At 34.0% G+C, this 69,437-nt stretch overlaps 9 protein-coding genes and 1 long non-coding RNA gene across 11 annotated transcripts; 4 read left to right on the forward strand and 6 right to left on the reverse strand.

Annotated features, from left to right (window-relative positions):
- Positions 1-4,370: 4,370 nt before the first annotated feature.
- LOC118031452 (uncharacterized) lies at positions 4,371-5,003 on the reverse strand. Its single transcript, XR_012171140.1, has 2 exons — positions 4,720-5,003; positions 4,371-4,568 (listed from the first exon to the last, which is right to left on the reverse strand). It is a non-coding gene; the product is annotated as an uncharacterized lncRNA (long non-coding RNA).
- A 3-nt stretch (positions 5,004-5,006) lies between these two features.
- LOC140956092 (cysteine-rich repeat secretory protein 55-like) lies at positions 5,007-14,790 on the reverse strand. The gene is made up of 3 exons (XM_073412278.1): positions 14,671-14,790; positions 6,408-6,409; positions 5,007-5,409 (listed from the first exon to the last, which is right to left on the reverse strand). The coding sequence occupies exons 1-3, from the start codon at positions 14,788-14,790 to the stop codon at positions 5,007-5,009; spliced, it is 525 nt and encodes a 174-aa protein (XP_073268379.1).
- Positions 14,791-15,845: 1,055 nt separating this feature from the next.
- LOC118031272 (sulfite exporter TauE/SafE family protein 5) lies at positions 15,846-18,891 on the forward strand. Its single transcript, XM_035035625.2, has 4 exons — positions 15,846-16,866; positions 17,973-18,107; positions 18,225-18,374; positions 18,470-18,891. The coding sequence occupies exons 1-4, from the start codon at positions 16,048-16,050 to the stop codon at positions 18,776-18,778; spliced, it is 1,413 nt and encodes a 470-aa protein (XP_034891516.1). The 5' UTR covers positions 15,846-16,047; the 3' UTR covers positions 18,779-18,891.
- Positions 18,892-19,153: 262 nt separating this feature from the next.
- Positions 19,154-21,416, reverse strand: LOC118031273 (transcription factor ILR3). Its single transcript, XM_035035626.2, has 5 exons — positions 21,130-21,416; positions 20,267-20,329; positions 20,082-20,159; positions 19,838-20,000; positions 19,154-19,664 (listed from the first exon to the last, which is right to left on the reverse strand). The coding sequence occupies exons 1-5, from the start codon at positions 21,288-21,290 to the stop codon at positions 19,398-19,400; spliced, it is 732 nt and encodes a 243-aa protein (XP_034891517.1). The 5' UTR covers positions 21,291-21,416; the 3' UTR covers positions 19,154-19,397.
- Positions 21,417-23,201: 1,785 nt separating this feature from the next.
- LOC118031646 (thioredoxin-like protein CXXS1) lies at positions 23,202-24,968 on the reverse strand. The gene is made up of 3 exons (XM_035036132.2): positions 24,703-24,968; positions 24,267-24,389; positions 23,202-23,487 (listed from the first exon to the last, which is right to left on the reverse strand). Exons 1-3 carry the CDS (start codon positions 24,799-24,801, stop codon positions 23,335-23,337), a joined length of 375 nt encoding a protein of 124 aa, XP_034892023.1. The 5' UTR covers positions 24,802-24,968; the 3' UTR covers positions 23,202-23,334.
- A 430-nt stretch (positions 24,969-25,398) lies between these two features.
- Positions 25,399-31,224, reverse strand: LOC118031645 (kinesin-like protein KIN-14C). 2 transcript variants are annotated; one of them, XM_035036131.2, is made up of 17 exons: positions 30,979-31,224; positions 30,273-30,518; positions 30,019-30,163; positions 29,386-29,495; positions 29,185-29,304; positions 28,856-29,059; positions 28,559-28,768; positions 28,406-28,480; positions 28,182-28,328; positions 27,957-28,095; positions 27,708-27,817; positions 27,128-27,289; positions 26,841-27,046; positions 26,565-26,646; positions 26,368-26,472; positions 26,181-26,285; positions 25,399-25,994 (listed from the first exon to the last, which is right to left on the reverse strand). In XM_035036131.2, the coding sequence occupies exons 1-17, from the start codon at positions 31,021-31,023 to the stop codon at positions 25,803-25,805; spliced, it is 2,403 nt and encodes an 800-aa protein (XP_034892022.1). In that variant the 5' UTR covers positions 31,024-31,224; the 3' UTR covers positions 25,399-25,802. The 2 variants fall into 2 exon arrangements, with proteins under 2 accessions (XP_034892022.1, XP_034892021.1); XM_035036130.2 differs by having other exon boundaries at positions 27,708-27,820.
- Positions 31,225-32,879: 1,655 nt separating this feature from the next.
- LOC118031647 (oxygen-evolving enhancer protein 3-2, chloroplastic) lies at positions 32,880-34,042 on the forward strand. The gene is made up of 3 exons (XM_035036134.2): positions 32,880-33,308; positions 33,402-33,697; positions 33,822-34,042. The coding sequence occupies exons 1-3, from the start codon at positions 32,993-32,995 to the stop codon at positions 33,918-33,920; spliced, it is 711 nt and encodes a 236-aa protein (XP_034892025.1). The 5' UTR covers positions 32,880-32,992; the 3' UTR covers positions 33,921-34,042.
- Positions 34,043-34,468: 426 nt separating this feature from the next.
- On the reverse strand, positions 34,469-35,695 carry LOC118031648 (protein DESIGUAL 2). Its single transcript, XM_035036135.2, has 3 exons — positions 35,316-35,695; positions 35,015-35,220; positions 34,469-34,924 (listed from the first exon to the last, which is right to left on the reverse strand). Exons 1-3 carry the CDS (start codon positions 35,412-35,414, stop codon positions 34,708-34,710), a joined length of 522 nt encoding a protein of 173 aa, XP_034892026.1. The 5' UTR covers positions 35,415-35,695; the 3' UTR covers positions 34,469-34,707.
- Positions 35,696-38,243: 2,548 nt separating this feature from the next.
- On the forward strand, positions 38,244-41,089 carry LOC118031649 (protein HEAT-STRESS-ASSOCIATED 32). Its single transcript, XM_035036136.2, has 5 exons — positions 38,244-38,527; positions 39,151-39,342; positions 39,447-39,656; positions 40,543-40,788; positions 40,880-41,089. Exons 1-5 carry the CDS (start codon positions 38,393-38,395, stop codon positions 41,087-41,089), a joined length of 993 nt encoding a protein of 330 aa, XP_034892027.1. The 5' UTR covers positions 38,244-38,392.
- A 10,658-nt stretch (positions 41,090-51,747) lies between these two features.
- LOC118031650 (alpha-farnesene synthase) lies at positions 51,748-55,086 on the forward strand. Its single transcript, XM_035036137.2, has 7 exons — positions 51,748-52,083; positions 52,289-52,556; positions 52,688-53,057; positions 53,468-53,686; positions 53,776-53,917; positions 54,058-54,309; positions 54,513-55,086. Exons 1-7 carry the CDS (start codon positions 51,928-51,930, stop codon positions 54,828-54,830), a joined length of 1,725 nt encoding a protein of 574 aa, XP_034892028.1. The 5' UTR covers positions 51,748-51,927; the 3' UTR covers positions 54,831-55,086.
- Positions 55,087-69,437: the final 14,351 nt, after the last annotated feature.

Below are 69,437 nucleotides of genomic sequence, written 5' to 3' on the forward strand. Positions count from 1 at the left end.
TCAAGTTCTAGTTCTTCAATTCTATCATTCATGTTTCCCACAGATGCTTTACTCCATTGTCGACATCTCTCTTTCAACATCTTTAGAGCTGGGACCATTTTCCTTGTACCAGATTTGGAAACCGCGATTGAGCTCCAGAAGCTCTGAATCATAATCCTGAAATCAGACGCAAGCCACCAGTAATTCATGAATCGAAAAGGTTTCGGGCCCCAATTTGTATGATCTAGCAACAGATGCAAAGGCCTATGATCGGATGAATATTTTGAGAGACCAAATAAAGAGGAGGATGGGAAAGCCTGCAACCAATCCCCCGAGAGAAATATTCTATCAATCCGGCTTGCCGCATTACCTCGAGACCATGTAAATTTTCTTCCATTTAAGGGGAGCTCTATAAGATTACAATCATCAATGCAATTTTTAAATCTTGACATGGAAGATGTGATTTGTGAGCCGCCTTTCCTATCTGATGGAAATAAGGTTTCATTAAAATCACCCGCAAGACACCACGGCTTGCTAACACTATCCCTGAATGTAACAAGATAAGTCCACAGCTCATTCTTCAGGATCCCAATATTCGGAGCATATACAAAAGAGACTAGACAATCTAGATTGGATCGAGTGAAGGTGCCTTCGATATGCAAAACACGGCCATTCATAGCAACAGAACATCCAGAGACACAAAATAGATTCGGATTCCAAATACATAAAATCCCCCCTGAAAGGCCCAATGAGGGAACTACATACCAAGCCTTAGGATGACGACCCCATATAGCAGTAATAGTGAAATCATTCAAAGTTTCCAATTTTGTTTCCAAAATACCCAGGATATGAAGATTAAATTTTCTACCGAGATTCCTCAAACATCTCTTTTTTTCTCTGCCCCCTAATCCACAAACATTCCATACAATTATACTACCCATATAAGTGATTTCAGAGACCATACCTTCAGACTATATATGGAAGCAAATCATGTCTTCTTCCTTAGGATCCACTCTTCCTGTTCTCGATCTAGGAATCCCTGCAGAGTCTGAGTCATGAGTGTGCTATCGTCATGCCCTTGGAGAATAGCTTTTCCAACTTCCCAGCAAGCAGTGGCTTCGGCCCAGTTATCAGAATGTGTAGGCTCATATGCTTCATCACCAACATTGGTGTCGGGTCTGTATCTTGAACTACTTGCCTCATCCTCACCCATCAATTCCTTACCAGATTTGATAATAGCATTTCTATTCTTTATCCCATTATCAGAAACTGAATATTCAACAATTACGGTCTCTGATTGCATACCGTTGTGTTTTCCCATATGACTTGATTTCCTCCTCCTAAGAGATTTTGTTCTGCGTGTGAGCTTTTTTGCGTGTTTTCTGTGGGATTTCCTGTGTCCTACTTCCAGAGCCGTAAGCTCATATGGATCAGCAATAGGAGTGATGAAGGTTGTAAAAGATGGCCCAATGCTTGTTGAATCACGATTGGTTTCCGATCCTATGCTTGAAGATTTCTGTTGTTTCTTACGGCCCATATTCTGTAGGAGTCCACTGTCATAAACGATATGTTGATCCAGCCCATCCTTAATAGGAAAGCAAGAAACATGTTGCACATCTACCTCTCCGCATGCAACTGAATCCACCTCGACACATACGAAAGGTACCAAGGCTAATCGATTATCAACTTCGGATGTACTCTCATTAGATAAACCTGCATGTCTACAAAATTCAGTAATTTCTGGGTAGAGGTACAACGGTGAAACTTCAGACCAGATGAGTGTGCTAGCAATCTGAGTTTGGGAGCCCAATAATCCGGTGAATTCATATTCAAATTCGGGTTTTTGTTTTGTCTCTATGTGAGTCGTTGCTGCTCTATTAGTTTCCTCACAAAAATCATCTTCGTCGTCATCGGATAGCACAGTAGTTGAACACAATGATACATCCATAGAGTGTTTGATTGTTGTGAGAGAGGGGATAAACTCACCTTTGATTTCTTTCAAACTGACCTCAACCTGCACTCCATCGAGTTGAAGCAATACTTGATCATGTAAAGGTTCCAGCGTTGTGGTTCGAATAAGAACCCTAATACCTGATATGGACCCCTGACTAACACAGGAAGTGTCGTATCCTACAATATTTCCCCAGCTCTGAAGCAAAATATTGATACAGTTTTTGTTCCACCCTTCCATTGGCAAACCAAATATGGAGATCCAAGCAAATCTGTCATATGCTCTAGTCCTTGTTTCCCACTGTCTGAGATTGCTGAATAGTGAATGCAGCACAGATACTTTATTCAGTTGTTCTTGCATTGAGGCTAACTGATCCACATAGGTAATAATCACCTGACTAGCTCCCAAAAAACGAAAGCTCATAGCTTTGACACTTGATTTTAAAACTGTTGCCTCCAGTGTTGCTAAATCCACATTTGGCAAGATATTTCCAACTAAGCTCCTATGCAACCATTCCTGATCCTCAACCGTGGAGTTGTACTGTATCATTCTCCTCGTCATTGTGCCCATATATTGTGGTTTAGATGTGAGTACCTCAGCAAAGGATCTATTATCTCTGAACATAAGTTGGGATTTATGAGGTGATGCAGGTTTGGATAGGGGTTTAGTAGGTGATGTTGTCGGGGGAGGTTTAGAGGATTGAAGCTTAGCTGGGTTCACTCTCAATTTATAAGAATCGAACCATACTTTACTAGCTTGGTCACAAATATCAATCACAGGCAATGGAGATAGTATGTCTACAAAACCAAAGCGTCGGCCAAGAACTGTTTTTCGTTTGGACAGAAATAATTTGATAACCTGGCCAAACTTGCCGAAAGTCTTTTTCAGGTCTTGATATTCCACCCACGAGGGGAATCTCTCAAAAAACAATTTTAGATGGTCAGTACCAGTAGGGGTATTAACATGAGATGCCAGACTAAAAGTTTTTGTGGGGGGTTCAGATGGAAAGACAGGGGAGGCGACCTTGTTTGAAGGAAAAAAGACAGGATAATCTGATGGATTTAGGTGATGAGATGTTATTGTGGGTGGTTGAGGTAGGGTCTGAAGATGCTTGAGGACGGGCATAGGGGGGTGGTTTTTGATGGGGGGTGCAAAGGATTCAGACGGCATAATTTGAGATATTTCAATTGTATATCTGGTCTGGATGAGAACACAAGACAGTTGAATTTAGTATTTTAGAAAAGGGTAATCTGACTATTAGGCTGTTGAGTGGGGGAGATTAGGGAGGAGGAAATGAGGCTGTGTGATGATGATTGGGTTGTGGGAAAAAGGAGGAAAATGAGTGATGGTCTTAGGGGAGGGGGAAACGGTGAGTCATATTTGTGATGGGGAGGCTGGTCTGGTTTACTGATTTGTTGTTGTTCAGCGTTGACTCTGTTGTGATTTGAAGATCTAAAGCAAGTTGAGCAAAGGTAGAAAACGAATACAACCTCAGATCAGCAACTGTCATCACCAAAAACCTCCACCCAGAAGACCTTAATTCTTCTCACTGGTCTGATGGAGGGTGAAGCTCCTCTCTTGCTTTCGAGTTCCCCTGCTCTGGACGAAGGGTCCTGTGCTGCTGGTTGGTTGGATCCAAGCCTTCTCTGTTTTCACCCGTGTTTCCTTACTCCTCTGCTCTCTGACGCTCCTCTCCCTGTGATTTCGTTCTTCTCTCTGTCCCCCGTGCTGCCTTGCGACTCTACTCGTTTTCTCTTCTCTGTGAAAGAAATATGGTTCACCGACCTGGGCTAAGTGACAGATCTGGATTTTGTGGAGGGGGGGCTGGAGGTGCTGGTGGGGCTAAGTTACGGATCTGGATTTGCTGGATTTACGGATCTCCACTGCATCTTCTGTCTTCTGGTTTAACTGTTTTTCATCTCTGCCATGGAAGGAGTAAAATGACCTTTCTCTCTCTCTCAAGTTTTGTTGATTATCTCCAACCTGCTCATGTGATGTGAACTTTTGTTGTTTATATCATATGGTCGATGATAAAGGCCTGAGCTCAAGGATGCGATAGATTCTCGCACCAACGCAGTGAAAAATATATTTTTGCTCTCTCTATCTCTCTCTCTCTCTCTCTCAGTAAAGAGAGAAGGTTTCTATATATCCTGCCATTTAAGAAGACTTGAGTTATTTAATAAAAAGTTGTTTAGTAATTTAACTATATTAAAATAATCTCATTTTCATGTTATCGTTGTCTTTGTAATTATATTTATTCATATTGTTTAAAAAAAGATTAAAAATGTACCAAACAAGGTTAGAGAAGCTTAATCTATATCCCTCGTTAATCTAAAACTAAACACAATTTAAAATAATAATAATAATAACTCACTGACTCATATAGTGTAACTCCTCCAAAAAAAATGAAAAGGGAAAGAAATACTGTATAATTTGAATGTACAGTTAAATGAATACATATAATTCCAAATATTTAATGTACAGTTAAATGAATACATATAATTTCAACACTAACAACATCTCCATTTCTCCATGAACAAAAGAAGGTATTCAAAAGCATATTAAAGAACTAACAGAAACACTAGCACTGGAAAGGCCATGCCAATTGCAACTCGATGTGGTGAGGATCTTGTGGAACCTGCAATTTTGCCAAGTGACAAGTATATTTTGAATGCCAATTTACGATCAAATCAGGAATCGGACCGACAATTCCCCAAAAAAAAAAAATCAAATTTCAAACAAAGAAAGAGACACAGAGAGCAACAATTTGAATAATTCACAAAACTCACCTCCCTTTGCTGCAGGTGTTGAATAGTTGAAGTAGAACTGGTAGTCATAGTACCACATGCTGCAACTAGATCCATGAATATCCCAATTTCTCTTATTTCCAACAATATTTAAATATGTCGCCAATTGGAAATCCAAGCACTTGCCACAGTCACTCTTGCTGAGATCTCTAGTGCATTGAGCCATGCCATACCTCTTCCCACTCTGTCCAACATCCAATACTGCGGTATAGAACATCGAGGGCTGGTTAGGAGTTGTAGAAGCAAGCGCTTTTGTGAAGTTAAGTCCTTCAGAAAACCACTTTTGCATCTTCAAAATTGGTCTCATTGTAAGTTGCCATTCCTGATTGATCCGATTCACCGAAAATTCTCCGGTCAGAATACCTTACGAAACACCACTTAAACCAAAGCGTCGCATTTTTACTGTTTGAGCAGCCGTGTACCATGGTAACATTCTTGATGCAGGCTGCACAGTCTGTGGCAGAAATATCACCTCTGCATTGTGTAAGGCCATAAATCTTGTTAGCACCTTTACCTGCTGCGGTCGTGTAGAAGCCATTTTGGATAGGCGCATTAGCAACAAGTGAATTCTGCAGCTCGCTCAGATTGGCTTGGTATTCACTGCTATTGGTAGCATTATCAGCTTCACTACATAGCGAACCGAGATTGGAATTACTGTCAGCATGGCAAGGGCTAGATAACAGCAGAAAAGTTGAAAATATACCGAATATTAACAATTCCATATTTTGAGTCCAGGGGAAACGAAGGGCAGAGGTCATGAACGTGATGTGTTCTCTATTTATCAAAACTATCAAATCGTTGCATTTGTGGAATGTAATCATGCTGTACTTGAAGTCAATGAAACCAGCTGTACTTGTTCATATAGCGTAAATGCATTATTATATATCGATGTGGATGAAATCATTTGCTTAAAATAAGCTCCATATGGATATGCTTAGCAATATAAAAATTGAAGTCAAACAAAACTAGCTTGTCGCTTTTGGTTGAATTAAAGCTTCTGGTCGACATCTATATATAAGGCTGAAGTTTAAAATGGATGTGGATTTGATCTATTTTTTATTTTTGCTAATTTTCAACCATGTTTTATAACACAGACACAAAATTGTTTTCATCTCTTTTATTTGAAGACAATAATCAAATGTGTCGCCTTAGAACTTAAGAAACCCCAGTTCTCTTCTTTTTGCTTTAAACATGCCTAATTAATCCATCTTGTTCTCATCCTATTTGTTTGTTGAATATATTTAAAGAAAAACTAATCACCTAAGATGAATAGATTTGAAATTGTGTCAAAACATTCAGGGGTAATTATTTTTTATTCGGTTCAGTTTTTATCAAAAAAAATAACAAAACCAGTTTTTAAAAAAAAAAAAACCTAAACTGAACTAGAACCAGTTCAAACCGATCAACTTCGATTCAGTTTGATTATTTAAGAACAAAAAACCGGTTTTGCTCGATATTTTCCTTGTTTGGCTCGGTTTTTTCAGTTTTATTCGGTTTGAGTTCTATTCGGTTCAGTTTTTTCAATTTCAAGCTTATAAAACTGAAACCAAACTGGTCAATTTTTCAAAAATTCTAATCAATTTAATTTGTTTCTTTTTCATGATTCGGTTTTTTCGGGGTTTTTTTTGTAGTTTTCTTGGTTTAATCTGTTTTTTAGTTTTTCTACTTACCCCTGAGATTAACATCATTTTCTCAATTAATTAAGATAACATGTCCTTAGATACACAATTTAGGTGTGCAATTAGGGATTTAGATCTTTTTTATTTATTTTGATGTAACAAACCCAACCCAAACCAACCCAGAAATATCAATTTTTCTAAACATGTATGCAAATGTATATAGATCCCTAGTGATTGAGGGTTTCTAATAACAAGCAAACAAGGGTTAAAATTAGTCTATTAAGTATGTAACATCACAGGCCGGTTGTGATTTTACACAGCAAAGATAACAACCAAAGAGTTGGTCAAGTAACTAACACTATTATTGTCCATGTTGTCTAAATCACAAGTTGACTTCTAAAATCGTATGATTTTTTGAGTCTACATATATTTAATTTGTAAAATCGGATTAAAAACTTGAAATCAGTAAAATCGATCAAACTCAATCAAACTTGGTAAAATCAGTAAACTCAAATCGATTTTAAGAGTTTGAAAAAAGTATGAAATTATGCAATATGATAATTTGTATATTAGCATTTTCATTGTTCTAAATTTATATCTTGCAAAACTTATGCAATCTGATAATCAAATGCTTTATTTTACTATAATTATTATAATTTTTTTAACAATATAAATTACCTATGGATTTCATTTCCATAAAATGAATATACCTATACAATCTTACAGCTCCTTATTTAAACTATTAACATATCAATTGGTATTTTTTCTCTATTTTAGCTGGCAAATATATAGAATAAAAGTTGTAAATTGGCATACTTAATTTTTAGAGTAAATAATGTTAAATAACCTATTAAAATTTGAAGAAAACTCATTTCTTGTAAATGGCAAAATAAATGAGTCGATTTGTTTCAAAAAATAGAGAAATCAATGTGAAAAAAATAAATGGACTTTTTTTATTATTTATTTCACTTTTATTTTCATTGTGTTGTATTGTTGATTATTACTTGACAAGAATTGTTAATATATAATTAGTAACAAAAATTTACTTATAATTTTATGATTTTACAATTCGAGTTTATAATTCAAATTTATATTGTATAATCCATATCGTGTCAAAAAAGCATTTTTTAGAACTTTAATTATTGCTCTCAAATTGGATTTCTTCATCCCTTCTGAAATCAAAGAAGCAGGGAAGGTGGAGAGATTGTGAAACGTGCTATGTTCTCTAGTAGCATATTTTGCTTCCAAAAAACAACCATAGAGTTGACAGTGCAATGAATACTTTTGCTTTCAAATTGTACATTTTCACCCTTGTTGAATCTTAGATGCTATGAAATGAGCTATATATCTTCTGTAGTTGTGTTCAGATCAAACTCAAAACTATTGCAAATTATTGCATATATTCTTTGCTAGCTGTGGATAAACATGCTTGGCAATACAAAATTGAACTAAACTTGATTGCACATAGTCATCTCCCAGATTGTCAATGCTTAATTAGCAATATAAAAATTGAAGGGATTTACTTCTATAATCTTTGAAGATTATACGACAGATTTTTTTGGATTATTAAATGTACTAATCCATATGGTTTCTATTGAGTAATAGTCAATCAAATACTTAAAGATTCAGACCACGAAGGTCAGATAAACATTTTTTTAAGAATAATATCATTAAATAATTACCCTCCTATGTTGAATTAATTTATTAAATTAAATTAAATTAAATTATAAGGTTCAGTAAGTGCTGAGGTCACATAACACTGTTAAATGCTTGTCAGTAAGATAGCCGAGAGGGGGATCATCGTGCATGGCCCATTGAGCTGCTAAAATAGCTGACCCAGAACTACCATCATGGCCCATAACACTGTTAAATGCTTGTCAGTGGCATTTTCTCCTTTCCTTTTGCCCTCCCTTCTCTAGTTAGGATTCCTTTAATCTCAATTATTTTATTTTTTAATATTCCTTTAATCTCTAGTCCTTGGCCCTTTTGTTTTTCCTTTCCTTAATTTTCCCCTTTTTTTTACAAACAAAGAACAGATACATGGAGAGAAAAATATAAGAGTTTGTGCCTACATTAACAACTTCAATGGATAATTTTATGAGTTTTCTTAACATGATATATCAATATAAAAGAGTTTCTTTTTAAAAACCATTCTAATTAAGAACATATTTAGTCATTTTTAATATTTACACTTATCTTGAGAACATCAGTGATTGAAGAACATATGTTAACACACGGAAAATTGTTTTTTTTTTTTTTTTGGAATAAGTCGATATGTTAACACACGGAAAATTGTTAATCGGGTTCTTGGTGAAGATGGTTTGTTTTTGTCAGGTTTTGATTGTTACAGCAGGTGCTTGGTCTCAAGACCTCTATTGATTTGGAATAGTCAATGACAGGTGGTAGTTTAGCTTAGCAGTTCTGTTTTGTATGGAGGCAAAGCTGCATACTATGGTTGTTGCTCTGTTCTTGTGGTTCTCTTGGTCTTTTCCTTTTCGTTTTGTTTCTTTTGCTAAACTAAGACGTAATGCGATTTCATTATTTACAATTTATTATTGTTCACCCTCTCTTGTATATTTTCATTCTGGATCAGAGCTGTGTTATTTTTTTATGTCATTAAATATTTTCTCTAGATTGGATTTTTTTTTTTTTTTGGTTAAATTGATGGTAAATTGCTTTGATTTGTTATGAAATACAAAGATTAAAAGATAAAATACCAAAGTAAAAACACAAGAAAACTAGGTGGTAATTTCAATCAATACATTTTGTCTATTTAGGTTTAAAAAATTCACTTCTAGTTAAAAACTTCATTTTGTTTAAGTTTTTGAGTCCAAGATATAAGAAAGAGTCACTATATTCTGGTTAAAAAAAGAAGATTATCGATTAGCACCGATTCCAACTACATGAAAAGTCAATTTTAGTATTAATAGATTTCATTCAATGAAAAAAGTTTTAATGATGTAAAAATAATATTTTTAAAATTTTTATTTCTATTAAAAAATACATTAGCAATACTTAAATATTTTTCTAAAATTCAATAAAACTACATATTATGCAACAAAACACATCTGCCTTTTTTTCCTTCTTATTTTTAGAAAAACAAAGAACAGTACAGGTGTGATAAGAGAGCAGAAGACACTTACTACGTGCCAATAATATTGGAAGCAACCCGTTAGTTGGTCAGTCCCGTTGTCGTAGCAACATTGCAGTGAAATATCCCAGACGAAGACGAGCCACATATTGAAATTGGCTTTAGTATTTTGTTGCAGGCTGGTGACACAGGACCATGCATTTCCTTTTCGTTGATGGTACCACCAGAAGAAGATTCATTTTGACGCACGGACGGAGAGCATGCATGATATAATATCAATATATATAAAGAGTGTATTTTAAAACCATTCTAATTAAGAACATGTTTATTTATTTTTAATATTTACACTATCTTGAGAATATCAGTGATCGAAGGATAAAAAGCAAAAGAAAAAAATGTGCATATGTTAACACACGGGAAATTGTTAATCGTGAGAGATAAAAAGAGCTAGCATCGATCACTATTAAAGAAACTAAGACGAATTGCGATTTCTATACAATTTTATTACTGTTCACCCTCTCTCGTATATTTTCATTATGGATTACAGCTGTTTTTATATCATTAAATATATTTTTTTCAATTAGACTTTTTAATTGATGGTCAATTGTTTCAATTTGTTATGCAACGGAAAGATTAAAAGACATGATACCAAAATAAAAACACAAGGAAACTAGGTGTTAATTTCAAAGTTAATGCAAAAAGTAAATTTCAGTCCTCCTATTTTTCAATGGATACATTTTGTCCTTTTAGGTTTAAAAAATTCACTTCTAATTTAAAACTTCATTATTATTTTTAAGTTCTTAAATTTAAAATATGAGAAAGATTCTAGATATCGTTGAAAAAAAAATTATTGATTAACATAGATTCCGGCCATATAAAAATCATTTTTGATATTCATAGTTTTCATTTGATGAATAGTAAAAAAAATGTCAGAAGTACTTGAATATTTTTTTTTTTAAGCTCAACAAAAACTTTGATGGCAGCATTGCGAGAAGAACTATCTAGTTATACCTAAATCTACACTAACACATGGAACAAAACACATTTGCCTTTTTTACTTCTTATTTCTAGAAAAACAAAGAACAGTACAGATGTAATAAGAGAGCAGAAGCACTTACTAAGTGCCAATAACACTGGAAGCAACCCGTTAGTTGGTCGGTCCCATTGTCGTAGCAACATTGCAGTGAATCCCGGACGAAGACGAGCCACATATTGAAATTGGCTTTAATATTTTGTTCCAAGCTAGTGACACAGACCATGCATGCATTTCCTTTTCGTTGGTGGTAGCACCAGAAGAAGATTCATTTTAAGCACTCACGGAGAGCATGATTGGGAGAAGTATACGAGGTAGTACTTTTATGTTTTTGTCTAGATACACTTTTGATAAAAGAAAGATTCCGTGGATATGAAGGTATTAAAGCATGTCTGGTCCATTTCTATGGCTGGCTGGCTGTCAAATGTAAATCCTTTCTCCTCCTTCTAGAATCCAAGAAATACAACAAACAATATTTTCATTTAATGGTTTACTTTTTTAACTGCTTCATATTAATTTGATCTTGATCATGCTTATAAATTTAATTTTGATATATAAAATTGATTCGAGAACATGTTTAAATTAGAAAATTTGATCCAACCCAGAAATCCAACTATTTGATGTCAAGGTCTAGACAGCCCAAAATATATTTTTAAAACACTTTTAATTCACTTTTGCAAATTGAATTTGGGTCACTTTTGTACTCTACTTTTCTAGAGAAATCCGAAAAGCAATAGAGCATGCTCTGAGTTATGCTGGATTTGTTAAACTCACAACCCTTTTGGTTGCCTTTAACATGCTTTGCTTTGCTTGTCAGAGAGAGAGAGAGAGAGAGAGAGAGAGAGAGAGCATGCTCTAAGTATTGCTTTCACAAGTTAGAATATGCCTAGTGCATTCGTAGTCCTCGCATTCCACTTCTTTGTTATTCTTACAAGTAATGAATAAGATGGATGACCAACTACACTATATATCATAATATTATATTTCAGAAAGAATAATGAAATAAAAAAACTTAAAGTAAATAAAACTTAAAGAGTAAAAAAAACCAACCACGTCAAGTAAAATGCAAGTCAATTATATATATATATACTAGATTGATCGATGTGGGAAAGGGATGTGTATAAAATTCAAAGAAAATATTAACACATATGAATCTTATGCATTACATTAATCCCACTCATGGCTACCCACTTGGGTTTTACAAATGATTGTAAATACAATTTGTTCAAACAAACTGATCAGCATATTTCTTGACGACCAAATTATATATTGAGACAAAACTTGAGAGATAATACCAACCTAACATATATATATATAACCTAATCGAAGATTTCCGGTAGCATTTTGGCCTTATTAGAAGTGACATATAATCTATATTATCTCAATGATCATATTATTGGTGTAGGGCGCAGGGAGATGGCGATAAGATTATAACCCAGATGTTTTATTTTATTTATTTATTTATTAAGAACAACGGGCAAAGAAAACATTACAGCATTTCTAGAAAAAAAATGCTTTAGAACTGCCATAGTAACAACTGGTTTTATGTCTAAATGGTTACCAAATCTTAAACATCCAGTTTACAGCAAAACAGCTAACTATATGATAAATTGATTCTCATACCTCCGAATGTACCTCTTTATAATCAAAGAAAAATAAATATAAATAATTAAGATATAGTAAAAGATAATCTCCATGTCAGTTATCACTGCTACGTTAGACAATATTACGTCAAAACGAAATAATTAGTTTGCTATATGATGATACCTACCATCTTCTAGACCAAGATTCCAAAAACCCTATACGCAAAAGGTTACAAAATCCATTATTTGTCACATCATTTGATAATATATCTGTGTAGTGGATTATCGTTGATGTTCACTTCACTACACACATTAGAAACCAACCCCCACTAGTTGTTGACGTTAATGTTCTTGGTTTGTGTCTATCTCTTCCTTCTCTTTCAGTCCTGTCTTTCATGATTTAGGCAATGAAAGAAAGGACTGAGCTGAAAGCCTTTTCCAACTGGGGTGCCCATATGTCACGAGCATGTTTTTCATTCTGAGCTTTCATGTCTGTGTGTGCTCTGGTCCATATGACAACAAGGACAATAATTGAACTTGAGTTTTATATATATATATATATATCTTGTTTCAATTTCCTCTAGTACCAAGGCATCAACTGCCAGCATTTTGAGCATCGGTATAATATAAATGTTTTTCACATCAATTGTGATGGCCTCGGGGTTATGAACTCCTTAGACCGAGCCCATGTGTGTTCTTGCATAGGTTTGCTTGATTGATATAGTGAAAATTCACCAGAAATAGAAACAAGAGGGAAGCAAACGCTACTGACAGATGCAGGTCAATGCTAGCGGCTTAGGTGGCCGGATTTGTAAGGAGAGTGGCCGGATTCGCTTGAAAATGTATAGGGAGGGGTTGTTGTTTTTTGACATGAGGTTGAAGAAGAAATAAGAGGAAGAGATAACTGTAGGGTTTTAATTTATTTATATTTTTCAATTGAATTGTCATTGATAATTCTATCAGTATTGCTAACATATCAAATTGATGAAAATTTATTTTTTATTTACTTTTATTTCATCATAATTTTCATAGGAATTACAAACAGATTTGTTCGTGATATTTTAATTAAAAATTATTGATTAATATTGTTCATTAAAGGTTTTTATTGATATTTATCAATTTTCTAGTAAAAATAAAATAATAATAATAATAATAATAATAATAATAATAATAATAATAATAATAATAATATATAGTTGTTTGAATATACATTCACTCACCTATGGCATCCAATTATCTCAATAAAAAAAAATAAAAAATAAAAAAGAGGAATATGATCACATGATCACATTAATTGAAACACGATGGATTATAACCACTGTTGCTTTACGTTCCATTAATTACAGAAATAGAACTGCTTTGAAACCTGATTACGTTAGAGTATTAATTTTTTTAACGAAGTCATCACTAACATATTCTTCGATAAACGCTTTTGGATATAGAAAATGCCAACTCTGTAAGATTCCTCCACATGGCATTTCCAGCCTTCGGATCATCTCAAAAGACAAAATTAAAGACTATTTTTTTTATAATAATTCTTGAAAAATTAAATATCTATTAATTAGTTTTTCCAATGATATTTAACTATAATTAAAGTGAAGTAATTGATATGGTTTTCCAAGTCCTTAACTCTTTATAAAACGGGCTGCATCCATAAATTCCACATAATTATTAATATCACTCGAAAGCTCTTCTGAGATATCCAAAGGACTCGATGGTTAACTATATTTATTCTTTGTTTTTCTTTTACTTTAAAGAATTTGAATCTTGAATCAATAATTAGGAGATTTTATTTTTTAAAATATATTAGATAAATATGAAGGTATGTCTTTAAAATAGCTCAAAAATAAAATTTAGTTTTAATTTACGTACAAATTAATTTGAATACATCGTTAATTATCCAAAAAAGATCTTGTATGAGAATTTGACACATCAAGGATGATCATACGTCTCCAACAGAAAGGAAAATCTTACCAAATTCTATCCAAGATATTTCTGAATAAAAAAAATAATCATTTTAAAAACTTAAATCCGTTTGATGGAGTTTGTCATTTGATTGATTCCAACTGTTGCTACCTATTTTTTGACCCATGTTTTGATATATTTTCAAAAAATCCAAAAAATAAGAAAAACAATGAAAATCCAAAAAAATATGTTTTTTAATATATTTGCGTCATTTTAGCATTTTCAATGTCGTCTGAAAAAGAATTTAAATTTTTAAGGGTCTTTCAAACGCGTTCGACTTTTCACGCGTCGTTTTTAAAATCATTGATCTTCCGCATCGAGTCGACGTTGATATTGCTCATTTTCAAAAAATTACAAAAAAAACAAGAAAAATCAAATTTTACAAAAAAGAAAGTTAAGGGACCAATGTTGAAAACTTGGTAATATTTTTTTTTTTTTTTGCCTATAAATACTGGTTTCAAACACTTGCAAGGGGGAGGTTAATTTGGACACATTCAAAAAAACACAAAAACCCTAAAACCCAACTTTTTCTCCCCACTCAAAAAAATTGGCCGGCGGCGCCTCCCCCCTTGATTTTGAATTTTTTCCCCCGGGGTCCTTGGATTTTTCTCTCTTAGAACCAGAGAGCCAAGGACCCCTCACCATTTTTGAGATCTTCTCATTTTTCCCCGCCGCTCCTTCATCCCTCTCTTCCTCCGGTTTCCCCAGCCAATCGTCGATCTGCTCTCCTCCATTCGAGGCGGCAGCAGCAGCGGCGTCCATCTCAGCTCTCACTCTTCTCAGCCGACAACACAGACGCCTCCACCACCAGCAGCCCCTCTCTCACTCACGGCGATCAGGCAGCAACGCCTTCCTCCAACACCAGACGAGTTCAGCCTCCAGTAGCAGCGGTCAGAGCAACCGACCCAGAGCAGCCCCAAGGCAGCCTCTCCCTCTGCTGCGACCCAGAGCAGCACCGCTGCCACCGACCGGCGTGAAGACCACACAGCAGCAACCCCAGCAGCGCCGTCCATAGATCGGCTGCCACCGCCACAGACACCGCCCGATCTGCCATCCTGAAGCAGAGGAGAAGAAGAAGAAGAAACCCACGGACTGATCTGCAGATAAGAGCAGATCCGAAACGGGCAGAAGAAAATTAAACACAGATCTAAAAAACTAAAACCGACTGCTCTTTGTGTGTGTTTCGTGTGTTTGCAGGTGACCGGACCCTCACCGCCGGCAGAAAAGTGAACGAGGGAGGAAGGCGCTCCATACACCCCTGGTTGCCAGTTTTTCCAGTGGCGGCGCGTGAACCCACGCGCCTCCAGTAGCGGTGGCGCGTGGGAAGACGCGCCGCTACTGTTCAGTCGGGTTTAGGTTGCTTCCCAGAGTCGTTTTTCTTGAATTTTGGGGATTATTGTGTAATTTTCAATTGTTGATGTATATTTTATTTAATTTGAATTCAAAAAATAAAAATAGTGAAAGTGAATGTGTGTGTTGTGTATGTGTTTTATTTTCAGATATAAATGAAGAATTTAATTTATACGTTTGATTGGATTCGTCAAAACCACGAAGCAGCTTACCTAAGGTAGGGTGCGTTAGGGGTGCTAATACCTTCCCTAACCACAACCAGTCCCTTACCCACGAATCTCTGACAAGACCAGTACATCCGGTTTCCTAGTAGCCTTCAATAAATTACTAGGTGGCGACTCCAATTCAAGCAAACAACAACAATGAGACTTAAATCGCCAGCCCGATGCCGCGCGCTGATTTTTTTTTGGGGTGCGACACCAACTTCAGAATAAGACAATTGATCATGTGTTCATTAATTGCCTGCTTGCCGGCCATGACCATTAGGTTACTGCCTAGTGGAAATAGATATAGCTCAAGGTGTCTGTTTACTAATTGTTGATGACGACGACTGTTTTTGTTTCTTTCTTAACTAAATTCATGCAGACACAAGATCCTCCTTCTCTCTTATAAAAACACCTATACAACCCTCTTTTGGCACACCACAGCAGCACCCAGAATTCTTAGCAAATGAAGGCCAACACCATCCTGACATGGCTAGCTGTCTCCCTCGCCATTTTGATCGCTCTTAGCCAGTCCAGAGCAGAAGAAACACAACCCTTTTCAAACAATCTGAAAATCGATCTTTTTCTTGACAAAATTGGTAAGTGGAGTACTCATCATCAGATACAGCCTCAAGAAACAGGATTGAAACTAGCACCCTCTATGGTGATAGCAGGAGTTTTCTGTTTCATAGCTGCCTCTATATCTAGTGCAGGTGGCATTGGTGGAGGGGGGTTGTATATTCCAATACTAACTATAGTGGCAAGTCTAGACCTGAAAACAGCCTCAAGTTTCTCAGCTTTTATGGTCACGGGAGGATCTGTTGCTAATGTCATGTGTAACATGTTTACAAGAAGTGCGAAGTTTGGTGGTCAGACCTTGGTAGACTATGATATTGCAATTCTGTCTGAACCGTGCATGTTGTTAGGAGTTAGTGTTGGGGTTATTTGTAATCTTGTTTTCCCAGAGTGGCTTGTCACAATTTTGTTCGCTGTTTTTCTTGCTTGTTCTACCTTCAAGACTTGTCAGAATGGTGTTTTTCATTGGAAGTTGGAATCGGAAGAAGTGAATAGAAATGAAAGTGGGAACTTGGAAAATGGGTTGGTTGAAAATCAGACTAGCACTAAGGAAAGTGAAGAGGTGATAAGCAGTGTCAAGGAGCCTCTTTTGGGTGTAGAATTAACTAATTCCGTGTTGAGGTTTCCATGGATGAAGTTGGGGATATTATTCATCATCTGGTTCTCCTTCTCCATCCTCTATCTTCTTCGAGGCAATCGGTATGGAGAGGTATGACTCATTTCTGTTTCTAATTCTCCCTGTGAGTTTCTGCTTCTTTGCAAGATTTTACTTGAGATTGGTATTTCCTTACATGATTTTACATAAGATTGATGATTGAAATTGTTCCGATAGCTCTGTGGTCCTTTTTCTGTAACTTTAGTGATTCTCTCTGGATGCAGACTTCATATGGTTAAAAATAATTTTCTAATTGAAATCGAGAATTTGTTATAAAATTGAGTCAAGATTTTAATTTAATCAAAAGTTCAAAATTTTAACTTTTAGATTCTACTTATATTACATATCTTTTTAATAAAAACTACTGAATTATAACTCAAAAAAAAAAAAAAAAAGACTTCTCATAAGCCATGCCCAGCAGACTCTTCATCAAGGACATATTTAGTCTAGAGATTATTCATGAAAAAACACCATTCTTCTAATTTTGTTCCTAGAGGAACTTTGTAAGAGTTATTTGTGGAAGTTCATGCTGAACTATGGATGAGTCCAGGCTATATCATGTTCCAGTTGGTTCTCTCTATTGGAATATAAGGAAAGCCATGTTCAAAGTTGCTTCATTTTGGACTTCAACAATGGTGGAATCTGGAACTGGATATGCATGCAGAAAGCAAGCAATTCTGCCATGATGATATTAATTTATCATTTGGCTTTCCCTTCTGTTGGATCATCAATGGTAAAAGACAGCATCATCAATGTATTTGATGCAATAGATTTCATCTGAACTTCGAAAACAGCAGGCTCAGCTTGCAAGTCGATAGCTAATGATTAGGCAGATTGAGAAAATTTTCTTGAAAACAGCAGGCACAGCTTGCAAGTCACTTACTAATGATTAGGCAGATTAGGAAGATTTTCTTGAAAACAGCAGGCGCTTCTTCCAAGTCACTGACTAATGATTTGGCAGATTAAGATAATTTTTTTGAAAACAGCAGGCACAGCTTGCTAGTCACGAACTAATGATTAGGCAGATAAAGAAGATTTTCTTGATTTGAATGAAGATTAAACAGTAGATTTTACTTTGTCAAATGCGATCAGTATCTCAAACTATACAGGCATTATCCTTTGGAGTATTGTTCATATGTGACAGTTTAGAGTACATGCAGGGTATTATACCAATGGAGTCCTGTGGATTTGGATATTGGGTTGTCTCATCACTTCAAATTCCTCTTGCAATAATTTTCACAGCTTTGATACTGTACAGGAAAGAGAGCTGCCAACATCAAACTATAAACCAGCAGGTGCTCAACATACCACAGTAGAAATATTTAGCCACTTGCGGTCGATAGTTTTAATGTCACTTATGTTCTGATAGGAATTAGAGCAAAATAATCTAAAAATCAGAGTTATCTGTGAAGGGCATGGAAGACCTAACAGGAGGTGGAACATCAAATAAGCTGATTTTCCCGGTCATGGCATTATTAGCAGGGATGTTGGGAGGAGTTTTTGGGATTGGAGGTGGAATGCTTATCAGCCCACTTCTGCTTCAAGTTGGAATAGCACCTGAGGTAAATTACAACTCATGTTACGTTGAATCAGTTACCTGCTAAATGCAGATTGATTTCCAGCTATAACTATTTCAAACCATCACTTTTCTGTGCAGATAACTGCAGCAACTTGCTCGTTCATGGTTTTCTTTTCATCTTCAATGTCGGCATTACAGTATCTATTGTTGGGCATGGAACATGTTGATACCGCCATCATCCTTTCCGTCATTTGTTTTGTTGCGTCACTTCTTGGGTTGCTGGTGGTACAGAGGGCCATAGTAAAATATGGCAGGGCTTCCATGATTGTTTTCTCAGTTAGTACAGTAATGGCTTTGAGTACTGTTCTGATGACCAGCTTTGGAGCTCTTAATGTTTGGAGGGATTATAATTCTGGGAGAAACATGGGGTTCAAACTGCCCTGTTGAAGAAAGTTTTGTGTTAGTAATCAGCTCCTAGATTAGGTTCAGTTTTGAGTGCCAAGCTTGAAATAAAAAGAACTACATATAGCAAAAGCAATTTTGTGTAGTAATTCCTGAAAGCCTTGGATGGCAGAGTTTCCCTTTGTCTGCCAAACACTATTCCAACCCCAACTGTGATACACTCTTGTGAAAACGAAAAAAAAAAAAAGCAATTCCTTCTAATGTTCAGATAAATCATCAAGAGCAGCCAGGATAGATAAGATCCTTTGAAATAAAATTATGACTGCTTTTTTAGCAGATATTTTTCCAATTTTAACACATCAGTGCACATAAACATCTTTCTCAAACGAGAAATGAGCAACTTATTTTAAAGATAAAAACTGGGAAGCAAAATTACCAAATTTGATTAATGAAAATTACAAGATATTCCAGCGATCGCTAGGAATGCCAAGTTTCCCATCTATGATTGCACTCATACATTCTTATACTAACCAATCTATCAGAGCAAAAGATGATTGAAAGACAAACATTATCTTGGACCATTAACAAGAATCATAGTTAGTAAAGGCAACAAAAGCTTTCATGCTCTGCAAGAACGTAGACATAAAATCCCTGCCTGAATAACTTAAGCAACTGGAGGGCGTAGAACATGATCCTGAGAGGTATCAACAACAGCAGGGGGCATGAACTGCCACATAGAAATTCCAGGATAACCAACAAAGGGCATCAGCTTGCTGCCAACAACTTGGCCTGGGGCAGAAAATGGAGCTGGAATGGCAGGGGGATGAGGCAGGAAGTTTGGTGGAGTACTCAAGGCTTTCACTTGCCGCTCTAGGTTCTCCTTTTCTGTCTTTAGCCTCTGTTTCTCATCACGAAGCTCATTCTTCTCAGCCTGCATATAGAAAGTTTAATGAACATAAATGACAACCACACTTGCCTAGTTCCTTTGCATACTATTAATAATAACAGGTTATATATAATTTATAAACATGTATTCCGAACCTTTTTTAGGTGTTATGTATTAAATATAATGCAAAATTACTGAATTCCAAATCCACGGCATACCTTTAATTCATCGATCTTCTCCTGTAGACTCACATTAGACTCTTTCAGCTTCTGAGATTCATCTCGTAACTGAGTCACCATTCGAGCAGCATCAACCAGTATAGCAGATTTCTCCACTTTAGGAGGCCTTCCAGGATCTAGAAGAGCACCCAATTCCATGAACCTGGAGTCCATGTCAAACTAAACATCAGAATAACAGAGAGAGAGAGAAGAATATAAGCATTAGAAGAGCACTACAGCATGCCTGTCGTTCAGCCTATCCCGCCGCAGTTTCTCTCTACATGCTTTGGAGCCAGTTGCATTACTTGATCCAGGCCTCACTCTGTCATATACAAAAATAAAAAAACCAGATTAGATCACAACAAAAGCAGATGTGGAGAAAAATCAAGGAATAACTAACAAGTTATGACTAATCTGTGTGCACTGTACCGTTTCCGACACCCACTTTCCTTATGGCCATCTGAATTCTCATATGAATTATTGAATTCAACACTGAAAACAAAAGGGGTAGAGAGAGATGATGATTAGCATGCCTATCAAAAAGATGAAGTTTATTCATGTACATCAAAATCAGCATGCCAGGAATCAAAACTTTTCATAGATGTAGTGTTGCTAAACATCCTGGACTAGCATCGAAAAGGATATACTAAAAAGTAAGTAATTGGCAATTAAATTCATATTGAAAACCTCAAACCACGCAATTATGAGTCCCATTGAAAAAGTATATTGAACCATTCAACCATACTAGCTACACATTTCTGAAAAGAAGTAAATCCAAATCCCAGTAATAAAAAACCATTGATAGCAATACCAATAACCAGAATAAATATGTCAATGCATGAATCAAAAAAAAAAAAACAGCCCTTTCTTATATTTAAAAAACAATAACTAAGTAACAATATTCCAACAATTTTAGAGAATTTGATGATGCTATCATTACAACCTCGGAAAGGTAGTAACCTGTAACAGAAGAAGTACAATCATATTGCTACAAAAATCAAAAATATATCAATAAATCCACTAAGTCCTATGCTTTATACAAACTTTAGATTAGTTGATAGTAAACAGAACTTGTAAAACCCATTTGGCTATTGACACCTCTAGTCGTCCTCTCCAATAAGCAACACAATTTAGTGTTTCCAGACAGCACAGTTTACTAATTTCACAAGTCAAACCCACATTTCTAAACAACACAACAACAAGGCTGCCAACATGCTGTTAACAAGGAAAAAAGAATTGAACTTTACCAATCAAAAAGAGCTAGTAAAACAAAAGGAAACATAAAAAGGCACCTTAAGAAGGCAGAATCAGTGAAATTATGAGAAGACCAAAGCGACCCATTCGGGGTTTCATCAAGAGATTCAAGACCAAGAAGGTCACCACCAGGGACCGAAATGTCTTCAATCAACCCACAATCAAAAACCCAGTTATCATTTTCATTAGGTAACACCATCTCCGCCGGAATTCAAGGTTCCCGGCGTGTGTTCCGGTGAGCCGCCGTGGTGGAAAGAAAAGAAAATGCTGAAAGGGACACGAGTGAATTTGGTTAGGTTTGTTGAGATATGAAAAGGAAAAGAAGGAAGGAAAAGGAATATATTTGTTATTTTCATGAGTCACGTTCTGTTATGCTCCACCAGCACCACAAGTCAAGAAAAAGGTAAAGCAAGCAAATATAGAAAGCAACGTAACACTATAGGTGCCACACCACATTCGGGTTGACCTGTGGCATTGCTCGTGTTATAGGTAAGAGGATTGACTCAAGTTGATTCCTCTAAAAGAATTCTTTAAAATAATATTATTTAAAAAATAAATAGTTAATGAATTGGGTTTTGATCATATAAATGGATTAATCTTTTTTTTTTACCAATTTAATCAAATTTGTTTTATTTAATTTAAATTATTTAAATATTAAATTTACTTGTTAAATTGATCGAGGTTTTACAACTATGATATAAATTTATAACTTTTATGATGAAGATGAATATATAATAAGTATTTGTGATTTGGATTGTTTATTATATTTATATTCATATTTATAGTTTTAGTTTTATTATGATTACCCTTGTATTTACAATTATTGCTTATATTATATAAAATTAAACCAGAGAAAAACATGGTTAAAAACTAGAAGATATAGATATGACCAAAAATAAAGACTATAAAGGCAAATATAAACTAAGCATTGTAAATACATGAACAACGATTATCAAATGGAAATCATAGAATTAAATATAACTAAAAAAAATATTTGGTAGTTTTAGAATTGAAAAATCCAAAAAAACAAAAATTGCTAATCTTTTTAGACTATTGGGCTATGGGGAATTCAAATTTTCTATTTGGCAGTTTTGGATTTTATTTTTATTTTTATTTTTATTTTCTTAGTTTTTGGTTTGGTAGTTTTGAGAATAATGGTTATAGTATGATATGTAAGGAATTACCAAGACTATAGATTTTTGGTGTAATATATATATATATATATATATATATATATATGTTTGGTGGAAATCTTAGAATTGTATACTTAGTAGAAATACTTTTATGATGGTATCCATTTATATTTTGATATATGATATCATAAAGAAAGAACTCATGCATAATCCTGTGTGAAACTTACCACATTTGGATTTTGGTGGATTTTTTTAGTGGGGGCCATTTGGTACCATTTTGACTAAGAAATCCTCTCATATAATTAGATTTTGATAGATTTCTCATGTGCTTTGTTAAAGCTTGAATCAAATCCACAAAAATGGTAAAAACATTGGAAATTGTTTTCACTTTCCAAGATTGCGTCAAATTATGGATATTGTTTGCATTGCTATCTAGCAATGGTAGAAATTTAAAAATTAAATTCAATCTAATGTGTGTGAAAATGAATTTGCAAATTTGCACTTATCATTCAAGGTGTGTGGGTAGCAAATACATAATATTTAGGGAAATTTATAAATGATAAACAACTTAAATTAAAAAATAACTAAGAGTTTCACGAGGACATATTTTCCTTACATTTCGTTAGTATTTTAGGATATAAAAAAATATATACAAAATAAATATAAATATAAAAATATATTTGGTTAAAGAGACAACAAATTTATTCAGCCATAAATTAAAAATAAATTTGTATAATTGCATTATATTTGTCACCTATCCCGAAATAACAATCAAACTTGGCCAAATACCACTTATGGAGGAAAAAAATATTATATGAATTTCACGTATCTAACCAATCATATTATATAAATATTTGACAACAACCACTACATCAATTAATTAGTCAATTTTGATCTAAACGACTCTCCTCCATATAATAATTTAGGGAATTTTAATCACATATAAATGAGCTTCATTGAATAAGGTAGGCAGGCAGTGGACTTCAAATAAACTTTATAAAAGGAGGAAATGACTAAAGATCTCAATCACTCTTGCAGGCCACAGGCACTTGAAGTAGCAGTGGACAACAACAGGCACATACACACAAGTATGCATAAAGATCACAGAGACTATGCAATATTTGCAGGAATGGACTGAACAAAACTATCAATCCTTTTCCTTATCTCTTCTGGATTTGCACCCACTATCTTGTCAACTTGAGCACTATCCTTCATCAGCACAAATGTTGTCATGGCCTTCACCTCCATTTTAGCAGCTGCTTCCTAACCAAACCAACATACAAAAACGTATTAAAATCACATGATAAAAAACGACGTTGTTTAAAAGGTTTTTCAAGAGAAAAAATCAAAACTTGAGTTGATCTACTCGATCCGTGACACGGATATTAGGCTAGGTTGAGTCTTGTTAATTATGATTTGAAATCAATTAAAGTATTCTAAAAGTTGTGCAAGTAAAGCAATCGATACTTGGGAACAAAAAAAAAAGGTTCAAATCATCAAAAGTACAGCAAAAGAGGAAACTTGAACAGCCCACGTCAGAACCAGAAGTTTATTGCTCGACCAAGAAGTCACCAACAAAGATGCCTTCAGGCTACCATCATATTCTCAGCTAGAGGTTTCATGGCATAAGATTTACTTGGCGTTTGTGGAAACTTGGAAAGGTTCAGATAAGTCAAGGAGTCCACTCAAGGTTCTTGTGGCTACATGACAGTGGGAATTTATATTTTTGTATGATATTGGGAAGGTTCCAATATGAAGAAGATGTGCTCATCTTTACACCAAAGGCTATTAGTGATGATCTTTCATGTCAATCACCATAAGAATAAAGTTTCCACTAGAAACCACACGGTGCTCGTTCCCAGCCTCATGTGAAGGAATCAAATCACCAAATATTTGAAGTCGTATCTTTGTAAAGATAGCACTAACAAATATCTGCAGCATACATGCATCCATACATATTCAAAGACTTGTTTCATGTGCAGAAAGGTAAGAGTGGATGGCTAGATATGTGCAATTCTTGGGTCAAACAATGAATCGATTACCTTGACAGCGTCCACATCAACAGTGAGAAACAGGATATCTGGATGAGATGAAGCCAGATCTTCAAAAACTGGGTTCATGGCCACTGATGGCAGACACCATGAGGCAGTAAAGTGAACAGCGATCTACAAAAACATGGGGACCCAGCATCAGTAAGGAAAATATCCCACGCCCAAGAGACCCTCTCATCTTGACTTCTCACACTTGTCGGCAAATTCATGAAAAACTCTTAATTGGTTATCAATCAAAGTCCATGGAAGACACATGCTTTACTCCTCAAAACACAAAATCAACTAGCGCAGTTTTAAGAAAAGCAATATTTTAACTGCAAACACTTCGATTTATTATACCCTTGTAGAATTGCCAATCTTGTTTCTTTACACTTTGAGTCCTTTGCACACTAATTGTGAAGTTAGATGATGAAGAAAAAGAACTTACAGGGCGGGTTTGAGTGGTGGCTTGGGAGATATAGAAGTCCCAAGACTCCCCTGACTCCACCATTACAACTCTTGACTTATTGGTGGCTTCGCTTTCCATGTCACCGCCTCCCTTTTCTCCTTACTATTTCTCTTCTTTAACTTCTGGGCTTATGCTTTTCAGTCCTGTTTAAGAATCTAGAACCTGCTGGTTCTTATTGTTTCCTTTCACAACCAGATTACACCAAACATTAATGTCATTTTCTGTTTTAAATTTAGATATATCCTCCCTCTATCCTTCTAGCCTTTTTTTTAGGGCAAAAATGCCAAGGTGAAGAAGGGTCCACGTTTTCTTTGGTTGGGTCAAGGTTATCACCAACTCGAAGGCTTAATAGTAAACGGAAGCCTAATACACATACAGCAAGGCCTTGAACCCTAGCCAGATATATATACAAGGTCCATCCACACAATCCAACAATTATAAAAGCTCTCATTCTGAACAGAAATCCTGGCATAAACTCTAGCAGCATAAAATAGGAAGTGCTTCTTGAGCCTCATCGTCCATGCAAGACAGCAGAAAACCAAAATTGATCAACACCTAGGAGGCTAGAGTTACCCTTTAAATTGTCAAGTATGCAGCCACTTCGTAGGAGGATTTCGAACAAGGGGAGATAGGTTGAGAGTTTTCAATATAAATATAAAACGAGAAAAATCGAAGTGAATTAATCAAAACACTAATAATACAATATCTTATAAAGATAGGCTATGAATGTGATATACATAACATAGTCAAAATGAAACTCATCTTTTACTTTTAGCTTCAGACTAGTTAGATAATATAGCACCCCGTTCACCAATTGATGGATTTCTGACATCCAAGGATCAAGGTCAGGAAGCCAACAAATTGATGACTACTATAACAAGGAACTAACGCAAGATCCTAACCTCAACATGTAATTCTAACGATACAAATTATTAGCTCAGGAACATCTACAGACAAATAACCAAACTCATTGTCACCCCCCAACCCCCCCCCCCCCAACCCAAATGGCACAACAATGACCCTCACAAACAGAAGTTAGCATCAAGGTGTGGTGATACACACAACAGAAGCAATTGAGATTAGCCATAACTCAAGCGCGAATCTGCAGGTCGAGCTGGCGTTTGAGCTAGCATTTGTCGTCGAGGAATACCAATTTCACAAGCATTAACTCTGGCTGCAAACCGAAGAGAACACAGAGATTCCCCAACTGAAGCAGGATCCGGAGAAATATTGACAAACATCAGGGTTTTGGAATCGCCTCCTAGACAAGGCTGTAATAAAGTATAAAAATAAAACCTTAAACTTTAGCCAATCATCCAGAAACAACTAACATAATTAGAAGTATCAATTATCAACTAGGCTACATATACACGCTGACTCCTACTCTCATCCGAACAAGTATTTTCATTCAAGTAAAAGATGCAAAGAGTTTGTAAGGGCCCTGAAAGTCATGTTACCTGCAGAAGATAAGTCAATTTTGAGTTCCTAAAAGGAACATGGTCCTCTTTCTTTGCCAAAGCAAATATCACATCACTCAAGCATGACAAGCTTCTGTTGATGGCCTGATCATGTAGAACAAGTTAGCATAACGACATTGAGGAGAATCACAAAGAGTTTGCAATAATGGATTATTATGGAGCATACCTGAGTTTCCTTCAACCTGTCTCCAGTTGCCCCACTCCTCGAGAGTCGCTCGCTTCCAGCAAGATCAATGAGGTTTAGAACTCCTTGCACTTGTTGTTCAGTACCCTAGCAACAAAAGAAAAGGTAGCAAGCACATGAATCGATAAGTTACGAAAGTTTAAGATCCTCCATGATTACAACATTAGACAAATAAGCACCTCATTTACTCCTGATATACGCAATGTGAACACAAAATGGCTTCTCGAAGACTGTTCATTCATTTGGGTCTTACCAACGGACCTAGAAAAACAAACAGGCAAACAAAACTTTTCAAACTCTAACTATAATCTATAATACTATGCATTGAGCAGTAGCATTTCCTCACAAAATTTGTTAAGCCAAAAACGATGCAATAGATCATAACATTAATTCAACTCTACAAATTTGCATGACATGGCAAAGTCATTAGGTATCAAAGCAATTACTCTGTCTACCTGCTTTGTGCAGCTTGCCTAAGTAGAGAGGAAATCTCTTCCATTCTACAAACGTCCACAATTGTAAGATCAGTGACATAGGTGTTTCCATTTGCATCATGTTTGATGGTATACTGCTTTCCTGGAGCTCCATTTTCTGTACTGCTCGATTTATTTGTCGACAACAAATCACGAATGGTTTCATTGTATATTTCCAGCATTGAAGCCTGCAAATTTAAACCAAAAACAAACAGTTATCAGATTAAGAAGTCAGTTTTAGACATTGCAAAATAGTTTTAGATGAATACCTGCATTTTGTACTTCCAACCCTGTGCCATAAGGGACTGGCTAGTTTGAAATATTTGTTCTAAAGAGCGTGGTATCAGCCCCTTCTGCCCTGCAGCTTCTGGCCTGCCCATCATAGTATAAGTTTTGCCCGAACCTGTTTGACCATAAGCAAAGATGCATACCTGCCAAAAGTGGTATATTGGCATTGATTAGTGCATATCTTAACCATGGCTAAAACCAACTAGATCTATCAGATGAACAAAATCGTTTGGTGTAAAATGGGAAGACTAATTTCGACTTAAAATCTCACTTTCAAATATGTCTAAACATTATAAGCCAAGAAATCATAGGTAGAGACAATCAAAATTAACACCTTAAAATAAAAGTTTGTTTTTGTAATCAACATAATAACCTAAAACATCTTTCACAAATACAATTACATTCCTCTACAATTTCTTTAAAGAATAATGACCACGACCGTTTCATTCTGGAAAATTACAGCTGAATTCTGTTCAACTTTTCAATCCAGCAAGGGAGAGAATTTTAAATCTGTTTTTTTTTAATATCCCAAAGTACAAGAGAAAGAGACAGCAGAGTCACCTTATAGCCATCAAGGGCACTCTGTACAAGCTGTGATATTTCAACAAAAACTTCTTGCTGAGAAGCATCATGATTGAACACCTTGTCAAATGTAAAAGGATATTTCTGTCCTGCTGAAAACAAAAGCCAGAAATTTTAGAGAAAAAAAATATCATAAAGAAAGCACAGATTTCACCGAATAAAATTATGTTGATGAAAATGTAAACTACCTATTATTAGGTGCATTTCTGATTAGAAACATGTACATACCACTTTGTATTACATCGATGCCTCTGCCAAGAGCTTCTGTTGAGGTAGGATAAGAAATGACTGGCGGCTCAGACCCAGCACCATCATCTGGCAACACGGGACGCACTCTACAAAATACTCGAATATTCCCCTTTAGCTCCTGCAACACATGATTTGTTAATTGTTAGCACCATCATCCAAGGCTTCTTTTGAGTTTATGAATGAGTTAGCACAAAAGAACCTGACCAAAATAGTATTGTGCAATTTTTTCCTCAATTTCTCTCCTTCAACTAGTTGGTTTTCTGTCTCTGCCAAGCGCTCCTGTAATTCACGTACAGTTCTCTTTTGCTTTTCAAATTCTGTCCTTGTTTCTATAGAAGATAAATCAGACATCTAAAACAAACAAATGAAGATATTGTTAGATTTCCTTAAGTAGATCCTTAATGCCCAAGATTAACAACTTCCATTACCTTCAGCTTTTCATTTGCAGCAGTGAGCTGATGCTCCAACAAGCATATTTGTTCCCTCTGAGAAGAACATGTCTCCTGCAACAAAACCTTAATCTTAGAATACTTGCTAAATAACGAATAAAAGGCAGAATAAGAAGGCCAGTATGAACAAACCTCCAAGGATTTTGTTTTTTCCATCAGATATTCTAGTTTTGCACAGGATTCACCAGTACTTTCTTTATACTTCACCACATCAGAAGTTAAAGCCTGCACTTGAGCCACTTGGCGATCACGATCCTCTCTAACCTGCTGCAACTCTCCTCGGAGACATTTCACTTCATTTGCTAATGTGTCTTTCTGATTCAAAGCCTCATCTTGAGCAGTCTAGAAAATATAGCATGTAAGAGAACAATTAAAGAAACCAAGAATTCTTGCAAGCTGTTAAATTGATACTACTTGAAAGGAACATACCCTGGCTAAATTTAATTGATCCTGCAATGAACTGTAGCGACCCCTTAATGTACTGTGGTTCTCGACTATAGTAGACTTCTCCTTTTCTACACGTTTTAGAGACTCGCGAGCAACTTCAAGTTCAGCATGCAGCTTGCTATTGTACTGTTGTAAACTCAAGTTGTACTCTTGTAATCGCTTGTACATATCATCAACTGAGGAAGCCTGCAAATTTCATCAAAGTTATCAATCATTAAGTTAAGCAACATTAGGATTTAAGAAACATAAAGGGAAAAAATATTGAATTAGCATTGAGAAATAAAGATGCAAGAGTTACTAAAGGGAATTACCCTTTGATTGGCAGCTAAAATATCTTGTTGGGCTTTCTCAAGATCTTTTGATAGAGAAGCCTGCAAAGCTTCTAATGCAATTCGTGCTTCATTTTCCTTTCTATGACAAGCGATTGCATCCTAGTTGCCAAACCACAAATCAAAATAAAGTTAAAACAGGAAGAAAATATCACAACAGAAAGTGAAAAATTGAAAATTTACCAGCTTTTCTGATTCTTCTTTTGAAAGTCTCTCTTGTAAACAAGCATTATCTTGCCTCAGCTCACTAATAGTTGCACTAAATCTCTCCTCCTTGTTTTTCATCTCTGCCTCTGGAAGAACACATATGAATCAACATTAAAAACTGTTTAGTCTTCATGAGTTCCTACATCTTGGTCGAACAATAAACAAAAAAAAAAAACCAACCGAAAGGAGACTTTTGAATGGTACTCTGTGATCAAAACAGCATGCTAGTTAAAATGTAATCTAGCACAGATGAATTACTAGCTAAACTTTGAAACATAAGTTAACAATCACTAGAACCCATCTTATTTCACACAAGAACAAAAGGTATATCAATTCCCAAGGGACATCACGTGCTCTGCCTAGAGTTAAATTAATGGTTCACTAAATTATGTATGTAATTCGTGGAAACACATGATGGATGTGCCGATGTGGGGAACTACAATCGGGTTCTATTATCAATTTATTGTCAAGAGTGGAACTGACCTATGAATGATATATCAACTCTGTCAATGTTTGTGGGTGTGTGCAAAAGATTAGATTGTCAATCACTTTCCGACAAACATAAGATCATGCAGTACTGGAAAGAAACATTAAAAGATCTCAAAATACCAGTTTCGGTACACTTTTTCTCCAAAGCGTCTAAAGCAATTTGAAGCTTTCCTTCCTCTTCGACATGGGATTCATCTCTCTTCTGGAACCATTTGATACAAACCTTAAGCCTAGCATTAAGTTCACTCACTAATTCCAAATTCCCCTGCCAAAACAAAACAGTACCAAACTTTAAAAAAACAAAACCAACCCAACAAACAGTATCCTTCACTAAACCAAAATCACCCAACAAAACAACAATAACAAAACAAAACCTTGTGATCAAACTTTTTCATCTTCAATCTCTCATTGACCATCGCATCAACTTCTTCCTTGGTAAACTCAACATTGCCACAATCCGAACCCTCAGCACAGCTCCCCACATCACTAGTTGCAGTCACATCCAGCTTCCTGTTAACAGAACCAAATGGCTTGCGCTCCACATTCGTAGCTCCTCCTGTTCTTCCCATCCCAATCCTCCTCCGCTTATCTAAAGGAATACCTTCCACCCCTTCCTTCTTCTACAAAAACCCAATATAAAAAACTCAATCAAACAGCGCCATAATTTTTCAATTAAACACAGTAAATGTCAATTAAAACAGAAATATCAACTTAGCAGAACCCAAATTCGAAACCCAGAAGGAAAAATTACAGACTAAACTAAACCAGTTAAAAACAATGAGATTACCGAAAAATTAAGCATTAAGTTAAGTTTAAATATCTAATTAGAACCGCAATTAAGGCAAAAGCGTAAGATTTATTGCATAAAATTAAACTAAAATAAAATAAAAATCGCTTCGCATAGGTACCAACAGTATAAAACACAAAACCCGTCAATATTATTCTTCAAAAACAACTACAGTCACCGAAATTTCTTCAATTTTTCCTAGATCCAAAATTTTTTATTTTATCAGCAACCAAACAGCCCCTTTACAAAAAAAATCAACAAGAAAGTGGGGGGGGAAAAGAAGGACTACTTACAGAAGAAGGACTACGAGGAGGCCGATTCTGGTTCCTAGAAGCCATCGGAATCAAAGGCAGAGTCAATCAGAGCCGTTGATTTTCAGCAACGTTGTACTGGAAGAGGCCAAGATTGGATTTGGACCGTTGATTTTGTTTGATTAACCAGAGAGAGAGAGAGTCGAGATCTGAGAGAGACAGAGAGAGTTTTGGGCGGAGAGTGAAATTTGAAATGAGTCGTTGATTTCAAAATTGGGAGAAGTGGCGCTTCCTGCACTTCCTTACTGTTTTGCCCTTCACTCTACGAAAAGTGTACTTTACTGGGCCCTAATTTGGTTCACAAAATTCAAATTTTGAAGAACTATCCAGGCCCATTTCAGGAAGATCACTAAACCTGTAAACCATAGCCCAACTAGAGATGATAATTTTACCCTATCCATCAAGTATTTCGATGTCAATCAATCTGGTTGAATTAGACTTTTATTAGGTTTGACTAAAAAGCGAAGAAGAAAATTTGATGTAGTAAACATAGATGTTTCTGAGTTTTTGGGTGATAATTTGATATTACTATATGATTTGATTCACATAAATTATATAAATGATCAAATAGATGTTTTTATAAATTAATGGGACATGTCTAAGATATAAAAAAAAAAAAATCAATCGCGGCTAAAATTAATTAACTTCTTAAAATTATGATAATAAAAGAATCGAGATCAAATATTTACAAGTGATTCTAAGAGCAATTTTTTTTTTTACGATAGTCATTGTGTCATAGCTAAATGGATAATTAAATCTTTCAAAGTCACATTTTAAGCATTGATGCTCATGTTATGATAGATTTTATGATTTTTTTTATTTTTTTTTATTCTATTTTTAATTTAGATATTATGTTTGTTATCTTAATGTTTTTGAATTCTTACTTGTTTTTTTAGTAGAGAAAGAGTTTTCTAATCTATTTAAAAGTTATATAAACCTCTTAAGAAAGTAGCTATCATATGTGATTTATTTTTCAAGAAAAAACAATTATGAATTCATAGTTCACATCTATAATATTTTTCACTCATTAAATCTTTTGTGTCCTTTTCTTGTGATTTTTGTGTTGTCATTATCCTACTAGCTTCTGCCTGCATGAAAATCCAATCTAGTTTTATTGAAATTGATGTGATGACGAGTGAGAGATTTTCCCATCCTATTATTTGATTTAATCCCAACCTTTTTTTTTTTTTTTTTTTTATAGAGTTATAATTTTATTTTTCAATGAAATTTTATCTTTAGCATTTTTTTATAAATTTATGCATGAATTTGAAATTTAGACTCCATTATATAGTTTATAATTTATGAATGGAAATATAGTTTATTTTTTAAGTTTAGATTTTATTTTTTAAAATAAAAATCAAGTTGTTAAAAAAACTATTTTATCCAATAGAAAATAGATTGATGATTTACAGCATTACCAGACAAATTTTGGGTGCAATTAACTTCAATTATTCTAGAATGGAACCCAAGGATTGAAGAATTTGAACGGTAGAATTTAACTCCTGTTGGAATTCACTCGGCTGATTCAACTAATCTACGAGTATGTTTAGAAATGTAGTTGTTGTTATTTTTTAAAGTATTTTTTATTTAAAAAAATATGACAATAATTTTTTTTTTATTTTTTAAAAAATTATTTTTAAAATCAGTATATTAAAATAATTTCAAAATATCAAAAAATATTAATTTTTTAAAAAAAAATTAAAATTTTTTAAAAAAACGTTTTTTTTCATCGCTAAGTGCCAAATGCCAGTACGAAGTAAGACCAAACCAACATGTCTAATTACAAAGGCCCAAGTTACACATGTACAACAATGATTGGTTAAAACCATATCCAGCTTATCCAAGTAGAAAATCGGGCAGATAAGGTATGGCAGCTCAAGAACCAATCTACATCACAAACACACACAAAATTTGACAAACAAAATCAGCTCTCCAAAGAAGTATATTTAGTAAATCAAATTGAGCAGCACAGAGCTTGTTAGAGAAAATTTGATACATGGCACAAGCAATGGCTTCAATGGCTGGCCTACGTGGAAGTGGAACATCTCAGGCAGTCCTTGAAGGTAGCCTCCAGCTAAGTGGTTCGAACAGGTTGTTGAAGGTGCCTAGCAACACCGCTCGTGTGGCTGTGGCACGTCCTGTTCTTACTGTTAAAGCCCAACAACAAGTGTCCGGAGAGCCTGAAACTAGCCGTAGGGGCATGTTGGGTCTTGTTGCTGCTGGTTTGGCTTCTGGTTCTTTTGTTCAAGCTGTTCTTGCTGCCTCTCTCCCTATCAAAGTCGGCCCTCCTCCCGCTCCTTCTGGCGGACTACGTAAGTTCATGAATTAGTAATCCTCCTTGGCTATTTTGCTATTTGTAAAATATATCCAACTATGTATGTTGATCCACATTGGTGTGGTGGCAGCTGGGACGTTGAACTCTGATGAAGCAAGAGACTTGGTCCTGCCATTGAAAGAAAGGTTTTTCTTGCAACCACTCCCCCCAGCTGCGGCAGCAGCAAGGGCTAAGGAGTCAGCTAAGGAAATTATTGGTGTGAAAGGTTTGATTGACAAGAAGGCTTGGCCTTATGTCCAAAATGATCTTCGCCTCAAGGCTTCATATCTTCGTTATGATCTCAACACTGTTATATCTGCTAAGCCCAAGGATGAGAAGAAATCCCTCAAGGACCTTACTGGAAAGCTCTTTGATACCATCAGCAATGTGAGCAATAGATTAATTTGATTGGATTTTGTTGATTTTGATAGCATTAAAAACACCATCAGCTTAAGTTGTTTTGATCATCAAACACTTTCAGTTGTTAAAGAGTTGCCTTTTTCTTTTTCAGCTGGACCATGCAGCAAAGATTAAGAGCACCCCTGAAGCAGAGAAGTACTATGCTCAGACTGTATCTGCTCTGAATGATGTTCTTGCTAAGCTTGGTTAAGATAAATTCATGTATTTTGATCTCAGCTTTTGTGAAATTTTTTTGTGAGACACTTCATTTTGGATGTTCTTTGAAGGAAATATAGTTGTGCAAAGGAATAAGTAGTGCCTTCATTTTCTGTTTATGGGGCAATCATGAACATGCTAAATAGATGAATTTGATTGACATAAAAAGGCCAATTAGTAACTAATAGAAGCACAAGAAGAAAGCTCATACTAGAAGAAAACCTGCGGGCAATAGATCACTGGAAAAACTGCTATATCTCTTGTCAGGCAATGATGTTTTCGGAGCATGAAAATCATAGGTCGTGAAAGCAGAATCATGAATTTCAGATCATAATGACTTCATCAAATGGCAATGACACCGTGAAAGCAGAATCATGAATATCAGATCTATAATGTTGTTGTCTTGGATTGATTTTCTGAATTGAGTCAGCTTCAATAACGATGAAAAAGGGATAAAAATGATGAAACATTTCTAAATATGAGTTTTAAATCTCTTTTGGCTGGGAATTATGAAGCTTAATTAACATGATAGAATCTCATGACTTGAAAAATGAGTTAAAAGAGATTTGCATTGATCTTTTGACTCGATTCGTGATTCTGAATCCAACCAGGAAAAGGAATATTAAACACACTAGCGTCCAAGAAGTTAATCAAATGGTAACTCATTAAGAAAAAGCTTAAAACCTTAATTATTACATGATTATTTGTTGAATGAAGAATGCAAGCCAATCGGGGAGGATTAGAAGAGGGATCTGATCAAATTAAAGAAAACTGGAAATAGGCTAAGCTTGAGTTGCATTACGGTCATGATGCCGAGAATGGTCTCGAGCTGTAGCAGTGGCAGATACATAATAGGAAACTGTGAAGAGTCCATGAACAAAACACAGAATGCCTCCAATTGACAGAACACGATTATGTGATATTCCACATAATTTTCTTGATTTTGAGTTCGCCAGTGTCCCTATGATCAGCAACGAGAACCCAACTGCCAGTATAATCCTGATATGCTCAGAACAGAAGTATGTGTTTGTCAGAATCAAGTTTTGAGTTTGTGCAGTGTGTAGGTTTTGTTGTTTTGACAGTACATACCATGAGAAGAAAAGGGAAGCGACAGCTAGTTGCTTGTTAGCAGATGCCTTGTTGAATTCTTCCTTGGAGCACATGCAAGTGCAGCCACCAAGCAAGGTAGCAACGATATGAGCTAGGGCAAGAAGAATCACCGCAGCCAAGCCTAGCTTGAAAGCTTGATGACTTGGGTCTCTACACTCGAAAATCCACATCTTTAAATGCTTCACCTGAATTAAGACCACCCAAATGAAGAAATTATCAGAAACCAAAAGCTGAAGGAGAAATTGATACAAGGTTTGGATTCAAATCCGAACTGGTTTACCTTGTTTTGAGCCATCTCAGCTTCAATCCCAAGTATGCCAGCGACAACATCCAATGCCATGATTAAGAGACAAACCAGAAAACCAATGTTTTTGGCCATTTTTCTTTTCAAGATTGACAAGAGGTGACAGTTTTAAAGAAGCTTGTGAACGAGGAGAAGACAGGCAGGGGAAATCTTTATAAAGAATTTGTCTTTCTTTATAAGCAAGCTTCATGAAAGGCATAATAAGAATAAAGTTGAGATTAGCAATAGATACGAGAAGGATTAGCTGTGAGTTATGAGTGAAAAAGTTTCTTTTGTCTCGACATTTCTCTTTATTCTTTCTTTTGCTTCTTCTTTCCAAATTCTGATTCTTTTCATGGGAGACAAGGAAAGTTGAGGCATCACCAGCAAGGTATTAGCATTGACGTGCATAAAGTGATGTTCTAGGTCTATTTCAAAAGGAAAAGAACTTGAGGTTATGGTGAAAGCCTCTCATTCATGTGAATTTCAAGACTGATTTATGCGTTGTCCGTATAGATCCATGCATCAATGTTCCAATCTTTTTCCTATGATTTAAAATTTCACAATATTTTATATGTAAATCCGCCAAAGAACTCAATTATCTTGGATTATTAAGGATATTATTGGTGTAAAGTATTTTTTCAATTAAAAATATATCAAAATAATATATATATTTTTTTATATTTTTAACCATTACATATTTAAATATATTAAAAAAATATTAATTTGATATTTTTTTTTTCAGATAAAGAATTTTAAAAAAAAACAAGAAAGCTACTGTATTACCAAACAAATACAAATAAATAGATAATAAAGTTTACAAATGAATCCATTTTTGAATAGTGTTTTTTTTTTAAAAAAAATTTTTCTTTTTTGGTATTTTTAAGTATTTTTTAAGGTAATGTAGAACAAATGTTTGAGAGAAAAAAAGAGAAATGACTAAAAAAAAGGTTGTGAGCTTTCGTTGCTATTAAATATTTAAATGATGAGGTGTGCATTAGAATTTTCATAAACTATAGAAGTAATATTGAGAGATTTTTAAATTATAGAGATAGAGGTGGAAAGATTGTGAATCTATTGAGTATTACAGCTTTTATTTTTTGAAAATTAAGCTATATTTTTCAAAAACTTATCAAAACTCTATTAGATAATTTTTTGATTTTAAACCAATGCCTTGATTTAATTTTTTTTTTTAAACCTCTTGAAAATAATTATATTAATTTAGAGTTACCCGGATCAATTAATATTAACCCTTCAACAAATTATAAGCCAGAAATATGATATTTTATAGATTTTCATGACGCCAATAACAATTTCTAATATGATTAATTTAATTTCAAAAAGTATTTAAAGTTTTGGCTTCTCCATGAATACATAAAAAGATATTCTCCTATGGAACATCTGTCTATTAAAATATAGTAAAATAGATGCATTAAGCATGGTTATTTGGAATACTTACTTAGCATTAGCGGATTGATATATAAGCTTTGTTGCTAGGTGTTTTTTTTTTACACATTAAAATTCTTTTTTTGTTGCTTAGGTGTTTTATCTTTATTTGTTGTTGTGCTTTTAAGTAATCCTTAATCTTATATAAATTAAATTAAAAGGTTAAAATAATATTAGTATTAATAAGATTGAATGTGTAATAAAAATTATTTATATAAAAAAAATTAAAACAACGTCATTTTTTATCTTCGCTGTTAAAATATATATATATTTTTTATTTTACAATTACAAAACTACATAGTATAATTCCACTTGTCTTCTTTTTTTCCTCATATATTTAAAATATATGAATTTAATTAAAAATAATTTTTTAAATACAACAAATTTTTGTTTAAAACCAAAACAAACGCAAGAATTATTAAAGGACATTCATCATACAAAAAAAGGATTTGAATAAAAAATTACAAATTTTTTCTTGAGGGATAATGGTATCAATGTCCTCATTCTTCACCATAACACAATTTTATATGTCAATCATTCTTATATATAAGTTAAGTTTAAGAAAAATATTTTTAATTACATGTTTTAAACCATAACTTATAGAAAAGATATATATATAATTTATCAGAATACACAGTATTATTAACTTCTACAAAATTAAAATTTAAAACATAATTATACATAAAACTCAGTATAAAAAATAAAAATTATTTTAACTACATATAATTTTATTTCTATAATTAAATAAAAAACAAAGGGTAGCGCTATTCCAACAAGTCTCTCTATTTTTTTTTCAAACTTTTGTTTATTTGGTCTTTTCTTCTTATATTGTGAATGCTATTGTCGTAGTCATACCTTAAAATGGAAAGAACCACTCAACTATTGAGAAATAAAAAATAAAATAGAAAAGTTTGAAAAGTCCTAACTTATAAGGAAATCTAGATTATTCTCCAAATTATTTTTCTACCGTTAAATCTCTTATATATTAGTTTCTCTTTTAAATCCTTCTATTATTTACTTAATTCAACAACCAAAACTATTAAATTATCACATAAAATTTACTTGATTTTCATTTCCATAAAATTTCTTAAGATATCTCTAGAGCAAAAAAACCAAACCAAAATCAACAATAATCATCCCTGCTAAAGCATGTGTCAAGTAATATTATACTATAAAAAAGCATAAAATCCATGGGGCCATATAATAAATTTAGTAAATTGATGGATTTTTATAATAAAAGAGTAAAAAAAAGAATCACATAAATCTAAATTTAAATTTAAAGCGACTAACATGCATGTTAACGAAAACAAAAAAAGGATCTCGTTGAAAATTTTTAACATATTGAGGATCTAAGCAAGACCAAATAAGTTAGAGATCTAATTAAGATTGCGATCATAAGCTTGAGGACGTTTTTGAGGTTTGTCCAAAAAAGTGAGGTCACAATGGATTGGATTGCTATCACATCAGTTCTACACTTGTCAGTCTGTGGGAATTGATCACAAATCAAGTTTCCGCCTTTTCTGTCTAGAAGAAGCCGGACACTTCTCCAGAGACAGCAAGGAAGAATAATAGGAAACAGAGTTTCTTGTGCTTCACAATAGTAAGGGGAAAGGAAAGGAGAAGGGAAGATGTCATCATCCTCAGTGTATTACCAATGGAAGAGCTTCGAGGAAGACGAAGATCGACCAGAGAAGCCTCGTAGATTTGGAGTTACAGAGATGAGAGGCCCTCAGTATACTCTTTTAAGCCAGAACATGCTTCAAGTATGTTTAAAGAATCTACCCTTTTTTTTTACTCGTCTTTTAAGATTTTTTTTTGTTTGACACATCTTTCTTATATATTTTTTAGTTATTTTTAAAATGTTTTGATAAATACCGTTCCAAATTGTTTCCATATAGCTCTTAAAAAACACCTTAACATCCCTTCTTGATTTTGATGGATGTCCATCTTTCCATTTCGTGGACTAACATATTATTGACTGAATTTAAGAAAATGAAATGCTAGCTCTGTGTATTTTTGCTTGCTAGGAATCACCATGTGTTTGATGTAGTTTAACAATAAAGAGTTAGAGCAGTAATAAGTTGAAAATTACTAACTCTAGCTAGTAACTTCAAAAGTGATAAATATCTAGAAAGATTTGCAAGTTAAGAATTGAAAATGAGTTTTAAGCATTTTGTTACGATTTGTTCCAAGGGGTGTTTCTGCAATGCCATCTTCGTAGAACATTCTGTGACATATTTTTAATATTATAAATTTTGGGTACATTGTGGAAACTGTTTAGCATAATATCATTTTTGCTTTTCGTAGAATGCTTATTGGAGAAGTCTAACAATGTAAAGTCATGGAATTTGAGTTTCTACTTATGCACTCACACAAAGCTTGGCAGGATGTTTTTGAGACAATGGGGCAGTTTGTTGATGGACTGAAATTCTCTGGAGGTTCTCATAGTTTGATGCCTAAGTCTTTTATCAAAGAAGTGATTGACATGGCCCACAAACATGATGTGTATGTTAGTACTGGCGATTGGGCTGAGCATTTGCTTCATAAAGGTCCAACGGCTTTCAAAGAGTATGTTGAGGTAAGGGAGAGAAGAGAGATAGATTATAACAGGTGAGCGTGCACACACATTTATAATTGTTTTATTAGACGGTGATTTGGTTTTGCTACTGTGATGCTCTTTAGGAATGTAAAAGTATGGGGTTTGACACAATTGAGCTGAATGTGGGATCGCTTGGAGTTCCAGAAGAAACACTTTTGAGATACGTGCGCTTGATTAAGAGTGGTGGTTTGAAAGCTAAGCCTCAATTTGCAGTCAAGTTTAACAGGTCAGACATTCCGACTGGTGGGCAAAGAGCATTTGGGGCTTATGTACCCCCAACACCTCGAGCTCTGGTAAGTGAAGCAGCAATTAGCTTGTTGTTTGTTTCTTAAGGAAATATATTTTCTTGAAAATGGAGGGATATAAGCTTAGCATAATGGCTGATGAACTAGGGAACACGGTGCATCCGAAACTCTGAAGTCATATATTGTCATTCAGTTGCAGGATATGCAGGCTGAGCTATAGTTAGATATCTAGCTCAAATGGATAATTGATCCATGGATATAAAAAATAAGCCTAAAGTATTTTTTCAGAATCTCTCCACTTGATTAATTGGAAATGTAATGCAGGATACTGCTGATTGTGTTAAGCATTTGCTGTCGACTGAGTCATTACTGTAGCCAATGGTCAAATTAAGGTTCTCAGCATCATAGTATATGTTAAAAGTTGAAGGCTTTTGAATGTGATACTCCAATCAGTCAATGTTCTAAGTTTAATTTAATAAGCAATTACTGCTATGCTCACACACATGTTTGTGATTTTCATGGTTACAAACCGTTGAAGGCTTTGATTATCAGTTTTTCTTTATGAAATTGGCTTCATTCAGATTTAAAGAAGTATTGAACACTGTTTGTGGGAATCAAATAACTGCCATCAGAAGATCTAGATGGTGGAAAGAAATTGCGCCCTAATTTGGGAGAGAAATGGATTTAGTTAATGACTAGTCATTAAAACACGGTTTTTCAAAAAAATTATGGAAAAACTAGTGTATGCCCTAGTAAAATGGTGGTTGAAGTGACAACAAAGATGTTGAAGCACCTGAATTAAGAGAAGCATGCAGTATTTCTAAGGATGCTTGGGTTAGAGTTGAAATATGCGTGTAACAGAAATGTAAATTTTGTAGGACCATTGCATCCAAGCTTACAAGGATCTTTATCTCTTGTTTCACAGAAACTTAAGGATCTATATCTTTGTTTCACAGAACTGGTTGAAGATGTTAGTCTCCTGATTAACATGGCCGAGAGATGCTTAGAGGCTGGGGCAGACATGATTATGATTGATGCAGACGACATCTGCAAGGATGTTGATTCTCTGAGAGCAGATATAGTTGCAAAAGTAATTGGACGACTAGGTCTTGAGAAGACCATGTTTGAAGCATCAAATACTAAAACTGTAGACTGGTTTATCAAACGTTATGGCCCAAAGGTAATATTCCTACGTCTCTCCTTAATCATATGGTGAAATCAAGCATCAAACTTTGATATAACTGTTGCTAATGGCATGTATTCTTTCTCAGGTGAACCTCTTTGTGGATCATTCTCAAGTAATTGGTCTAGAATGCCTCCGTGGCGGCCGCAACATGGGTAGAAGACAGGCTTCTGCTCTTGGCTCCTCATACTCTCTCTTCCTGAACTGTTGCTTTGCGAACGGATATCATTTCCTTCTTGTAAGCTGGAACTTGATAATGTTAAGTTTTCCAACTTTTGTTGATATCTATGTTCAGTAAATGCTAAATGTGTGAGACTGATCATATGTTGCATGCATGACTCAATCGTGCATGTTCTAATGTAAGATGTCTGGTGATTTTGAGCTCATCAAAATATCAAATTCCTCTTCTGGTGATTCCCACGTTGCAGAATCTGGTCCTTAAAAAATTAATATTAGTTTGTTAATTTTAAAATTTCATAGATATGTTAGAACTGATTTGAATATTTATAATTAAAAAATAATTATTTTTTGCGCTTTTGTTTCTTCTTTTTTTTACATGTTTTTTTTTACCCAAAATTGATTTTTTTAAAAAAAACAAATTATCTTTACTAATTTTGTTAAATATTAAGCTGGTTGAAAATTTGAGTATTTAATTTTTTCTTAAATTGTTATAATATTCTCATATATTATTTTTTTATGATTTATTTATTCTTCTTTTTTAAATGGTATTTATAGATTTTATTTTTTATATTAAATTGGTTGAGAATTTAGTTTGTAGTTTTTAAAAAAAAAACAATATAGATTGCTATAATATTTTTCCTACATAGTTTTTGTTTTGTTGTAGTGTTTTTTCAACATATTTTTTTTAAAAATTATTTTTATCGAATTTATTTTTTTAATATTGAACTGATTGATAATCTACTTTTAGCTTTCCTCGTATTGTTTTTTTATTTTTTTTATAATATATATTTTTTCAAAATTGCTAATTTTACTTTTTTTTTGTTTTATTTTTTTTTCAAATTATTTTTGTTGATTTATTTTTTTATTATTGAGCTGGTTGAAAATTTAGTTTTTTTTTTTGTTTTTTTGAAACACTGTAGTTTTTCCAAAGTTTTTTTTACATGTTTTTTTTTCATTTATTTTATCCAAAATTGACTTCTTCTATTTTTTTAAAAAATAGTCTGTCGGGTTTTTTTATATTGATTGGTTCGAAAATTTAGCTTGTAGTTTTTTTTTTTTTAATAAAAAAACACTATGAATTACTATAATTTTTTTTTTGGATTCGAGGAAACCCCACCCCTTGGAAAGTGCACTTTTATGGGCTCAGGTGAGTAAGTAAAATCCCAGCTGTTCTAGGCTCATACAAGAGGTGCACGCCTTGACTCGAACTCGAGACCTGCTGTGTAAATCTCAAACCTTTTGTCATCACGCTTATGCTTCCTGGGACTAATGGATTACTATAAATATGAATTTTTTTTTTTAATTTTTTTAATGAATTTTTTTTGTTTGATTTAATTTGTTAATGTTAAATTTTTTTTATTTAGTTATCAGATTTTCATGATATGGATCTTGGGTTTGATGGGTTAACCTGATTTGATGAGTTATTTTTTTTCATTTAGTTTAGTTTGTTAAAGTTAATTTTCTTTCTATTTAATTATCAGACTTTCATACTTTCATGACACGTATCTTAGGCTTGACGGGTTAACTTGGTTTAATGGGTTAACCCAATTAATTCTGGGTAAACATGTCATTTTTTTTCTATTTAGTTATCAAATTTTCATGACGCAAATCTCAAGTTTTACGAGATAACCTGGTTTAAAGGGTTAGCTAAATTAATTTATCTTTTTTATTTTTCTTCATTAGTTTTTTCCTTCCTGTTGATTTTTTTTCTTTGTTTTTTTAATTAATCTATTTAATTATCACACTTTTATGACACGATTTTATAGTCAGACCCACATTTAATATTATTAGGTCCGGTGTTGCAGTTAAGCTCACTTAAACTTGGGTCATGCAAGTTTAATTTTATTATTAATATTATAAATATTACTTTTAGATCAGACATTGTAGCTAAATTTAAGATTTTTGGGTATAGCTTTACAGAAAAACTTAAAATTTTTAATTTTTTGTTTTTTTAATATTTTTTATACAATATATATATATATTTGACTGAATGTTTGATTAGATGAATAAAAATACCTCTAACCTTGACATATAAGGCCAATAGCCCACCACCCCAACATGGGCTTAGATCTAGGTTTTAATTCTTGTATTATTTAAGCCTGGGTTGATATTTAACCTAATGGCCTATTAGACCAACTCTTGATTTTTTTTTTTTATTATTATCAGCGGCTTCTGTTCTTTCTACTCTGACCTCTTATTTGGGTCTTCGATGGAAGTATAAAACTGCATAACAAAAGGATTAGAGTTGTTAAATTTGCTAAATTCTGATGGAAAAATGGGCAAGTCAATGGAGTCCATAGACTGAAAGGTTGGTCTCCACCTAAAATTTCTTCTTGTTTGGTCCCTTCCTAGTGGCCTACGATGAAGCAGTCCATCTCTTTGCATGCATCTGGTACCAACCTGCTTAACAGGGCCCGAGCTAGGGATATGGTTATTTGGGCTTCCCCACAAATTTCAGTCACAACGCAGTCCTTTTTGCATGCAGACAATCAAAAGAAGATTGCTCACCTAATAGCACTACAGAATTTGGGGGACTTAAACATTTTTGGAGCAGATTTGACTAATGAAGAAAGCTTCAGTGCTCCCATAGCATGTTGTGACTTTGTCTTCCATGTTGCAACCCCAGTTAATTTTGCTTCTGAGGATCCAGAGGTACAAAAATATTAGAACTACACTAGTAACCAGACACTTGAAATTATAATCTCGTTGCATTTTTTTGGTACTGCGGTTGCTTCCAACATTAACGTGGGATAACTTGTACAAAATTCCCATTTTGTAAAAACTGAACTGCTCTTAATCTCTTATTTTTTTTTGTTAAACAAAAAAAATTACAGTTGTGGGGATTTCCCTTCAAAGGCCAAGCTGATCATCACTTCAGAGAAGCTTAGTAGTGAGGGGTTCAGTTTCAAGTATGGAATCGAAGAGATCTATGACCAAATTAACTGTGGAATACTTCAAGGCCAATGGATTGCTGAATTGAAGAGGTCTATGACCAAATTAACAGTGAGTGATTGTTAAATGTCTCTTCCCATTAGAAGGATCGGCATTTGACTGCGGAGATATTCTAGGTTGGCTGTATTTGGCATCAAAGAATAATCTCTGTTAAGTGTAGTACTGCTATCATGTTGAAGCAGTTTTGTGTTTTTATTCCAGGCAGCACTTTCACATACAAAACCTCCTTGCTTCTCTCTTCCACGCAGAAGCAGCAAGAACAACACTTTTTATATGACAACAGCAACAATAACAGCCTCCAATCGCAGCGACAACATCAACTTCCACAACTACCACTACTGCTGCTGCTGTAATAAACTAATCCATGGCTTCTAAAAACTTTGTGCAACCAGCCATTCCTCGCTTTGATGATTATTACGATCACTAGAGCATGCTAATAGAGAACTTCTTAGGATCTAAGAAGTATTGGCAAGTTATCTCTGATGGAATAGCAAAACCAACAATTGGAACAATAATAATAATAAAAAAAATGCATAAAAACTGATATCAAAGGGAAGTGATTGAAGGATTTGAAGGAAAAGATCGACCATTTTGAATCAATTGTCCTATCGATCATGAAAATCATTATTTGTAAGGACAGCTCCAAGGATATCTGGGGCTCCATTTAAAAGAAGTACCATGAAACAACTAGGAAAAAACGGTAACATTTTCAAGCACTTCATATAGAATTCAAATTTATTAAGATGAATTTGAAAGGGTCATTAAATTATTTTTCATGAATTATAGTAATCGTTAACAAGATGTGGATCCACGGTGATAAGATAAAATTCAATTTTGTTGAATGTTCAATAGAGGAGGAATCTAAGGATATTAATTAATTCTTCATTTATGGATTACAGAGTTCTTGTTGGTTCAATAGTAGAAAATGAATCGACAAGACGAGGAGGAGAAAGCTTTATGAGCTTCATCTAATAATCAGTTTTCCACATCACAAAAAGATGGTCGAGAAAGAGGAAGGAGCAGAAGCAACGATGTTGGGAGGTTCTCTTATTTGAAATCCATAGATAATTGACCTTTTGATTATTAAAGAAGAAGAATAATTGTAGTGATTGGATTATATACTTGTTCGTAGAGGAAATAAATTATTAGAATGATTTTTTATCACATCATTTTACATCTATTTATTTTGATGTAAATAACGATAAGAAAGCTCTATGAAAAATTATTGGTTCAATTTGATGTTATTCAATTTGGAGTTGGAAATATAGGTGTAGGTTAAGAAAGTCAAAGATAATCTTGCTCCTCTTGAAAATATCATTGTAAGTAAATACTCAATTTTAGATGATAAAAAAATATCTATAATTATAGCCACAATGACAATAGTAATACTGATTATTTAGTCCGCATTGGGGGCATTCATAATTTAAATATGGATGATACTTTTTTAGTTTTAGATAAGGATGAATAAAAAAAGATAGTTATTTCATAAATTTGTTATTAAAAATCTAGTTTTTTGGATTAACAATAATCATCTTTTTTTTAGTGAATTAAAAAAAGAAAGAATTTTCTAGTAACTAGAATTCTAGTTATTTAAATAAGGGGTTTGAGAGTGACGATTCCCCTTATGATCATTCTTTGTATTATTAAATATAGTTGGAATAATTACATTAATAATTGCCTTGATAATTATCTTTGTTCTCAAATTGAGTTTTTTAGTTTTATTTTAAGTGGAAATGTAAAATTATAATAAAATCACATCCTCTACTTGCATTTTGGGTGAAAGTAGAAATACTAGTGAAAACAAGAATTCCAGTCTAAGAATTAGCATGGACGACAACGATTTTACTGTAAGAGAAAATTATAATGATCTTGGCATAACTAAAAAATACAAGCATTTATGGGTTTAATCTTTAATGTGAAATGTATTATGAACATGAATTTTATTTATACGATTTTGCTGTTCTTGATAAATATAATTTGTTTCATTAGTTATTCTTTTTTAGTTAATGAAAAACTTGTTATCCATACTTATTGGTTCAAGAATTCATTATTTATGAGGTTATAATAACAATCATTTTGTCTTTTTTCAAGCCAAATTAGGACGTAGAAAAATGAATTGAGAAACCAACATTGCTGCAAGAGACCTGAATTGAATCCTAAGTGCCTACAGCGTGCAACACGTTGGAGCACTCAAAGTCAATATATATATATATATATATATATACAATGGAGAAAACAACATTTACGAAAGACACCAGAAATGGAGTCTTTAAGGACCACGGAAGTTCTTACAGCCATAAGAAACCTTCAGTAGTCAAAGCCACCACTGCCGATCCCATTACCAAAGCTTAGATGATGTTTAACTTGGTGACCATGGCAACAGACAGAGAAGATTCGCTCGAGTAAAGGTATGGACATCACTGAACTTAAGATGGCTGGAGGAGAAAATTTGGTTGGAATAATTAATCTTGGTCGGGTAGGGGTGTTTAAAATAACCGATTAACCAAGAAAACTGATTAAACCGAGAAAAATTAACCGCAGAACCAAAATGAAGATTAAACCGATTTTCAAAACTATAAATTTTAAACAAGTAGTTTCGTTTTGAACCATCAAACCGAACCAGACCCACTGAAAATTTATAAATAGTTAGCTAACCCTAACAGTTAACATCGCCTGCCTGCCTCCTCACAAGAGGCCGCCTCCTTCCCCTCTCAGATATAGATAAGCAACTATATACATACAAAAAGTAGTGGGGCAGCCATATCAAATGTCCTTTGTGTTCAATCACTGTCTTCCGTTTGCAAGATTGGCGATGAACATTTAAAGGCTCGAAGTCATCTTTATCTCAAGCATCTGGAAACTTGACACATATTTGATCAATTCCACTGAAAGATTGAAATAGTTTCTGTTTCTAGCCATATGGGATAATGATTTTCCACATGGAGGATCCAATACCACCAATGGCTTGTCCAGGTCTTTCTTGTAGATTTCGATGACGGATTCAAATTTGGTTGCTAAGATGAGAGAGCTTTGGCGCAAAGCTGGGAGGAGAGGATTTGGGGAGTCTAGATGAAGGGATTAGGTTTCCCGGTTTTTTAAAAAAAACCGGATTTAACCGAACCGAACCGGTTCGGTTTGAACCGGTTTTCGGTCCGGTTTGGTTAATATTTCACAAAATAATGTATTCGGTTCGGTTGGTTTTTGAGTCTAAACCGATGAACACCCTTTATGGTCGAGTGTTGCATTAATATTATAATCCATTCATTTTAGTGATAAGATGAATCAAGGCAAGGACACGTTAAACAGTGCATGGAGTTTACTTTCATGCACACCTTGCTTGCGCTTGGTGATGTGTGTTTGATATTGATATATGATTTTTTTATAAAAATTATTATAAAATAATTTTTTTTCAGTTTTTTCTTTAACACTAATATATCAAAATCATATACAAAACTAATAAAAGAACCTATCAAACTGGCCAATGACAGAGTCCCGAAAGTTAGAATAGAGACCATACAACGAGTATTGCCAGAGATTAGACACCTCATTAGTAATGATAGCTTGTTTAAATGGCAATCAAGTATGCTTTGATGTTTAGGTTACTTATTGATTTTGTTTTTATTTCATGTGTTGATAGGTAATTTTTAAAAGTTATGATTATAGGTTATTTTTGGTCAGATGCTGGGATTAATCAAGTTATGTTCATGATAAAGATGGTTTTAAAACACATGTTAGAATCAATGAAATAATGTTGTAGTTAAGGAAATTCATTTTTAAAGTTTTGTGGATAATCTGGTTTAACTATTGTATTGTTTTTTTTTTCTTTTTTTTTTTGAGTTCTTGATGGTTTTAGCAAGTCATGATGAGCATTTTTGAACTAGACTTGCATGGTTTAGGTGAAAGTGTTGGTTTTAGTTTTGGGAGATTGAAGGGAACATCTTGCCTCTGTTGGTAGATGAAGTCAATGGTTATGTTTGGAAAGTTAAATGGCATTTTTTCTAATGTTTTCATTACTCACGTGTTAAATGCAAAGATGCGCCTTGTAGCCTTGATTTGGAAGACACAGTCATGACAGTTTAAGATTTGTCAAAACATTGCCGTGAAGAGTTTTTAGTTTTTAAATTTATTTTTTTAGAAATTATCAATTTAAATATTATAAATTTCAAGATTATTAAAAATTTATATAATTATTAATTTTAAAATTTCAAAAATTACATTAACTAACTTTGATAATAACTGTTAAATTTTTTTTATCAAAACATCTAATCAACTAAAAAAAGGGTTATCAAATCGGGCAGGTTACCTTCCTCCACCAATTTCTTTATATTGTACTTCATTGGGTTTTTTTTTCCCTTACATCATACGAAATTAAAATATTTCATTTACTTTAAGGACATTTTCCTTTTTCATAGAAAAAAACATGACTTCAAGATATTTGCCTATAAAATATTTTTTCCTTTAGAATATTTTTCTATAAATTATTAATGAAGTCTTAAAATCAAATATGCTTGTAGAATAAAGTTTCTTGTCGGTTTAATTATAAATTGATCAAGTGACCGTTCAAATAGCTGAGTACGTACCTTGAAGTAAACTCATCAACAATATCATTATTGATGAGCCATTGTATCCTTTAAATGAAATGATTATAATTTCTTTTCCCTTTTTTAAGAGTGCAATTATTGGGTATCAGGGTGCTTTACCCTAGCTAGGTACCAAGAAATTATTACATGTAATTGGTAACAAAGCTAATCATTATGGTCAACTGCAAAAGAAATGATAGCAAATAATAAAAGGTGAGCTATAGAAGGAAAGGGATATATCTCTCTAAATAATATTTTTTATTTATTATTTTTAAAATATTCTTGTAAAAATTTCTCAATTATAAAATTATTTAACTAAAAATTATTAGAATAAAAATAATTAATATCATAATTTTAAATCCCAACTCGGGGGTTGATCTAAAACAAAATCTAGATCACAAATTGAATTAACCCGAGTTAGCGTAAAAATAAAATAATAATTATTATAATTTTAAAATTCAATTCGAATATTGTCTCAGACATTAGTCACAACTAAGATAGACTCTTAAACCATTAAACCAAGTTAATATATAAAAAAAATTATCATCAAAGCTTACCTTACGTGACCAGCCAATATCGGCTCATGGGTTTTTTTATTAGGTCAGGTCGAATCAATCATTTTTTTTTTTTTAAACTTGAATTGGTTTAGGCTCCAAATTAACCCGTCAAGTCAATCCTAGTGTTATAAATAAGATAATTATAATATTATTAATTCCAACACTTAACATAAACTAAAGTAAAAAAAAAAATTATCTAATTATTTTTTAAAATATGTAAGTTTGATAACAATACATATTACGGGTAAAATATATTTTTATATATTTTATTTTATCTTATCCATCATTATTAAACATAATACAAAGATATATATATATATATATATATATATATATATATAATATTCTATCTCTTTTTTATTTTTTTATCTTGTTGCTAGTGTTTTTATTTCTTCTATCAAGGGGTAATAATTAAACACTTCCTATATTTATTGAAGTTAAAAGAAATTGGATTTGTATTTGAATGGATAGATAGAGGTTAAGAATGGGAACGCGGTGCAAACCGCGTTCCCATAAAATTCAATTTTTTTTTTGTTAAAATTTAATATAGTTTATATGTTTTGGATTGTTTTGATGTGTTGATGTAAAAAATAATTTTTTAAAAAATAAAAAAAACATCATTAATATATTTTAATATAAAAAATTATTTAAAAAATAACCATTATCGTACTTCCAAAAAAAAAAACATTCGGTTGTAACCTCTTCAGAAGAAAAAGATCTCCTGTACGTAACTAGGGCTTGCCTTCTTAATTGTCTAAGCAAGCAAACATACTGGACCAAGTGAGAAGAAGAGTGGGCCCCCCTTAGGAATGTGTTACACGAGAAGAGATTTTTTTTTTCCTGAATGAATTTAAGACTATATTTGATTTTTGGGCAGTACCACAAAATATAAAGAGCATAACGCTTGTTGTTCATATTTCCTCGCCACAAAATATAAAGATTACGTGTTTTGCTAGCTAGTGCTGTAAACATGTTGGTCAACGAAGAAGAGAGGAAAAAGAAGGAAATCTAACATATCTTTAATGTAAAAATATATTTAAATGTTTCTAATGTTTTTTTTGTTCTTAATATTTTTTTAACAAAACAATATTTAAATCGTATAAAAATTGATTTATTATATGAAACATAGAGCTTGTTTGATATTATAATTGCAGTTGCTTTTCAAATAATTTTTGAGACTAAAATACATGTCAATGATATTTTTTTATTTTTTTTAAAAATATTTTTAATATCAACACATCAAAATAGTTTGAAAGCACTAAAAATATATTAATTTAAAATAAATAAAAAATAAAAATAATTTTAAAATACAAAACTAAAAAGGTTTTTTCACCCCTACACTCAGAGAAAGGAGTGGGAGATCAATGCCTCGTGGTGATGAAGGTACGTAAGGTAAGAGGATGAGATGTGGTCTATTCTGTATTATATGAGACGTCATTGTTGATCTCGATACGATTTTATTATGAATTTGAGTGTTTTACTTTGCATCTGCATTGTCAGGTTGTAAAATTGATTGATAAATGACATGTTGGCATGCTTTTGTTTGATTTGAACCTATCGAATTAATACATCGAACTTGGAATTGAATGATTGTTTGTGAATTTCTACGTAAGTTCATGGTGGATGGCTCTCTTCCCAGAAAAATTAATGCCTTAGGTCCCGTCTTTAGTTATTGCAAGGTCAGGGATAGAAATTTAGAAATTATTTGTGGTTCATATGCTTAGAGAATGCCTGATTTTTATCATTATTTACCTTTTTAGTATTTTTTTAATAATAAAAAAATAAAAAATAATTTTTAATATATACAAAACAAAAGACTGTCGCTCTTCCCGTTAATTATCAGAAGAATTCGAAGACGCATGCTCACTGAGGAAGGGACAATATTCACGAGCAACACGAGAATGAGGTCATCACAATATTGACGTCATAACAATAGGATACTTCTAGAGATATTGATTTGTGTGACATTTTTTAGCCAACTCTTTATCCCTCTACAAAGAGGAAGGAACAACGGGAATGAAGGACACAAAATTAAAATAACAATCAAAATTAATTAGAATTATATTATATGATTTTTAGCCAACTTTTTAATAATCTATAACAATTAAAATTATGAATTAGATTATATGATTTTTTCTATAAAACTAATTAATCAAAGAGTTATTTTTTATTGAAAGAACATAAGAAGAATTCTTTTTATTCAACGAATGGGTTTTTTTTAACATTATAAAAGAAAATGAATATTTTTATTGAAAATTAATATAATGATTAAAGCATATATAATATTTTGTTTGTCATATAATTGGTTTAATTTTTTTATTTTACTATTAAATTGATTTGAAGAAATAATTGAATGAATTTAATTATATTATCTTTTTAGAAGTGAATATTTTTTTACAATAATTACAAATCCTTTTTAACATGATTTTAATCAGTTGATAAGTCATAATTTTAAATCAGTTTTAAAAAATCAATCTTCATTATAAACTAAAGTGAAAATAATGATTAATTATAATTTCTATTAATTTATTGTTTTAAAAATTACAAAATAATCTTTTTGCAATTTGTTCTCTCGTCTCTAATCAACTAAATATAATACAAAAATATTTATTGTCAAATACAAGTCCAACTTCGTCTTCATGTGTTGAATATAAAAAAGATATCTATATGTGTTTAAGAAAACATAGAGAAAACGATCCAACAATCACAATATTGGATTTCAATTGCATGTGTATATTCTGCCTATATATACTCGTCCGAAGATTGAAGGATCGCAAGCCAACCACTCTCTCTCCCAAAATCCAGCCTTTTTATATAAAAACTTTTTCTCGTATCCTTTGATTCCTCCCACACTCCTTCCAACAATCATGGAATACAAGCAACAAGTGCAAGTTGAGCAAAATTCTTTGCAATGCCAGAACAACTCCGAAGACACTGATACGAGACAAGAAAGGCGGTCTGCCAATTATAAACCAAATATTTGGAAATATGATTTCCTACAATCTCTTTCTAGCAAATATGACGTGAGATCTTAATCCCTCTTCTCCTTTAAAGTATTTGAAAAACGTTACCTCAAAAAAAAAAAAAAAAAAAAGAGAATTCTTGGTGCCTTTATATATACTTAATGTGCATTTACTTGAGCTTAATGTCTTAAATGATTAAAGACCATGACTGTAATTAAATCAAATAATGGTTAAGACTAAGCTTCAGAATGTGATGTTTTTGCAGGAAGAGCAGTACCGAAGGGTGACGGAGAAGCTGAGGGAGGAAGTTAAGAGCATTTTTGTGGAAGCAGTGGACTTATTGGCTAAGTTGAAGCTTGTTGATAGCGTCATAAAGCTCGGCCTGGGGAGTTACTTTGAGGAAGAAATCAAACAATCTCTAGACATCATAGCAGCTTCGTTCAAGAATCAAAATCCCAACGTGGAAGAGAATCTTTATGTCACTGCCTTACGCTTCAAGCTCCTCAGGCTGCACGGATATGAAGTTTCACAAGGTGAAAATACTGGGAGAGGTTCTTTTTGCTCTCAAAACTGACCATATAATAATATAGTCTTATTATTATATTAATTAACATGGAGAAATTATTCAATTATGCTAACTTGAATTTGATTATCTGGAATTCAGGTGTCTTCAATGGCTTTTTCGACGGCACTTTTGACAGAAGCAAATGCACAGATGTTAGGGGCTTGATCGAGCTCTTCGAGGCCTCACATTTAGCCTACGAGGGTGAAGCTACGCTGGAAGACGCTAAAGCCTTTTCAGCTAGAATTTTAAGTGGTATAAATTGTAGTGCCATTGAAAGCGACCTTGCAAAACATGTGGTGCATGTCTTAGAACTTCCTTCCCACTGGAGAGTGTTGTGGTTTGATGTCAAATGGCACATCAACACGTACGAGAATGACAAGCAAACAAATAGGCATTTACTTGCCTTGGCTAAAGTGAACTTCAACACGGTCCAAGCCACGCTCCAAAAAGATCTGAGGGATGTTTCCAGGTAGACTTCTACAAAAGCACCTCACATTTTTCACTTCTTTTTATATATCAAGGTGTAGAATTATTAATGTCCATACATATATACATGGGACCCTCCAAGTAAAAGCTAAAAAATGGAATCCATATCATATCCATAACTTTTTTTTTCTACCCAAAACCAAGTGTACGATGAACTCCTAAAAAGGGTTTTATATTATCTCTAATATGATGAAGTGATATTTAGCAAAATTAGAAAATGGTTACCTCATAACTAAGACTCAATGGATAACCCTAGAGAAGGTAAAAAGGAGTCCAAGTGCAAGCAAATCTCGCAAGGGCAGACATGCAAGAACAACTGATATACAAAATTAACACAAGGGACTTTGTGATTACAACAACGCAACAAAGTTAAGGTTTTCGTTGTTCTTGTAGGTGGTGGAGGAATTTGGGTATAATAGAGAATCTAAGCTTCACAAGGGACCGACTGGTTGAGAGCTTCTTGTGCACTGTGGGACTTGTATTTGAGCCTAAGTACAGCAGCTTTAGGAAGTGGCTCACTAAAGTCATAATCATGATACTAATTATAGATGATGTGTATGATGTTTATGGTTCTCTGCACGAGCTGCAGCAATTCACCAAAGGTGTTAGCAGGTTAGTATCGACATCATAACAAAATTAGAACTTCTAGGTGATGTTTGTGGTTCTCTGCTAAATCTATTCGTTCGTTCTAAATTGATTAGGTGGGATACCGGTGAAGTTCAAGAACTGCCAGAATGTATGAAGATTTGTTTTCAAGCGCTCTATGATATAACTAATGAAATGGCTCTCGAAATGAGAAGGGAGAAATATGGGAGTAAAGCTCTACCTCACCTAAAGAAAGTGGTAATCATCTACACTAACATAATGTTTTGCATAAAATATTTTCTATAAGTGGAACATTTTACACAGAAACAAACGGAATCTAAGCTTTCATATCATTGCCATGTCCATCGGCACCGTTTGATTCCTTTATGGTTTTTTAGTGGGCAGAGTTCTGCAAAGCAATGTTCATGGAGGCAAGATGGTTCAATGAAGGATACACACCTTCCTTGCAAGAGTATTTGAGCAATGCATGGGTTTCATCATCAGGCACTGTGATTTCAGTTCATTCATTTTTCTCTCTAATGACTGAGCTAGAGACAGAAGAGATATCGAATTTTCTCGAGAAAAATCAAGATTTGGTGTACAACATTTCTCTCATAATTCGGCTTTGCAATGATCTTGGGACTTCTGTGGTAATCACTATTTCCTAATTAATTCCAAAGGCTATACTAGAATTCATTTTTTTTTCCTTTCAAATTTTGGGCGAGTTACAAATGCAGCCCCTGGTTTACTTATATAGCTATTCAATAATTCCCACCATGGGAAATTTTGAAAAACAGAAAGTACACAAGCAGGAGAGGGACTAATCATTAAAATGTACAATGTCTTGCTACAGGCAGAGCAAGAGAGAGGAGATGCTGCTTCATCAGTAGTGTGCTACATGCGAGAAGAGAATATTTCGGAGGAAGTTGCAAGGAATCATATAAATAACTTAATAAAGAAAACATGGAAGAAAATAAATGGACACTGCTTCACAAAATCTACTACACTGCAATTGCTTGTTAATATCAACACCAATATGGCACGGGTGGTCCATAACCTCTACCAACATGGAGATGGGTTTGGTGTTCAAGATCGCCATGAGAATAAAAAGCAGATCCTCACCCTCCTTGTTGAACCTTTCAAGCTAGATTTACCAGAATTTTCTTTTTAAAGTAAACTCATCAACAATATCATTATTGATGAGCCATAGTATCCTTTAAATGAAGTGATTGTAATTTCTTTTCCCTTTTTTTTTTTAAGAGTGCAATTATTGGGTATTAGGGTGCTTAAACCAAGCTAGTTACCAAGAAATTATTACATGTGCTTGGTAACAAAGCTAATCACTATGGTCAACTGAAAAAAAAAATGATGGCAAATAAAACCCAAGAAATAGAAGGATTGGGCACTGGTCTTCACTCTTTGGTAGATTTGAGCAGTCGCTATCTCCGGCACTTCACTTAACTAAGCATTTACTCAAATAATCTCTCTAAATTTATATGGTATTTGGTTACTATTTTGAAACAAAGAAAAATATAGGTTATAGGAATAAAAAGAACATGTCAAAACTATTTTGAAAAATATTCATTTTATATTTTGATTTCTATTTTTTAACTAAATAAATTTTTATCTTTATTTTTTTCATATTTTCTATTCCAAAACGTAATAAATGTTACATTAGGACCAATGCCTCATCATTTGCTCAAATATCTCTCTCAAGTTTTAACATTTAACTCCTCAACTATACTCTATCTTGGTGTTGATTTTGACAACAATTCAGCGTCTGAGTTTTACATCGAGTTTTTCACAATATAGTTACTATCCATTCACATAGATTTTGAAGGACAAATCCATCTAATAATCTTTTTAATTTTACTGACTATATATGTACGACATGTTGCATGAATTTTATGTTCATACATGATATAAAAACCAAATTAGACTGAATTGAATTAAAAACCTCAAGCAATTTAATCTTTCAAGAGCCTTATCATATATATATATATATAAATTTGTTTTGCAATGTTGTGAAGAAAACCAGGTTTTTTAATATCGTATTTGTATCTTCACGGTATAAAAATACAAATCAATATTAAAAAAATTTCCGTAACAAAATAAACAGAAAAATTATAAATTTTTTTAAAAAAAATTTTTTAAAATTTTTTTGTGACTGGTCAGAGTCAGTTCAAAAAACAAATCTCTGGCTGAATCCTGATAGAAGAAACCTGGTTCTTAAATGTCTAAGCAAGTAAACATACTGGACCAAGTGACAAGAAGAGTGGGCCACCCTTAGGAATGTGTTACACGAGAAGTGATTAATTTTTCTTCTGAAAGAATTTAAGATTATATTTGATTTTTGGGCAGTACCACAAAATATAAAGAGCATAACGCTTGTTGTTCATATTTCCTCGCCGCAAAATATACAGATTACGTGTTTTGCTAGCTAGTGCTGTAAACATGCTAGTCAACGAATTGAGGAGAGGAAAAAGAAAGAAATCTTACATAATTTGGAAAAAAAATGGAGCAGATGAAAAGGAAATGGAAATTGGGAAAGAAGGTTGCCGAGCTAAATAAATGTCTTGTTACACTTGTCCAAGCATAATTTATTATTAGAATAGACTGGATAATTGACGGATTAGATTAAATTTTTCTTTAATGTAAAAAGTATATTTAAATGTTTCTAATGTTTTTTTTTGTTGTTAATATTTTTTTGTTAAATTGTGTAAAAATGGATTCATTTTTTAAGAGAATGGAGTGGGTGATGAATGCCTTGTGGTGATGAAGGTAAGGTAAGAGGAGGAGATGTGGTCTTTTCTGTATTATGTGATGGAAATAAAGATTTTAGTACAAAACTTGGGTCAGTATTCTTCTCGCGGCAGAATTTTTTACTTTCACGTTAGATATTCAAATAAGAATATTATGAGTTTTTTGATATCGAAATCAAGTAATAATTTAAAAATTTAATTTATTGTTAATTTTAAAATTTATAAAATTAATTAAGATATATATATATGTTGTTCAAATATTAATAAAAAAAAACAGACCCTGTCAATGACAATAAACCCTACTGATGTTTTATATTGATTTGATGTTGTATATGACATTCTTTAATGCTTTCATGATGGTCCCAATGCCATGTCATTGGAAAGTTAAATGGGTCATGGGAGGGACCATGCTTACGTGTTATGGCATCTTCAAGAAAATGGTAAAAAAAAAAAACAAAGAAAAAAGTTTAGCTTTCATCTTTGTTAAATGGGTCCCTGAAGGACCACTGTCACGTGTTAGGGAATCTCCACCAAAAAAAAAAAAAAAAAAAGCTTGTTTAAGAGTTTAGCTAAAAGGAAAAAAAAAAAAAAACAGCTATATTGAAAAGTGAAAGTTTATTTAATATATTTTTATGAAAAAGAGAGTCTTTTAATAGAGTTGTATTAATTAGCTATAATTAATAAATAATTATATTAATATCAAATATATTAAAATATAATTGATTTTTCTAAATGTTTTTTTTTTTTGTTGGAGTACATCTATGAATAAAATGTTATAATTACACTATTTAAAATGCCATATTACTAATTTGATTTTTTTTAAATAGCTTCTCTTTTTTGAGATGTTCTTATGCAAAGATGATCTTCGAAATGGTCTAACCATCTAAAAAACATTATTATTATAGATGGCTTAGTGTGTGTTAGTATTGTAGTATAATATGCTTTTTAAAATTAATTTTTACTTGAAAATATATTAAAATATTTTTTTTAAATTTATATTTTGATATTAACATATCAAAATCATTAAAAAAAAATTCATTTAAAAATTTATATTTTGATATTAACATATCAAAATCATTAAAAAAACATTTATTTAATGCTTTTTCAATGTAAATACATTTTTTGAAAGCATTTTAATATAGTTGAAAGCGCAATATCAAACATGCACTTATTAACTACTTAAAAACATAGTAAGAATCTAGTTTTCTAGAAAATTGAAGTTAGAAAAAAAAAATTGAACTTTCCCTTGAAACACAAAAAAATTTTCATTCAAAAAACTAGAAAATTAGTTTTTTAGTTTTTTCAAATTTATAGTGATTTTGAAAAACACATTTTAAAGGTTCTCCGTACTTTAAAACACTGTTTTTCAAATGAAAAAAAAAATGTGAACAATGCTTTTTTTTTTCCCTTTTATATACAAGTACTTTTTAACAATATAAAATATTAAATTTATTTATTTTATATTTTCCTATTTAATCAGTGTCATAGAGTTAATTTTTATTATAAATCTAATATAAAGATTATTTTGTTAACAATATACTGTTTTCATATAATTTCTAATTTGAATGATATAAAACTAATATTTTATAGTTAGATTATTACAAATACAAAATATTAAAATAACTACTATAAATTATGATTTTGTTTTTTTATGAAAAATAGTTGTGATTTTGATATAAATTTTTTTTTGAAAGAACTTATCTTTGTTTTCAATAAATGAACATATTTTTTAATTTTTTACTAAAAAAAAGGAAATAAGAAAAGAAAAACTGAAAATGAAAATGAAAAAGTGTTTTCTATAACTAAACACACTTTTAAGTTATAAAACTCAACAACAGAAGGATGGTTTTTTGTTTCTCTACAAATTTAATTCCAATCAAATTTTAAAGTTAATTACTTTAACAAATAAGAAAACTTTTATGTTAATCAAATTACTTTTTAAAAATATTCTTTTTGTCACTTATTTATTCATTATCTTTTATTAAAATTTTATTTGTTTTTCATAAGTAGATGATTTTATTAGTGTATATAAGAACAATAACTTTTATTTTTTAATGTGTTTTAAAAGTACATTTTATTTTAAAAAAACACCAAATAAACTTTATCAATGTCGCTCTTCCCACTTTTTCTCATGCGTACCGTGAAAGTAATAGTTTTGTAGATTGTATGGCTAAGTAAGGAGTGCAAAGATTAAGTTATTTTTATTTTTATGAAAAATAGTTGTGATTTTGATATAATTCTTTTTTTTTTTTTTTTTTGTAAAAGAACTTATCTTTGTTTTCAATAAATGAACATGTTTTTTAATATTTTACTAAAAAAAAAGAAAAACAAGGAAAGAAAAACTGAAAATGAAAATGACAAAGTGTTTCCTATAACTAAACACACTTTTATTTAATACGGATGGTTTTTTGTTTCTCTCCAAATTTATTTCCTATCAAATTCTAAAGTTAATTACTTTAACAAATAAGAAAACTTTTATGTTAATCAAATTACTTTTTAAATATATTCTTTTTGTCACTTATTTATTCATTATCTTTTATTAATATTTTATTTGTTTTTCATATGTAGACGATTTTATTAATGTTTAGAAGAAAAATAACTTTTATTTTTTAGTGTATTTTAAAAATACATTTTATTTAAAAAAACACCAAATAAACTTCATCAATGTCTCCCTTCCCACCTTTTCTCATGTGTACCATGAGAGAAATACTTTGGTTTTGATGCATCTCTCATATTATGTCTATCAGCCTGCTAAAAGTGTTTCTCTTTAGAGGTTTAAATTCACTAGAGAGATAAATTAAAGAGTCATGAAAGTTTCCCCTGGATTTTGCTGTAATGGTTATATTATATAGATTCCAATATTGCTTTTTTAAGCTATATTTGATATTTTATCTTCTTTGTATGGACTTTGCTTCGTTTGGAAGTTCTTGCAAAATTAATATATTGTAGGCTCTGTAATTTCACATGCCACTAGGATATGCTTTAATGAAATCATATATTTCTCAAAAAAAAAAAAAAATGTCACCCTTCCCTCAACCAGAACTGACACGGTGTAAGGGATATAAACCCTACAGGCTGCTTTGTATTGATTTGAAGTGGTGCATACATTAATTTCACGTTTTTTTTTTAAGGTTTTCATGGACCCGAATGCATTTTTTCTAATGTTTTCATTACTCACGTGTTATATGCAAAGATGCACCTTGTATAATCGGGTTATAGCTCAGATGAGTTACATGTAAAGATTGATGTTATATTAGTCAACAACATTAACAACCACAAGTGATCATCGATTATTACACTTCTTTTCAATGCATTTGCAGAAATTAAACGACGATTTGTGACTGAATTAAATTACGTGAACATGGATGGATGGAGTGACGCAACTTCTGTTGAAAATTTGACCGGTGATGTACTGATAATTGCTCATAGGAGGGGTGAGCACATTGACACAATATGTAACGTGGTTTAGCAAATCACCTACATCCACAGGATAGTCAATATTATTAGAGATAGAGAAAGAATACAAAACAAATACATAAAGGAGAAGGATCACTTCACTCTACTCTACTCCCAGCTCTCATTGCTGCCCTTGCAGCTATTCTCTCTTTCTCTCTTCACATATTCTTTACACTCTCTCTCTCTCTCTCTTAGTGCCTATTTATAGGCAACAATGGTAGCTCCTCAATCAATGGCTACACATGGGTTGATACATTTGTCAATGGTGGGTGCAACTACCATTGACAAATGGTAACCCTACTTAGGGTAGATTGCCCATTAATGGCAAATCCCAACAATCACCCCCTTTGATATTTATATGGGCAATTGTCCTCTTACTTCTTTAGCACAAGCTTGCATCTTGCAACTTTTCCAAGCTTACCATTCTGAGAGCGTCTCCGGCCAAATTTACAGGTACTTGCCACACCTTTCAATCACCAGAGTTATCAAAGCACACCTTTGCTTACACCAAAGGATCACTTCAACCATGTTGTAACCCATTTTCGGGTCCCCACAAAAATAAATAAAATAAATAGCCAAAAAGATCAAAAAATAATAGCAAGCAGAAGCGCTCAGAAGATGGTCGGAAAAAAAATTGGTCAAGGAAGTTTAAAATATATAGATCTGATTTTTGGCAGTATATTCTTGTATGATGAGACCCCCGTTGGAAGAGAAAATTTGAATTTTTAGGAGAAAAGTCCAAATTTGGAGGTTTATGGACTTAATTAGATTTTTAATTGAATTTATAGAGGATTTGAGTGCAAAAAAAATTGATTTTTAAGTCAATTTGGGCTTTAATTAGAAGAAATTTAAGTTCTGGGGCCAAAATATATTTTTTAGGAATTTATTAGATCAAATCAGGGGCTTAATTGCATAAATATTGAAGTTTAATGGCCAATTAGGGGCTTAATTGTGAAAATCCAAAACCAGGGACCACTTTGAAAAAGGCGCGAAGAAAGAGGGGGCTGTATTGAATTGATTCAGGGGCCTAATTGAAGAAATTAGAAGTTTATTGATTAATTGAGGGTCAAATTGCATGAATCAGAGACCAAGGACCAAAGTGAAAAACGCGGCCAACAAGAGGGGCGGAGACGGAAATTGAAAGGGGTGCAATTGAAATGTACAAAATATAATTGAGGGCTGATTTGGAAGTTGACGTGCTGGTGCCATTTAAATGAAACGACGCGTTTTGTCCAAAATGACGCCGTTTCATGTTAAAAAAAAAAAAAGAAAAGGAAAAGCTCGGAACGATGTCGTTTTGAGACATTGTTCCTCTTTCTTCTTCCCTTGGACGTGCAGCAGGGGAAGAGAGAAAGAGTTTTGTTTTTTCTTCTTTTAATTCTGCTGCCTCTCTCCTCCGCACACTTCTGTCACGACCCGAATCCCCATTCTCTCTCATGATGAAAATTCGGGGGAGCCGCGCCTTGCCAGCCGCGGCTACTGGCCAACCAACCGGCGTTGCCCTGCCCCATGCACAACCATAATGAGCCCCGCTCCCTTACCCCCTATAAATGGTGACTTAACACCGGCACGCAGAGAAAAAAGAGGGAGGACGAAAAGGAAAGGAAAGGAGGAGAAGAACCGAGGGAGAGAGAGGAACCAAGAGAGAGAAGGACCGAAAGAGAGGGAAGAGAAGGAATAAACCGAAAACAAAAAGGGGTAAACCGAAACAGAGAGAAACAACCGAACAAGAGAGAACCATTGAAAACGAAAAAACAAAGGATAGGGGAAGAGGAAGAAATCTCTCTCTCTCCGCCGTTTGAACCGCAGCGCCTCTTGGAGCCGTCGTCCGTGAGCCACGACACCGCCACCGGCCTCCACCGCAGGACCACCAGCGAGGTAGTCCGACCATCAGCACCGCCGCCTTCGCGCCGGGTACGCTTTCTTCCCCCTGCGTTTTTTTATTTTGCTGTCTGCATGCAGGAGGCGGGGAGGGGAAAAATAATTCCCCCCCATTCAGTTTACGTTGCTGGGCCAGGCTGATGCTGGCCCAGCGTTGTTTTTTTTCTTCTCTGGCCAGACGGGTTCTGGCCTAGAAATATTTTTGGGTGGGCCAGAATGGTTCTGGCCTAGCCCTGCGGTCTGGGCCGAGTTTGGCCCAGACAAAGATAGGAGAGTTGGGCCGAGATCGGGCCAATCCCTTTTGGGGGCTGCGTCCGACCCAGTTAGTTGGGCCGGCCCAGCCCACATAATATTTTATATTATTTACTATATTGTTTATATATATATATAATTTAAAAAAATATTTTGAAAAATCCTTGAAAAATATTGTTGATTTTCCTGCATATTTTTATCAAAATGACTTAATATTGGTTTGTATTTTTATACCGTAAAGATACAAATCCAGTATTAAAAATACTCGATTTTCGTCAAAAACATCAAAAAATTTTAAAAAGAAAAAATATTTTGCTTTAAAAAATTATGAAAAATCCTTAAAAATATTGTTGATTTTCCTGCATATTTTTATCAAAATGACTTAATATTGGTTTGTATTTTTATACCGTAAAGATACAAATCTAGTATTAAAATACCCGTTTTTCATCAAGAAAAAGTTTATATAAAAAAAAAATGTTTTGTTTTCATGCATACGGTCTAGTCTCTCCAAAATAAAGAAAAATCATCGCATCATATTTTCATACAATAATAGAAATTTCGAAAAAAATATATGTATTAGCATGCATTTTGGCTTTAACTACAAGTTTGTTAGAACCACGAGAACTAGGCCAATATTTCAAAAAATTCTAAAAATCTTTTAGTATTTGGGATTATGAATTTATACGTAAAACGTATTCATAATATTAAAAATAAAGTTTTTGTATAGACGTTAGACCGGTTAGGATTTTACCCGATAAGATAAAGACCTCATTACCGAGGAGGATTTTTTCTTGAACCATGGACTGACCAACAACTAGAAACACAATAACACCTTAGTTTTATCAGACAATCAAACAATGCAGCTTACCTTAGGTAAGACGTATTTGGGGTGCTAATACCTTCCCTTAACGCAACCAGTCCCCGTACCCGATCTCTGAGACCAGTTAGGGTTCCTAATGACCAAAATACTAGGTGGCGACTCCCGTTTCATTTTTCACCGATCAAAGACAAGAATTTCTTGTCTCCCCACATTTGTCACATAGAAATAGATTTACATTGTAGATTTAAAATGGAAACAACAATATATTTTCGTCGCGATGCCGCACACGTGCGACAAACCAGATGGTCTCACACATCACATATGAAGAGTGTTAACGCTTGTCTCTGGGACATAACATTCCCCTTCGAGCGTATCAACCATGCTCGGTCCGGAATGATTCATCAAGCCTCACACCAGGGCTTACAGCACCCCCTCAAACGGAAATTTCTATTTCCAAGTGTGACAATCATTATCTGAGTATCTCAATATGATCACAAGCTCACCACTCTTCCAAGAGTCTACTCAATTTGGAGTTGCGTCTGCCCTCTGTTCCACCCTAGGAACCATGCCTTACTTCTCTATGAGTCTCTTGCTCTTAGTCTTAAAAGTCTAAGTAGCTATCCACCTTTAACCATGGGGGCAGCCCATTAAAGGTTGATCCATATATGTCTTGATACTCTGAGTATCACAATGCCTTCATCGAGCTCACCACCTTGACAAAAGTCAACTTGTTCCAGGAACCTTCGCATGCCCTCTGCTCCTTCATAGCAGTCGCGTCTTAATGCTCCACAAGTCACCCATTTATTGTCCAAGGCAAATGTCTTCTAGCTCATTGATCTTTAGCATGGGGGCAATATCTATGAAAGTCAATCCTGCATTTGTCTCCATACTCATCATAGCCACTACACCTGTCCACTCATATTTAGCCATCACATCGGCTCTGGGCTTTTTGAACTGGGGCTCTTATCATGGCCCCCACACCTTCTCTAAGGTGTCTCCGCTTATTGTCATGCGGCAGTCTGAATCTGGGCTCATATCATGGCCCACACACCTTCTGTCTGAGGTGTCTCCACCTGTCGTCATGAGACGGTCACATCCTCCTTCATTGGGGATGTCTCTAGCGGCTCCAAGATTCTCTACTATCATGTGGACTTGGGAGAGATGATTGCCACTGACTATATAGAAAGAGAAAGTTGCGGTATACTCCTCGCAATCCTTCACCTCAATTTCTATGTTTGGAGCTTCTACGCCTTTATGCTTGACAGCTCCACCTACACCAACTCTTTTTGGTGTCTTCACCTTTCATCATAGGCGGTTGCCTTTTATCACAGGCGTTTACAACCCCTCAATTAGGTGCCTCTGCAACAGCTCATCTTTCCATCCTTGCATGCATTGGAAAGGTCCTCTCCTATTGTCTTTATCAAGAGCACAAGAGACTTCATGTTGTACACAGTCTCTGCTCTAAGCTTCATTTGGGAACTCTTCTTCTCCTTGCACTTATTATCTCATAACAGTATCTTGTTGGATCCTTCAGGTACTCTTGCACAATCTCTGTGTGCCCTCGTGCAATTTCTATTCTCCAGATTTCTCCATATTCCTTGCTTATGTTTGACAGCAGCTCATCCTGTCAGAACACCTGTCGTACGTGTGCGGCGTCGTGGCGAATATTTATATGTCCCACTTTAAAATCTAAGATGTAATATTCTATCTCTATTTGGAAAATATGGGGAGACAAGAAATTCTTGTCGTTTATTGGTAAAACATGGGATGGGAGTCGCCACCTATTATTTTGGTCACTAGGAACCCTAACTGGTCTTAAAGATCGAGTATGGGGACTGGTTGCGTAAAGGGAAGGTGTTAGCACCCCAAATACGCCTTACCTAAGGTAAGTTGCATTGTTTGATAAAAAAGCTAAGGTGTTATCGTATTTCTAGTTATTGGTCTATTTATGGTTCAAGAAAAGTCCTCCTCAATAAGGAGGTCCTTATCTTATCGAGTAAAATCCTAACCGTTCTAACGTCTTTACAAAAAATTTATTTTTAATATTAGGAATACGTTTTACGTATAAATTCATAATCCCAAATACTAAAAGAAAACTAAAAGATTTTTTTAGAATTTTTGAAATATTGGCCTAGTTCTCGTGGTTCTAACAAACTTGTTGTTAAAGCCAAAATGCATGCTAATACATATATTTTTTGAAATTTCTTTTGTTATATGAAAATATGATGCAATGATTTTTCTTTATTTTGGAGAAACTAGGCCGTATGCATTAAAACAAAAAAAAAACATTTTTTTTTATGTCTTGATGAAAACCGGGTATTTTAATACTGGATTTGTATCTTTACGATATAAAAATACAAACTAGTATTAAGAAAATTTAATAAAAATATGCAGGAAAATCAACAATATTTTTTAAGGATTTTTCAGAATTTTTGAAAGTGAATCATCTTTTATTTTTTAATTTTTTTTGACGAAAACCGGGTATTTTAATACTGGATTTGTATCTTTACGGTATAAAAATACAAACCAATATTAAGCCATTTTGGTAAAAAATATGCAGGAAAATCAACAATATTTTTCAAGGATTTTTCAGAATTTTTTAATTATTATTTTACATATATCTATATATACAAATAATATAAAAAACATTATAATATATAATATATAATATTAAATAGGCTGGGCCGGCCCGACCCAACTAACTAGGCCGAACCCAGCACCAAAGGGATGGCCGATCTTGGCCCATCAAAATATCCCCTTTTAATCAGGGCCAGACCCGGCCTAGGCAGCAAGGCTGCCGGGTCTGGCCTGGAACCCATCTGGCCCATAAATAAAATGACTGGGCCAGAACCATTCTGGCCCAGAAAAAAAACCCATTAACGCTGGGCCAGCATCAGCCTGGCCCAGCAACAAAGCTGAAAGGGAGAATTATTTTCTCCCCACCCTTCTGCATGCAGGAGGAAAACTACCACCAGCGACCAAAAACGATGAGGGGGGGAAGAAGGATTACCTGGCGCAGAGGGGGGGCATTGCCTTGCTTGTCGGACTGCTTCGCTGGTGGTTCTGTGGTGGAGGCCGGTGGCGGTGTCGTGGCTCACGGACGACAACTCCCTAGCAGCGGCTACTGTTTCAAGCGGCGATGCTGCTGTTTTTCAGTGGTTTCCCTTTGTCCTCCCGGTTAGTTTTTAATTCTCCTGACTCGTATCAAGCTTTTCCTTCCTTCCCTATATTTTGGTTCCTCTCCCTTTCCGTTCATTCTCTCCTCTCTTTGGTTTGTTCTGTTTTCTCCTGTGTTTTCGTTTCTTTTTTTTTTCTCTGTCGGTTCGTTCCTCTCGGTTTCGTTCTCTCCTCCCGGTTTTTCTAATCTTTCGTGTGCTGGCGTTAAGTCGCCATTTATAGGGGGAAAGGGAGCGGGGCTCATTACTGTTGCATAGGGAGCGGGGCAGCGCCAGTCGGTTGGCCAGTGGGTGCGAGTGGCAAGGCGCGGCTCCCCTAGTTTCTCATCATCAAAGGCGTGGGGCTTCGGGTCTTGGCAAAGCACGCGGGGAGAGAGAGAGGCAGGAATAGTTAAAGAGAAAAAAACAAAAGCTTTCCTTCTTCCCTTGCTGCACGTTTAGGGGAAGAAGAAAGAGGAACAATGTCGTTCAAAATGACACCGTTTCGGTCCTTTTTTTTTTATAAAAAAAAACATGAAATGACGTCGTTTTGGACAAAACGCGTCGTTTCATTTAAATAGAACAAGGCGCCCAGAACGTGCCCATTTTCAAATCAGCCCTCCATTATCTTTTGTTCATTTCAATTGCATCCCTGACAACTTCAATCTCCACCCTTATAGTTGGCCGCCTTTTCCACTTCAGTCCTTCGTCTATGATACATGCTAATACATATATTTTTTGAAATTTCTTTTGTTATATGAAAATATGATGCAATGATTTTTCTTTATTTTGGAGAAACTAGGCCGTATGCATTAAAACAAAAAAAAAACATTTTTTTTATGTCTTGACGAAAACCGGGTATTTTAATACTGGATTTGTATCTTTACGATATAAAAATACAAACTAGTATTAAGAAAATTTAATAAAAATATGCAGGAAAATCAACAATATTTTTTAAGGATTTTTCAGAATTTTTGAAAGTGAATCATCTTTTATTTTTTAATTTTTTTTGACGAAAACCGGGTATTTTAATACTGGATTTGTATCTTTACGGTATAAAAATACAAACCAATATTAAGCCATTTTGGTAAAAATATGCAGGAAAATCAACAATATTTTTCAAGGATTTTTCAGAATTTTTTAATTATTATTTTACATATATCTATATATACAAATAATATAAAAAACATTATAATATATAATATATAATATTAAATAGGCTGGGCCGGCCCGACCCAACTAACTAGGCCGAACCCAGCACCAAAGGGATGGCCGATCTTGGCCCATCAAAATATCCCCTTTTAATCAGGGCCAGACCCGGCCTAGACAGCAAGGCTGCCGGGTCTGGCCTGGAACCCATCTGGCCCATAAATAAAATGACTGGGCCAGAACCATTCTGGCCCAGAAAAAAAACCCATTAACGCTGGGCCAGCATCAGCCTGGCCCAGCAACAAAGCTGAAAGGGAGAATTATTTTCTCCCCACCCTTCTGCATGCAGGAGGAAAACTACCACCAGCGACCAAAAACGATGAGGGGGGGAAGAAGGATTACCTGGCGCAGAGGGGGGGCATTGCCTTGCTTGTCGGACTGCTTCGCTGGTGGTTCTGTGGTGGAGGCCGGTGGCGGTGTCGTGGCTCACGGACGACAACTCCCTAGCAGCGGCTACTGTTTCAAGCGGCGATGCTGCTGTTTTTCAGTGGTTTCCCTTTGTCCTCCCGGTTAGTTTTTAATTCTCCTGACTCGTATCAAGCTTTTCCTTCCTTCCCTATATTTTGGTTCCTCTCCCTTTCCGTTCGTTCTCTCCTCTCTTTGGTTTGTTCTGTTTTCTCCTGTGTTTTCGTTTCTTTTTTTTTTCTCTGTCGGTTCGTTCCTCTCGGTTTCGTTCTCTCCTCCCGGTTTTTCTAATCTTTCGTGTGCTGGCGTTAAGTCGCCATTTATAGGGGGAAAGGGAGCGGGGCTCATTACTGTTGCATATGGAGCGGGGCAGCGCCAGTCGGTTGGCCAGTGGGTGCGAGTGGCAAGGCGCGGCTCCCCTAGTTTCTCATCATCAAAGGCGTGGGGCTTCGGGTCTTGGCAAAGCACGCGGGGAGAGAGAGAGGCAGGAATAGTTAAAGAGAAAAAAACAAAAGCTTTCCTTCTTCCCTTGCTGCACGTTTAGGGGAAGAAGAAAGAGGAACAATGTCGTTCAAAATGACACCGTTTCGGTCCTTTTTTTTTTATAAAAAAAACATGAAATGACGTCGTTTTGGACAAAACGCGTCGTTTCATTTAAATAGAACAAGGCGCCCAGAACGTGCCCATTTTCAAATCAGCCCTCCATTATCTTTTGTTCATTTCAATTGCATCCCTGACAACTTCAATCTCCACCCTTATAGTTGGCCGCCTTTTCCACTTCAGTCCTTCGTCTATGATACATGCTAATACATATATTTTTTGAAATTTCTTGTTATATGAAAATATGATGCAATGATTTTTCTTTATTTTGGAGAAACTAGGCCGTATGCATTAAAACAAAAAAAAACATTTTTTTTATGTCTTGACGAAAACCGGGTATTTTAATACTGGATTTGTATCTTTTACGATATAAAAATACAAACTAGTATTAAGAAATTTAATAAAATATGCAGGAAAATCAACAATTTTTAAGGATTTTTCAGAATTTTTGAAAGTGAATCATCTTTTATTTTTTAATTTTTTTGACGAAAACCGGGTATTTTTAATACTGGATTTGTATCTTTACGGTATAAAAATACAAACCAATATTAAGCCATTTTGGTAAAATATGCAGTCAACAATATTTTTCAAGGATTTCAGAATTTTTTAATTATTATTTACATATATCGGCTGGGCCGGCCCGAGGCCGAACCCAGCACCAAAGGCCGATCCCCATCAAAATATCCCCTTCAGGGCCAGACCCGCCTAGACAGCAAGGCTTAACCCATCTGGCCCATAAATAAAATGACTGGGCCAGAACCATTCTGGCTTAACGCTGGGCCAGCATTAGCGCATTACCACCAGCGACCAAAAACGATCCTGGCGCAGAGGGGGGCAATTGTCCTCCCGGTTAGTTTTAATTCTCCTGACCCGTGATATAATCTTTCGTGTGCTGGCGTTAAGTTTATAGGGGGAAAGGAGCGGGGCTCATTAATATGGAGCGAGCGCCAGTCGGTTGGCCAGCGCCAGGTCAAAAGCTTTCCTTCTTCCCTTGCTGCAATGATTCGTAAAAAAAAAAAACATGAAATGACACAATCATTTAAATTGCCCATTTTCAAATCAGCCCTCCATTATATTTCAATTGCATCCCTGACAACTTCAATCTCCACCCTTATAGTTGGCCGCCTTTTCCACTTCAGTCCTTCGTCTATGATTTATGCAATTTGACCCTCAATTGATCAATAAACTTCTAATTTCTTCAATTTGCCCCTGATTTTATTAATACAGGCGCCTTTTCC

This window comes from Populus alba, chromosome 11 (genome assembly GCF_005239225.2).
Source record: "Populus alba chromosome 11, ASM523922v2, whole genome shotgun sequence".
Taxonomy (NCBI): domain Eukaryota; kingdom Viridiplantae; phylum Streptophyta; class Magnoliopsida; order Malpighiales; family Salicaceae; genus Populus; species Populus alba.

Excerpts from the sequence above, each read along its gene's own strand:
- LOC140956092 (XM_073412278.1), bottom strand. The coding sequence starts at position 14,790 with ATGGACGCCGCTGCTGCTGCCGCCTCGAATGGAGGAGAGCAGATCGAC.
- LOC118031272 (XM_035035625.2), top strand. The coding sequence starts at position 16,048 with ATGAAGGCCAACACCATCCTGACATGGCTAGCTGTCTCCCTCGCCATT. Across the intron at positions 18,108-18,224 it reads ATCAAACTATAAACCAGCAG|GGCATGGAAGACCTAACAGG; the intron begins GTGCTCAACATA and ends TTATCTGTGAAG. Across the intron at positions 18,375-18,469 it reads AAGTTGGAATAGCACCTGAG|ATAACTGCAGCAACTTGCTC; the intron begins GTAAATTACAAC and ends TTTTCTGTGCAG.
- LOC118031273 (XM_035035626.2), bottom strand. The coding sequence starts at position 21,290 with ATGGTGTTACCTAATGAAAATGATAACTGGGTTTTTGATTGTGGGTTG. Across the intron at positions 20,330-21,129 it reads ACTGATTCTGCCTTCTTAAG|TGTTGAATTCAATAATTCAT; the intron begins GTGCCTTTTTAT and ends TTTTGTTTTCAG. Across the intron at positions 20,001-20,081 it reads CGGGATAGGCTGAACGACAG|GTTCATGGAATTGGGTGCTC; the intron begins GCATGCTGTAGT and ends CATGGACTCCAG.
- LOC118031646 (XM_035036132.2), bottom strand. The coding sequence starts at position 24,801 with ATGGAAAGCGAAGCCACCAATAAGTCAAGAGTTGTAATGGTGGAGTCA. Across the intron at positions 24,390-24,702 it reads CCACCACTCAAACCCGCCCT|ATCGCTGTTCACTTTACTGC; the intron begins GTAAGTTCTTTT and ends ATGTTTTTGTAG. Across the intron at positions 23,488-24,266 it reads TTGATGTGGACGCTGTCAAG|GAAGCAGCTGCTAAAATGGA; the intron begins GTAATCGATTCA and ends TGGTTTGGTTAG.
- LOC118031645 (XM_035036130.2), bottom strand. The coding sequence starts at position 31,023 with ATGGCTTCTAGGAACCAGAATCGGCCTCCTCGTAGTCCTTCTTCT. Across the intron at positions 28,096-28,181 it reads AATTGCACAATACTATTTTG|GAGCTAAAGGGGAATATTCG; the intron begins GTCAGGTTCTTT and ends CATGTGTTGCAG. Across the intron at positions 26,647-26,840 it reads AGGCAAGCTGCACAAAGCAG|GTCCGTTGGTAAGACCCAAA; the intron begins GTAGACAGAGTA and ends TTGTTTTTCTAG.
- LOC118031647 (XM_035036134.2), top strand. The coding sequence starts at position 32,993 with ATGGCACAAGCAATGGCTTCAATGGCTGGCCTACGTGGAAGTGGAACA. Across the intron at positions 33,309-33,401 it reads CGCTCCTTCTGGCGGACTAC|CTGGGACGTTGAACTCTGAT; the intron begins GTAAGTTCATGA and ends GTGTGGTGGCAG. Across the intron at positions 33,698-33,821 it reads TCTTTGATACCATCAGCAAT|CTGGACCATGCAGCAAAGAT; the intron begins GTGAGCAATAGA and ends TTTCTTTTTCAG.
- LOC118031648 (XM_035036135.2), bottom strand. The coding sequence starts at position 35,414 with ATGGCCAAAAACATTGGTTTTCTGGTTTGTCTCTTAATCATGGCATTG. Across the intron at positions 35,221-35,315 it reads CTGAGATGGCTCAAAACAAG|GTGAAGCATTTAAAGATGTG; the intron begins GTAAACCAGTTC and ends GTCTTAATTCAG. Across the intron at positions 34,925-35,014 it reads GCTTCCCTTTTCTTCTCATG|GATTATACTGGCAGTTGGGT; the intron begins GTATGTACTGTC and ends TGAGCATATCAG.
- LOC118031649 (XM_035036136.2), top strand. The coding sequence starts at position 38,393 with ATGTCATCATCCTCAGTGTATTACCAATGGAAGAGCTTCGAGGAAGAC. Across the intron at positions 38,528-39,150 it reads TAAGCCAGAACATGCTTCAA|GATGTTTTTGAGACAATGGG; the intron begins GTATGTTTAAAG and ends AAAGCTTGGCAG. Across the intron at positions 39,343-39,446 it reads CTTTCAAAGAGTATGTTGAG|GAATGTAAAAGTATGGGGTT; the intron begins GTAAGGGAGAGA and ends GATGCTCTTTAG.
- LOC118031650 (XM_035036137.2), top strand. The coding sequence starts at position 51,928 with ATGGAATACAAGCAACAAGTGCAAGTTGAGCAAAATTCTTTGCAATGC. Across the intron at positions 53,058-53,467 it reads GATCTGAGGGATGTTTCCAG|GTGGTGGAGGAATTTGGGTA; the intron begins GTAGACTTCTAC and ends TTGTTCTTGTAG. Across the intron at positions 54,310-54,512 it reads ATGATCTTGGGACTTCTGTG|GCAGAGCAAGAGAGAGGAGA; the intron begins GTAATCACTATT and ends GTCTTGCTACAG.